Raw genomic sequence first — 57,494 nt, 5'->3', positions numbered from 1 at the left:
ATGCCTACAAGGAAGACCAGTTAATATGACTATTATTCAAATTTACACACCAACCACTAATGTCAAAGATGAAGAAATTGAAGATTTTTACCAACTTCTGCAGTCTGAAATTGATCAAACATGCAATCAAGATGCATTGATAATTACTGGTGATTGGAATATGAAAGTTGGAAACAAAGAAGAGGGAACAGTGGTTGGAATATATGGCCTAAGTGAAAGAAGCGATGCCACAGATCGCATGATAGAATTTTGCAAGACCAATGACTTCTTCATTGCAAATATCTTTTTTCAATAACATAAACAGCTACCATACACGTGGACCTCCCCAGATGGAATATGCAGGTATTAAATCAATTACGTCTATGGAAAGAGACAATGGAAAAGCTCGATATCATCAGTCAGAACAAGGCCAGGGGCTGACTGCAGAACAGGCCATCAATCGCTCATGTGCCCAGTTCAAGCTGAAGCTGAAGAAAATCAGAACAAGTCCACGAGAGCCAAAGTATGACCCTGAGTATATCTCATCTGAATTTAGAGACCATCTCAAGAATAGATTTGATGCACTGACCTAAGACCAGACGAGTTGTGGAATGACATCAAGGACATCATAACATGAAGAAATCAAGAGATCACTGAAAAGACAGTAAAGAAAGACAAGACCGAAGTGGATGTCAGAAGAGACTCCAAACCTTGCACTTGAACGCAGAATAGCTAAAGTGAAAGGAAAAAATGTAGAAGTAAAAGAGTTGTACACATGATTTCAAAGGGCGGCTAGAGAGACAAAGTAAAGTATTATAATGAAATGTGTAAAGATCTGGAGTTGGAAAACACACTGGGCGTTTTCCAAGCTGAAAGGACTGAAATAAAAAAAAAAAAAAAAAAAAAAAATTCAAGCCTCAACTTACAATATTGAAGGGTTCTACAGAGAAAATGTTAAAACATGCAGGAAGCATCAGAAGAAGATGGAAGGAATACATAGAGTCACTATACAAAAAAGAATTGGTCAACGTTCAACCATTTCAGGACGTAGCATGCGATCAAGAACCAATGGTACTGAAGGAAGAAGTCAAACTGCACTGAAAGCACTGGCGAAAAACAAGCCTCCAGGAATTGATGGAATACCAACTGAAACGTTTAAACAAACGGATGCAGCGCTGCAAGTGCTCACTCATCTATGCTAAGAAATTTGGAAGACAGCTACCCGGCCAACAGACTTGAAGAGATCTATAGTGCTCATTCCAAAGAAAGGTGATCCAACAGAATGCAGAAATTATCAAACAATATCATTAATATCACACACAAGTAAAATTTTGCTGAAGATCACACAAAAGCGGATGCCACAGTACATCAACAGGGAACTTCCAGAAATTTAAGCTGGGTTCAGAAGAGGATGTAGAATGAGGAATGCAATTGCTGAAGTCAGATGGATCTTGGCTGAAAGCATAGAATACCAGAAAGATGCTTACTTGTGCTTTATTGACTATGCAAAGGCATTCCACTATGTGGATCATAACAAATTATGGATAACACTGCGAAGAATGGGAATTCTAGAACACTTAATTGTGCTCATGAGGAATCTGTACATAGACCAAGAGGCAGTTGTTTGAACAGAACAAGGGGATACTGAGTGTGTTAAAATGAGGAAAAGTGTGCATCAGGGTTGTATCCTTTCATCAAACTTGTTCAATCTGTATGCTGAACAATTAATCCAAGAAGTTGGACTATATGAAGAAGAATGTGGCATCAGGATTACAGCAAGACTCATTAACAACCTTTGATATGCAGATGACACAACCTTGCTTGCTGAAAGTGAAGAGACTTAAAGCATTTACTGATGAATATCAAAGATCACAATCTTCAGTATGGATTACACTTCAACATGAAGAAAACAAAAATCCTCACAATTGGACCAATAAGCAACGGAGAAAATATTGAAATTGTTAAGGATTTCATTATACTTGTATTCACAATCAACAGCCATGGAAGCAGCAGTCATATAACAAAATGACACATCGCACTGGGCAAATCTGCTGCAAAAGACTTCTTTAAAGTGTTAGAAAGCAAAGATGTCACTTTCAGGACTAAGGTGTGCCTGACCCAAGCCATGGTCTTTTCAGTCACCTCATATGCATGCTAAAGCTGGACAATGAATAAGGAAGACTGAAGAAGAATTGATGCCTTTGAATTATGGTGTTGGCAAAGAACATTGAACATACCATGGACTGCCAAAAAAAAGAACAAATCTGTCTTGGAGAAGTACAGCTAGAATGGTCCTTAGAAGCAAGGATGGCAAGACTTCGTCTCACATACTTTTGACATGTTATCAGGAGTGACCAGTCCCTGAGAAGGACATTATGCTTGGTGAAAGACAGCAAAAAAGAAGACGACCCTCAATGGGATGGACTGACACAGTGGCTGCAACAATGGGCTCAAGGATAACAACAATTGTGAGGATGGCACAGGATTGGGCAGTGTTTTGTTCTGTTGTACACAGGGTCACTATAAGTTGGAACTGATTCGACGGCACCTAACAAGAACAACAACATATATACACACACGTACACTTATAATAAAACAAGAAAGAAATAATCTTAACAATTACAGTCCTCGTTACTGCAACTGTTCACATGGCTGTAACTGGTATTTAGAACTACCTTCTTCCACCACCCATTCCATATTCCCTTTACCCTCGGCAAGTACCTCAGCTTGTCATGGTTCTTTGCCTGGTGGGGTGACCCAAACCTTCAGTCCTGTAGGGTCTGGGCTATTAGTAGTCATGTTGGAATTGGGTTGCTGTAGTTTTCCATTAATTTTAATCACAGGACATGGTAGTACTAAGAGATGCCCTAAGGGATCTCCTATATTCCAGATATACTCTTCTTTACCTCCATTATGTAACATCAATCCAATTTCCCTTTGGTAATCAGGATCAGTCACGCCAGTCAATATTGTAAATCCTTTCTTTGTTGATCTAGAGGCATGAGGAGCCCAAAGTAGCCAGGTGGCAATCTTAACTTCTAGTTAAATCGTTATCAGTGTTGCATCTCCAGGTAAGAGCGTTCCTCCCTTTGGAACTGAGACCTCTAGACTCACAGAGGGTAAGATTGTGGGGACAGGAAGCAAAAATTTTGTGACTGGGTTATTAGGTGTAATAGCGAGTGGTGCTGCTCTCATTTCCACCCCTTGGTTCATGGACCCGTGAATTCTCGATATGGTAGAAACAGGACCATATTTTGGACACTGGTTCAGAGCATATACAACCTCCTGGAGAACACTGCAGCAACCCAGCAAAGTACTGCCACCTAGATAGTGCCATAATTATGTCTTTAGTAGGCCATTCTATCAATATATAAGCCAGCTGCTTCAATATGATGGGCAACATGGTAGAACCAGTAAATTTCATGAGCATGGGTCCATTGCAGTACTTCATTTGCTGTAAAGTGAGTACCTTGATGGGAGGCAATGCACTGTGGGATAGCATGATGGTGGGAAAGTAATTTTTTGAGGGCACAGATGGTAGTTTTGGCACAGGGATTAGGTACAGGGAAGGCAAATACGTATCCAGAATAAGCGTCTATCCCGGTAAGAATGAAACCTCGCCCTTTCCATGATAGAAGCCGCCCAATGTAATCAACCTGTCACCACATTGCTGGCTGATCACCACCAGGAATGGTGCCATATCGAAGACTCAGTGTTGGTCTCTGCTGCTGGCAGATTCGGCGTTCGGCAGTGGCTATAGCAAAGTCGGCCTTGGTGAGTGGAAGTTCATGTTGCTGAGCCCATGCATAACCTCCATCCCTTCTACCATGGCCACTTTGTTCCTAAATCCACTGGGCAATGATAGGCGTGGCTGGGAAAAGAGGATGATTGGTTTCCACAGAACATGACATGATACCCACTTAATTGTTAAAGTCTCCTCTGACAAGGTCACCCTCTGGTAAGCATTCACATGAGAAAAAAATATCTCCACTTCTTTGGCTCATTCAGAGAGGTCTATCTGTATACCACTTCCCCATCCCTTCTCGTCACCACTTTGGCAATCGTGTTCCTTCCAAGTCCCTGACCATCCAGCAAAGCCATTGGCCACAGCCCATGAATCAGTATACAACTGCACATCTGGTCATTTCTTCTTCCAAGCAAAGTGAACAACCAGGTACACTGCTAGAAGTGCTGTCCATTGGGAAGATTTCCTTTCACTATTGTCCTTCAGAAAGGTCCCAGAAAGGGGCTACAGTGCTGCTGCTCTTCACTTTCAAGTGGTGCCTGCATATCACGCAGAACCATCTTTAAGCCAGGCACAAGTTTTCTCTCCCTCAATCAGCTGATCATAAGAAACTCTCCATGAGGCCATAGGTGTAGACTGGGAAGGGGAAGGTAATGAACAGCAGTGGAGACCACGGCATTTGAGCGACTTCCTCATGTAACTTACTTGTGCCTTCAGGTCCTGCGTGAGCCCGATCTCATATATGCCACTTCCATTTAATGACTGAGTGCTGCTGTGCGCATGTGACTTTATGATTCTGTTGGTCAGACCACACTCAGTTCATGATAGGCAGCTCAGGCTGCATGGTGACTTGGTGGCCTGTGGTGAGGCGTTCAGTCTCTACTAAGGCCCAGTGTCTTAGTTATCTAGTGCTGCTATAACAGAAATACCACAGATGGATGGCTTTAACAAAGAGAAATGTATTTTCTTACAGTCTAGTAGGCTAGAAGTCTGAATTCAGGGTGTTAGCTCCAGGAGAAGGCTTTTTCTCTCTGTCGACTCTGGAGGGAGGTCCTTCTCATCAATCTTCACCTGGACTAGGCGCTTCGCCGCACAGGCACCCCAGGTCCAAAGGACGTGCTCTGCTCCTGACACTGCTTTCTTGGTGGTCTGGGGTCCATGTGTCTCTCTGCTTGCCTCTCTCTTTTATATCTCAAAAGAGACTGGCTCAAGACACAATCCAATCTTGTAGATTGAGTCCTGCCTCATTAACATAACTGCCGCCTATCCCACCTCATTAACATCATAGAGGCAGGATTTACAACACATAGGAAAATCACATCAGATGACAAATTGGTGGACTATCATACAATACTGGAAATCATGGCCTAGCTAAATTGATACGCATATTTTGGGGGGACACAATTCAATCCATGACACCCGGTAACAAGACAAAAGCTGTTTCTCAAAAGGAGAGTAGTTATTTTTAGAGGATGGCAGGGCTTTGCTCCAAAATCCTAAGGGCTTGCACTATGATTCACCAATAGGAGTTGGCTAAAGACCCCAGACAGCATCTCTATCTGCCAATGACACTTCAAGCACCACTGGATCAACTGGATCATATGACCCAACTGCCAGAGCAGCTTACCTTGCAGCTTGAACCTGTTGCAGAGCCTTCTCTTGTTCTGGGCCCCACTCAAAACTAGCAGTTTCTCAAGTCACTTGATAAATAGGGTGGAGTAGCACATCCAAATAAGGCATATGTTGACTCCAAAATCTTTCAGGCATTGTGCCTCCTTTTTAGTTGTAGGAGGGGCCAGATGCAACAACTTATCCTTCATTTTAGAAAGAATATCTCAACATGCCCCACACCACTAAATTCCTAGAAATTTCACTGAGGTAGAAGGTGCCTGAATTTTTGTCAGATTAATTCTCCATCCTCTAGTATGCAAATATCTTACCAATAAGTCAAGAGTCATTGATACTTCTTCCTTACTAGGTCCAATTAGTATAATATCATCAATGTAATGGACTAGTGTGACGTCTTGCAGAAGGGAAAGACAATCATTGTCCTTGTGGACTAAATTATAACATAGGGCTGGAGAGCTGATATACCCCTGAAGTAGGACAGTGAAGGTGTATTGTTGGGCTTGCCAACTAAAGGCAAACTGTTTCTGGTGATCTTTTGAAACTGGAATTGAGAAAAGGGCACTGGCCATATCAATAGCTGCATACCAGGTACCAGGAGATGTATTAATTTGCTCCAGCAATGAAACCACATCTGAAACAGCAGCTACAATTGAAATCACCACCTGGTTAAGTGTATGGTAACCCACTGTCATTCTCCAAGATTCATCTGTTTTTTGCACAGGTCAAATAGGCAAGTTGAATGGAGATGTGGTGGGTCATGACCTCCTGCAAGTTCATGGTGGTGGCGCTAATGTCTGCAATCCCTCCAGACATATGGTGTTGCTTTTGATTTACTATTTTCCTAGGTAGAGGCAGTTCTAATAGTTTCTACTTGGCTTTCTCTACCATAATAGCCTTTATTCCACATGTCAAGGATCCAATGTGGGGATTCTGCCAGTTGCTGAGTATGTCTATTCCAAGTATGCATTCTGGAACTCGAGAAATCACTATATGTTGCGTTTGGGGACACACGTGATCCACTGTGAGATGGACCTGAGCTAAGACTCCATTAATAACCTCATCTCCATACACCCCCACTGTGACTCATGGGCCACAATGATGCTTTGGGTCTCCTGGAATTAGTGTCAGTTCAGAGTCAATGTCCAGAAATCCTCAAATAGTCTGATTATTTCCTTTTCCCCAGTGAACAGTCATTCTTGTAAAAGGCTGTAGATCTCTTTGGGGAAAGCTGGGAGAAAGATTCACAGTATAAATTTTTGGCAGTGCAGTAGGGTCCTTCCTCAAGGGGACCTGGCCTCCTCTTCATTCACGGGGTTGTGGGTCTGTAAAGTGGCTCAACTCTGGGAATTGATTGAACAGCCGTGACTGTCTATTCTGGTGATTCAAGTTAGACTGTCACTCACTTAACCTAGAATTCCTCCACTGGTACAGATCAAGTAAATAGTAGGATTCCCATCTATTTCATTCCTAGGGACACCATGACTAAGTAACCAATGCCATAAGTCCATACAAGTCAGACTGTTCTCATTACTGCATTGACTCTGTTGTCTGTTACGATAACCATGCCCACCTTGTCGTTGTCGATCCAGTGCCGTCACTTGGACCCTGCCACCACGAGGTCCAATCAACCCCATTTTAGTTGAGTGTCTTAATTCAATTAAGGCAGTTCCCACTGTCAAATCTGACTTACATAAAATAGCAATCACAGCAGTCTTCAAGGATGCTAGGGCTCCCTTCACAAATTTGTTCCTCACCGTTGTGGTAAAAGGTGTGTCCTCTGGGCACCCCATGTATGGGTCTGTGGGTCTAACCTGATAAATCCACTCTAACATGCCAATTTCCCTAAGCCTTTAGATCCTTTCTTCTTCAGTATACCAAGGCAGGTCTGGCACTTCAACTGGATTTAGTGTAGGCCACCACATAATCCATGCTTCGGCAAACCAACTAAATAAACCATTAGATGCTTTTCTAACCTCTCAAGCTGAAAACATTGAATGAAGGATCTGTACTTGGGCCCATACTAATAAACTCAGACTGATCCAACTTTAGTCCCTTGCACCATTATCCCACACCCTTAATAGCCATTCCCACATATTCCCCAGGTTCCTGTTTGTACAGGTTACAAAAGTCAAGCAGTTCTTTTGGACTGTAGTGTACCTCCTCCTGGGTCACACATTGTACTTCACCTTTTGGGGGATAGCTGGGACTTAAGTCTAGTTACAAGTCTAGAAGAAAAACGAATGATGGTGATGGGTCCTGGGGACATTGAGCAATGTCTTGTAAGGCATTTGCCCCAAGCGATGCCCTAGGCAATGATTCAGACCCTCCAGGTGAAATCTGAGACAAAGACTCTTTAGACACAGCTGGATTAATCTCATCAAATAGGGGTGGAGAGGATAATGGTTTTGCTTGGGACGGTGGCTTAGCATACAAAAATGGAATAATATCTTCAAATGAGAGGGCTGGTTCTGTTGGCAGGAGAGACTCAACAGAATATATGGGCTCAATGTACCCAGCTTCCTGATTATCTGCCATGTCTCCCAATCCCAAGTTTCAGGATCCAATTTCTTCCCAATCAATGCCCTCACTTTAACTTCAGACACTATTCAAAGTTGGGAATTTAACTGGCATTGTATTTCAGTCACTCTTATAAGACTCTGGGTTTGGTTTTTGGCAATATCAGCTCTGTTACTACAAGATATAAGGCTTTCTTTAAGGGTACAAATGGCAACTTTGAGACCTTTTATGTGGCACTTGAGCTGTGACTCTGAAGCCATGAGCTCATCTCTTTCTTTCACCACTTTGTCTAGGGAAAGTAGGAACAACCACCCATCTTCCCTATACCTCTCATTCTGACAAAATTTTAAAGTATCAAACATGCAATCACCCAGAGCCTTGCTTCTTATCAATATGTAATCTGTTTGTGGTGATATTTTGCATATAAATATTGCCACCTCATTCCATGGGTTAGCAGTGCCCTCTTTACTACTGGAGGCAGAGTCATCAGTGCCTTTAAGACTAGTCAGACTTGAGAACCAATTTAGAAAACCCATCCTTATGATTTTGTTTCTCTAGAACCACTCTTGGTACTAAATGTCTTAGGCTGGGTTCTCTAGAGAAGCAAAACTAATTAACTATATAAACATAGAGGTAGACAGATATAAACATCTACAGATATATGTATCTATATATATAGATACATACAAACAAAACACCCTTTGCCATTAAGTCGATTTCGACTCATAGTGACCCTGTAGGAAAGAGAAGAACTGCCATACAGGGTTTCCAAGGATTGGCTGGTGGATTTGAACTGCTGACCTTTTGATTAGGAGCCATAGCTCTTAACCACTGCACTACCAGGGCTCCATACAGATATATAGATTTGTCGCGAGGAAATGGCTCTCGCTACTGTTGAGGCTGGCAAGTCTCAAAGTCTGTGAGTCAGGTGTCAGGCCGGAGGCTTCTCCTGACTCACACGGCTGCAGGAGCTGATGAACCCAGAATCAACAGGTCAGACAGCAGGCTGCTGGCTCACAGGGCTGTGCAGTTCGAGAATCCCAACATCAGCAGATCAGTCAGTAGGCTGCTGGCTCAAGCCCCCAAAACCAGAGGTCAGATGATGACAAGCCAGAAACAGGATCCAGTGCAAGCAAGCTTTGCCAGAATGTCCATATATATATTGGATGCAGGCCACAACTCTGGGGAAACTGCCCTTACAAATGATTGGCTGATCACATCATGGAGGTGATTACATTATATCACAAAATGGAGGATAATTACATCAGATCTCAAAATGGAGGATAATTACATAATACTGAGAATCATGGCCTGGTCAAGTTGACACATAACATTAACCGTCACACCTGAGTAAGTTGTAAACTTGCAGGGACTGGTCAATAGGCTATTCAAATGAAGTGTCTGTGGCCTACCAAGAGGGAATTGGTCAGTATGTGGGCCTGTTGGAGGGGTCATGCCTTGAAACTGACAAGGAGTTGTAGATAATAAGCAGCCAACCCCACAGAAGTTTCAGAGACAGAAAGAAGCAGGAAGAGAAAAAAAAGGAAAACAAGAGAGAAGAAACAGAGAGAGAGGAGGCATTTGGGCCACAAGCACCACATTTGCATACTCCCACCCAGTTATTTGGTGGGAGTTACAAAGATTTCGGCTAGAAGGGCCATATTAAGTAATTCACTGCACTGCAGGCCACACTCTGGCTCTTCTAGCCATTGGACCTTTCATACTTGAAGGATTAACTCCCCCCACCCCCAATATTTTTCCAGCCCAAAACAGTCATTGACGATTAGTCTTTCAGTAGGGCAGTCTTCAGGGTAAGGTCACTCAGGTCCCAGCCACTCATGTCTGTTGCAGATGTCCATCTGTTCTGGTCACGTTCTCCATTAAATGTCTCATTTCAGCCTTTCTGGCCTCTGATAAAATTTAACTGAGAAAAGTTTATTCCTTTGCTCTGAGTCTCTTGAGATCTCAGCAAAACCTTAAAGGGACTTTAGGTTTGGCCACTGTACTCCAGTCCAGCAGTGCCTTCCCCTTAGTCCACTCTTTGAAAGTTACAGCTTCTATAATTTTTTTACAATCACAGTTAATAGTGCTAACAATCAACATTCACAGTTGAATCATACAATCCTATCAGCATCTTCCCCCACTGTCATCAATTGAATCGTGACCCCCAAAAATGTGTGTCAACTTGGCTAGGCCATGATTCCACATACTGTGTGACTGTCCACCATTCTGTCATTTGATGTGATTGTTCTATGTGTTGTAAATCCTACCTCTGTGATGTTAATGAAGCCAGATTAGAGGCATTTATGATAATGAGGCAGGACTCAATCTACAAAACTAGATTGTATCTTGAGTCAATCTCTTTTGAGATATAAAAATAGAGAAGCATGCAGAGAGACATGGGGACCTTCTAACACCAAGAATGAGAACCAGGAGGTGGTACTTCTTTTGGATCCAGGGTCCTTGCACTGAGAAGCTCCTAGATCAGGGGAAGACTGATGACAAGGACCTTCCCTCAGACCTAACAGAGAGAGAAAGCCTTCTCCTGGAGCTGGCACCCTGAATTCGGACTTCAGGCCTACTAGACTGTGAGTGAATAAATCTGTTTGTTAAAGCCATCCACTTGTGGTATTTCTATTATAGCAACACTAGATAGCTAAGACAGAATTTAGTACCAACAGAGTGGGGTGCTTCTCTAACAGATAACTACAGTGTGGAAGCTGTTTTGAAACTATGAATGGCTAGAACCTAGAATTTAAAAATTGCCTTGAAGACACTGTTGGTGGAATTATGGACATCAAAGACAATTTTGGTGAGGACTCAGAAGGAAATGAGGAGAGCTGTTACACTGGAGATGGCGCAGACGGTGAAAAGCAGCAGCAGAACCAGGAGACCAGCTCGAGGCAGTGCTGGAGCCGACCTGTGGAGTGGAGTGAGCGAACTGAGTGCCTTTGCACAGGAGGCTTTCTGGTAGAGTGGGGTGCATCTGGGCACTTATTGGTGGAGCAATGCTTGCCAACCCATGAAGCAAGAGAGCTATGAGCCTTCCAGCCAGTCTACTGGTGAAGTGGGGTGCCTTCAGGCACTTATCGGTGGAGCTAGAGTTTTGGAATACTTGCCCCAGCAGGGCAGACACGGGCAGTGAGACCCAAGGGGCCGAGAGGCCAAGGAACCAGGAAGCAGAAGCTGAAGACAAGGGGCACAGGAATCAAAGTTGCCTCAGTCTCAAAAGGTAGGGCCACAATCTCCGGGGTCTCAAAAGGTGTAGCCATGGCCTCCAGGGTTTCAAAGAGTGAGGCCACAGCCTCCTAGGTTTCAAAGAGTCATATCCTCACCAACTCAATTCTGGAGTCTGGGGCTGCCTTTTACAAGTGCCAGCAAGATGGGAACAGACCCAGTGCTCAAAGCTGTGTGGGCGGGGGACCAGAAGAATGGGGCCTGCTGGGCCAAGTGGTAGTAGGGTCACCACTCAGATGGACTAGAAGAATGGTGTCACCCAAATGTGAGGGAGCAGATTTGCCATTCCAGTGGGCCTGGAAGGTGGAGCTGAAAGCCAGGGCTGAGGGCCCTCCACCCAGAATCCAGAGTGTGGCCAACACCAATAGTCTGGAGGGCAGGGCCATTGCCTAAATGGTTTCAGAGAACAGAGGATTCTTTTCAAGCCTTGAGAGCTAACATAATGTGTTCTGCTGACCTGCTTGGTGCCTGCCATCCCTTCTTTCCCTCCAATTTCTCCCATTTGTAATGAAAATGTCTAGCTTGTGCCTGTTCTGCCATTGTACTTTGGAAGCAGATAACTTGTATTCTAGATTTCACAGATAAAGAGGAATTTTTGGATTTTTGATTTGGGGTTAAGACTTGCTACGATATGATGGGGTGAATGTGTTTTACATGTGGCAATGACATGAATTTTAGGGGGCCAAAAGGTGGAATGTCATGGATTGAATTGTGTCCTCCAAAAATGTATGTCAACTTGGCTAGGCTATGATTCCCAGTATGGTGAGACAATACATTTTGTCATCTAATGTGATTTTCCTATGTGTTGTAAATCCTACCTCTAAGATGTTAATGAAGCCAAACTAGAGGCAGTTATGTTAATGAGACAGGACTCAATCTAGAAGATACTCAATCTTGAGTCAATCTCTTTAGAGACAGAAAAGAGAGAAGCGAGCAGAGAGACAGAAGGACCTCCTACCACCGAGAATGAAGAACCAGGAGGGAGCACATCCTTTGGACCTGGAGTCCCTTTGCTGAGTAGCTCCCAGACCAGGGGAAGATTGATGACAAGGACTTTCCCTAAGAGGTGACATAGAAAGAAAGTCTTCCTCTGGTGCTGGCACCCTGAATTTGAACTTCTAGCCTCCTAGACTGTGAGAATAAGCTTCTGTTTGTCAAAGCCACCCACTTGCGGTATTTCTGTTACAGGAGAACTAGATAATTAAGATACCCACCCTAATGTTTTTTAGACCTATCTGGAAAAGAGGAAGCTATTCAGTGGAGAGCCTCCATTATCCCCTTCATTTTGAGTGTAAGCACTCTCATGAAAGCATTTAAGGCAGATACTTCATGCCTTTATCTTTCTCCACTTTCAATAGCCAATGTTTAAATTGCCCATCCCTAACAAATCACTGCTCTGAGGAGATAAGTATGTTCCTTGGTCTGAAGAATCTTGTTTCTGGATGGAACTTCGGGCATCTGCATCCATAAGCAACATTCAGTACAGGCCTAGCCATCAAACTACAGGCATCTGCACTAACTCACGTTATTAAACATCTCTTTTACTCGCTGTACCCAAAGTCAGGTTATCTCATATCCATTCAGTAGGGGTCCTCTCAGGTTATGCCAGGCCACGATGAGCTATGTCAATGGGTACCACCCGTAGGCTCGGGAGTCCACACTGCACGTCATATCAGCCAGTCCCTTCTCTTTCTCATCCCTACCCACCCAGGGATAGTCAACAGGTGCCAAAGAACATGTCCAAACTTGTCCCATCTTTTTATTGATGAATTTCTCCCACTTCCACTCATCCAGTAGACTCAAATGGTCACAAGTGAGCATACCAAGCTATCTACTTGCCGGCTTCCATTAACTTCCAGTCCTGAAAGGAGTTCTTCTGATGGGCACTGACATGTCCTATTGAACATACCTTTCAGATTCCACAGGATGCCTCACATGAACATTCTTTTACTGTTCATTCAACAAGGAAGCTCTTTGGTACATTGAGACTTCTATCATCCTGGTACTCTCAAAGTCCAATATGATTGTCTCAAATGCAAATCTCCTCATCTCACAGGTTTTTAGCATAATCCCCATTTAGTATTCCCAACTTTTAGTATATACAGTCAAGTATTGCCTGAGGGGTGGAGTTACATGTTGTTTTTTTTACAATACTCAATATTCATTTCTATCACGTCTGTTTTACACCACCAGGTAGAGAAAAAATTCCTTCAGTTAGATATAGTACATTCAGATAAACACATAGTTTTTTAAAACACTGCAGTTTCATCTCCTGTTTTCCAGCATCTATCTTACCCATTTGTAAGCATATGGATTTGTCTCTGGCTGGGTCAAATCAGAAGACCATGGCTCCCTATCGGTCATCTTGTTTAACCTGCTGGGCTTTCACCCCAACCCATTTTAGGTGTAGCTTTCCTATCCACTGCTGCAATATACCATCTCTTACTTGTATTTTAGCCATTACATATAGGAAAAATCAAAATAACCACCCCAGAATCAAAATTTTCTCAGGCCGTGCCCATTCATCCTTTCTCTTCCAAAACCCCATGTTTCCATGAGTCAGGAGCCATTGCAACAAATCACACTTCTGACACCAACTTCAAAGTTCTAGTACTAGCAGCAACTGAAGTCTCCTAACTTCAGGAGGAGAGCAAATCACCAACACCACAAAGCTGACTCCAATGAGGTGGAGGTCAGACATACCTCCTCCCTCCAACTTTTACCAATTTAGGCACTAGCCCACCTCCCCACAGCACACTCTACTTCTCTGCTGGGTTAGATAAATCATTGCACAGAACTGACAGACTATACTTAAAGTTAAGTGGTTTATTAATGAATAGACTCAATGTAAGACCACTGTTTCATAGGTACATCTGCATAATATAAAGTTCTATTATGTATGGTAGACAATCTAGTTTTCAATTACACACTGATACAGAGAAACTGAATTTATATATATGTGCCCCATTATCTCAGCAATTCAGTACTGCCCCCTTCCCACCAACCAATTTCTATTTGGTTTTTCATTTACAGTATCCAGACACTGATTATCTTTTGTGTTTTAAAAATTCACAGTATTTATTTCCTGCATTGAGACTAATTCAGACTTTCATTTGTTTAACTGGCACTATAAAATAATTGATGAATATGTGTTTGTGTTAACATCAGATTATGTCTCAATATCAAAGCACATATTTATGGATGAGTGTATGAGGCCTTCCCAGTCTCTGCATTCATATGATATCCTTTAAGATACACTTTGTAGCCATACAATGAGGTAAAAATTTTTGCTCAATCCTCATCCCCAGTATATGTATCTGAGTTTACCCCATGGGTTTTATGTGACATAAAATAAGACATAATTGACCACTGAAGGCACCACCAAATTCACTGCATTCATAAGGTTTCTTTGCTGTACAAACTCTCTATTATTTGCTGAGGGTTCACATCTACCAACAGGTTGTCCCACAAGGACTGTGGCCTGTTAGTTAGGAGCCCACGGATGTTTACTGATGTCTCAGCTGCCACAGAAGGCATTTGCAGACTTACTGTATTAACAGGGCTTTTTACCTGCATAAGATCACTGATACATAATGAGCTGTGACTTGTTGTGGAAGAGTCTTCCAACTTGATTGAATTTACACCTTTCTGTCTTTTGTGTTTTCTTTTATGTGAGTAAAAGGAAGAAGTATAGGCAAATGTTTGTCCACACTCACTGCAGCAACACGGTGTCTCTCCTGTATGAGATCTCTGATGTACAATGAGCTCTAGCTTTGTTCTGAAGGCTTTTGAACATTCACTGCATTGAAAGGGTTTCTCTCCTGTGTGAATTTTCCGATGTCCAATGAGAGTTGCATTCTGGGAATAAGATTTTCCACATTCACTGCATGAAAAGGGCATCTTTCCTGTGTGAAATCTCTGATGTGCTATAAGGCATGACTTCTGGCTGAATCCCTTACCACATTCACCACATACATAGCGTTTCTCTCCAGTATGAGTTCGCTGATGAATAATTAGATGGCTATCCTGGATGAAGCCTTTTCCACATTCATTGCATATATAGGGTTTCTCTTCAGTATGTGTTCGCTGATGAACAGTGAGATGTGTCTTCTGGATGAAGCCTTTTCCACATTCATTGCATATATAGGGTTTCTCTGCCATGTGAGTTCTCTGATGATTACTGAGCTTTGATTTATGGAAATAGGCTTTGCCACCTTCCTTGCATTTGTAAGGTTTTTGTCCTTTACAAGTTCTGTGATGATGTTCACTGAGCTTGAACTGTTTAAAGAAAGTTTCCCAACATAAACTGCATCTATATGGTTTCTCTCCTGTATGAATGATCTCATGATCAGTGAGGAAAGACTTCCTGATAAAGGCTTTCCCACATTCACTACATACATGTGGTTTCTCTATTTTGTTAATTTTCTGATGCTTAGTGAATTGGGATGTCGTGCTGTTGGATTTTTGACTCTCAAGAAATTTCACTTCAGTACAAAATTGTTCCTGGTCAGCAAGGAGAAAGGTTTTCTCATTTCCATTAAGCTCATCAGAGTTCTTTATTTCATCGCTTTTGCTCTGGTTGACTGCAGGTAAAGTTAAATTTGATTTCATACCTTTTTCATGTAAGTCAAATACAGCATGATCTTCCCTTAAAGGAAAATGATTTTTGTGCCGGTGGATATTTTCCAGTGCATCATGTTCAGGGCATTGTTCCATTCTGTCCATCCTTATTTCTTCTTGTGAGTGCCCAAGCAGATGATCATCAATATTCATGATTTCTAGGGAAGTACAGAACAATAAATCCTGACTTGGAAAGAAGCCATTAAAAAAAATTCATTGATGTAAGGTGGATCTTCAGTGACAACCTTCTGATACACATGTAAAGAAAACACCATGTTTTTAATGTTCCTTGCACACTAACAGGACAGATTCATTCACTCTACAAATCCTTACTGAAAGTCAACCACTCACCAGGCATAGTATGTGAATAATGCAGAATGTTACATCTGGGAGAAAACAATTTTCATGCATACATATAAAGGTATTGGGAATTCACAAACACAATCCTTATATTTATGGAGCCTATATTCTAGTTGGGTAAACTACTGGAAAAAGGCAAGGAAAGCCCTAAAGAAAGCAGTTGCAGATTGTGAAAAGTAGTTTTTATGAGGGGGATAGCAAGGGGTGGAGGAAATGAGGATATATTTTGAACAATGAGAAGGCTCACTGATGAATTCATTATTGTCCGGGTAGGGTAGAGAACATGAGGAATAAAGGGTTGCTACTCAATATTTCTCTTGAGACACAGGGTACTAGTGTCTTTTAATGAGATAAGGAATATCATTGATGTATAGAATGTTCCAGAGAATATTCTGAAACATATCAGCTTCAAGATGGTTAGTACATATCCAAGTACAGATATGAAGAAATCTGAAACATGAATAAATCCTGAATGAGGTAACAACATGGAAAAGTTTAGTGCTTGTAAAAAATGGTAGCATAACATCATCTGACCTCTAACTTCATGAGGACAGTTATGAATTCAATGTTCTATCTTTGGAAAGATGCCTGGAAGGTGGAATTTCATAGTAAGGGAGGTGAAGACTATGAAGAAAGGAAAGATTTGAGCATGCTAGGAAGAAGAAAATTATGGAACCAAAATCATCAAAATGTAGATCAAATAAACAGGGGGCCTGTCTCAAAAGAGACAGAGAAATACATATTTCTCCAAACTCCTAGAAAGAAAATGAGCTCTCACATGGGGAAAGAGATACATGGAGGTACTTCTACATATCCTCAGACACCCTTCCCAGATGTGATACCTTCTCTTACTTGTAACAGAACTTCCATAGCCTTCCCCACTTACCACTTTTTGTCTGCCTACCTGAAAAGATTACACGATGGCTTTCGTCTAATATAGTCCATGGTTGTTTCCCTCGTTCCAACCTGGAGAGTGCATCTGGTTTGCTAACTTGACACCCTGTTCATGGGAAATCACAGAATAAAGACTCAGCAAACTCGCCTTGGGTTTGTGAAGACTGTAGAATATTGTATTTGTGAAAAACAACTTTCGAACGTACAAATTAACTGTTTTATGTCATGAGTAGGGAAAATATACCCACTTATCTAGAATCAGAGAGCTGACTGAGCATGTGCCACTTTAGAGCACCAGAGACCTTCCAAAGATTTCAGTAGCTGAAAAAGGAAAGACAAATGACAGGGCCAATGACAAGAGAGTCTTCCTCACCAATGGATACCAGGTTGCTATAGTCCTCCAACATCACGTCCCAGTACAGGTCTTTCTGAGTAGGGTCTAGGAGCTGCCACTCCTCCCAGGTGAACTTCACAGCCACATCGCTGAATGTCAGTGACTCCTGTATTAAGAGTACCCTGTTTAATGAAGTGATTTCCTTTCATGGTATGAATGAAATGTGAAGGAAGTTTTTCTGCTCATTTTCTCTATATAGGCTGCTGCCATCTACATACCTAGGTTTTATTTTTTTTTAACATCTTATAGAAAAAGCAAAATTGAAACAAACTATTCTGAATTTGTGCATTCCATAATCCACCCACTCATGAAATTAGAATTTTCTATAGTGTGTAGCAGTAAAATCTTCATAAGCTAGAAACACCTCACATTTATACACAGACCCACATACACTACGTAAACACATATTTAGATATATTAACAGAGAAGTTAACATCGTATCACCACACAAATCAAATACACTAAAGGGATAATTAGTCAACTTTAATGTATGACTGAAGAGATTACCCAAAATGTAGCAGAGAAAGAGAATATAAAGGAGAGGTTAGTAAACATGGATAGAGGGACAACTTCTACCTGTGGTTAAGTGAGTTCCTTTATGTGGCCTTTTGCCTTGTTTCTTTGGAATATAAGTTTCTGCCCTATGAAGAGCAATCTGCCCTTTGCAGTGATTGGTCAATATACTATGCAAATGAAGTCACTATAGCCCTCTATGCAAACAGCTTACCGAGAATGGATTGGTCAGTTCATGGACCTGCGGGGAGGGCCGTACCTTGAAATGACAAGGAGTTTGTGTATATATGCAGCCAGTGCCACAGGTTTTTCAGACAGGAAGCAGGAAAAAGCTGAAAGGAGAAAAGGCAAGAGAGGAGAGAAAAGGCAGAGAGAGAGAAGGCAAGGAACCTCCTAAAAGAGCTGTAACATGGAACAAGGGCTGTAACACTGAAGACAGCAAGAGGCTTGGAAGGTGCCCTGAGGAGGCTGATGGGAACCCATCCTAAGGGGGCTGACAGGAGGCTTGTCCTGAGGGAACTGAGAGGAGGCCTGAACCGCAGACAGGGTGTGTGCACACCAAGAACAGCCTGCTTCTTTGCATGGCAGAGAGGAGCTAAGAGAGCTATTCTACACTGAAGAAGGCAGACTTTACCTACCAAGTTTCTTAATCTTGATCCCGAGTTGTAGGCTTTTGATCCTGATCCTGAGTTGTAACCTGGTACTTCCTTAATAAACCGCTTAACTGTAAGCAAACTGCCGACCCCAAACTGGGGAGGGTAAAGTGCTGAGGGGAGGGTAAGTGGCTGGTGTTAGAGATGGAGTGGCACAGCAGCTTAGAGAATGTGGAAATCTGGGATATATTTGACCTCAAAGGAATTGGCTTTGTGCTGATTCTTACATATAAAGTTATTCGTACACTAACATATGCCTATCCATAACTTCTGAAAGAAAAAATAGTATTAAGGGAGAAGAAACAGCCAAAGGTCTTATTCTGCACTCAAAAATAATTTTTCACTGAATGAAAAACCTGTGGCAGGCAGATTCTAAGATCATAGTCACACTTGTGTACAGTCCCCTCTCCATGAGTATGGGCTGGCCTAATTCCTCCTAACAGAATGTACTAAGGTAATACAATGTTATTTCGTGAATAGATTTCATATTCGGTGTTATTTCCATCTTGGTAGTATTAATAAAGCAAGCTGCCATGTTGGGGAGGTCCACATGCAAGTAACTGAGGGCTTCCTGTGGCCAACACACTGAGGAACTGAGGCCCTCCTGAAATTGAATCATGCCCACGACCAAGTCAATGAGCTTCAAATCAGATTCTTCCTCATTTGACTCTCAGATGAGACCCTAGTCCATCTCCTGTGACCACTGAGTTTGTGTGGTTTATACCTATGAGGGTCTACGAGGGACTCTAGCAGAAAGATCCATAGGAAACCTGCTTTTGCATTGTGGTGAAATGAGCTCCTTTATTTGGCTTTTGCCTCGGGTCTTTGGAAAAACACCCTGAGACAATCTTACCCTAAATCCAGGAGTTACCTTTGCCCCAAGTTTTCTACCCCAGAAGGTTTGATACTTTTTGTTAGGCTGATTGATATTTCCTGGGTAAGCTGTAAACAACTTGGTTTGATACTTTCTGTCTGGCCCTGGGCTGCAGCCTGCCCTGTAACTGGTAAGCACAATGTAGGGATTGGTCAATAGACTACACAAATGAAGTGTCCGTGGCATACTATGCAAATGACGTATCCGTGGCCTCCTGAAAGGGGATTTTTGTCAGTCTGTGGGTGCGCTGGACGGGCATGCCATGAAATTGGCAAGGAGTTGTATACATAAACACCCAACCCCACAGAGGTTTGAGAGACAGAAAGAAGCAGGAATTTAGAAGCAGAAGGAAGAAAGACGAAACAGAGATAGAAAGGAGGCAAGGGATCTCCTAAGAGCTGAAACATGGATCAAGGGCTACATATAACACTGAAGACAGGCACAGGGGCACAGTGGCAGTGCTAGTGGCGATAGGCCTGGAAGGGGCCCTGCAGCAGAGTCAGCAGAGGAGCCTGTCCTGTGGGGGACGAGAGGAGCCTGTCCTCAGGGGATTGAGAAGAAGCCTGTCCTGAGGGGGCTGAGAGGAGGGCTGCATGGCTGAGAGGTGAGAAAGCTGGCCTGCACTGGAGAAGGGAGACTCTACTTACATGCTTCCTGCAGCAGATCCTGAATTGTAGCCTGTTGATCCTGATCCTGAGTTGTACCCTGTTCCTTAAAAAACCACTTACATGTAACTACGGTTTGTGAGTTTTGTGTGGCCAATGCAACAAATTATCAAACCCATAAGAGAAGTAGAAAGTGTCACTGGAGGGGCAGCTAGTGTCAGAATTGGTAAAAAAAAAAAAAAAAAAGTGGGAGAGTAGAGGTATGTTTGACCTCCACCCCATAGGGATTACCTTTGTGCTGATCCTGGTCGTTATTACCCTTGAAGTTAGTCAGGTTCTGAAGTTACTACTTGCAGTGCAGTGAATTACATAATATGGCCCTTCTAGCCACAGTCTTTGTGACTCCCACACAATGATTGGGTGTGACTATGCAAATAAGGTGCCTGTGGCCCACCAAAGGGACTGGACAGCCAGCTAATAATGTAATTAAGGTGCATGGAACTGCTGTGGGGGTGGAAGCATGCAAATAAGGTATATGGAACCGTAACAAGGGAATTGGTCAGTTTTGTATCCTGCTATGCTTAATATGAGCTCATGTCAGAAGTGAAAGAGGGGACCTCTCTACCAATAAGAGCTAGGAGCAGAGCATGTCTTTTTGACCTGGGTTTCCTGTGCTGAGAACTTCATAGACCCAGGAGACAGCAAACCGTAACACGAGAGAAGGTGCAAGAGGGAGAGAAGTGGTGGCAAGCACACCAGAGTCCAGCAGCAGAGAAATAGTGGCAGCAGAGCCAGGAGACTGGCGTATGCAGGAGCAGTGGGCGTACCAAATGGTGGCTAAAGAGGGCAGGAGCGTCTTCAGGCAGGATGCTTGCTGGTGGAGTGAGGTACCTCTGGGCACTTACTGTCAGAGTTACAGAGCTCTGCAATACCCGACCAAGCAGTTTAGAGGCCAGGTCAAGGGCTAAGAGCCAAGAGAGGGAGCTCATCTTGATGGGGCTCCTAGGAGCCTGTCCTCAGGGGACTGCAGTGCCATAGACAGCCTTTCTAGCCAAAATCTGTAACTTCCACCCAAGTGATTCGGCGGGACTGTGTGATAGACTAATTGTGGCCCACCAAGGGGACTGGTCAGTTTTTCGATCCCATCGGGCTTGAAACGAGCCACCCCAGAGATGGTAAAGAGAGTCCCCTACCACCAAGGAAGGAGAGACAGCAAGGAGAGACTCGCAGCAGATGGCACAGTGGGCTTCCAAGCCCACGGAGTGAGAAAGCTGAATGCCTCTGGGCAGAGACTGAGGGCCAGGGAGAGGCGTGCCTGCGAGCACAGCTGGAAAAGTCTATCCTCATGGAAGAACTGTATCCTTGAGTGTTCCTAGCCTGAACCGTAACCTGTTATTTCCCTAATAAACCCCATAATCGTGAGTATGGTCCTTTTACTTCCCTAATAAATCTCACTGTACGGTCTCTGAGTTCTGTGTGGCCAGTACAACCAGAAATTACCAAACTCAGTAAAGAAGTAGAGAGCACCATAAGAAGGACGGGCAGTGTCAGAACTGGTAAAAAGGTTGGAGGGCGCAGGTATGTTTAACCTTCACCTAATAGGAATCAGCTTTGGGCTGATGTTGACAATGATTCTCTGTCCGGCCCCTGAAGTTAGAGGAGGTTGGAATCCATTCACCATTTTTATACTACGATTATCACTAGTCCCATTTTACATGCATCTATGAGAATACTGCTGTACAGGACACTGACCACCACATCACCCCCAGGAAGAAAAATCAAAGAAACTTACTCAGACAAAAGTTCCATGGAATATTGAAATCTTTCAAGGAAATGATCTACTTTCTCCTCAAAAACTAGACATAGCATTTAAATTACAATGAATCTCTTTTGTTGGCCAGAGAAATATTAAATGCAAGTTGACAGCTAATGTCACCCAAGGAATCCCCAGTCACATATGATGTTCAACGTCAATACTTTAGTGTTAACCCCACAAACAATATATTCCTGATTTACACTGCCTAATTTTGAAGTCAGAGTCTATGTTGATTTTTCTCCAGCTTCTACTTTTCCAAATTAACACTTTTCAGATGAACTGCACTGATATTTTACAGGCCTCTACAAATCTATTAGAGAACAAAGAAAAGCATAAAACAAACCAAAAGTCACCTGGGCCTTGACCATTTTCTTTTGTTCTTGGGACACTGCCAGCAACCACAATGCTTTGTCCTTGTGTTTCCTGGATAAGCTCTAATTTCTGTTCAGAAATCTCAGTCTCCTGGGAAGGGTGTCCCCAAAAATGACAATACCCAACAAATCCTACAATCTCTTCCTTCTTCTTTCAAGTGATTCTCTCACTGGTGGAGGTCAGACCTATAGGCTGAAGAGAAAATTCAATGTGAGTGGTACATTATCTCTAGGCCCAGACGCGGTCACTGCTCCCGGCACTCTTCTTAACACAAGGCCCTCAATACTGTTGACTGTTCCTTTATTTGGCAACTCAGAATATTTTACACCCAGGGGCAATAAAACCTAAGATTCAGAATTTGCAGAGATATGTCTCTCAAAAAATGGTGCTTGGGCAATCAGATATACATGTGAAAGAAAAAAAATAAGCTTGATCTCTACATCACAACATGTAAAACTATCAGTTCATGGTTAAGTGTGACCCCCAGTGAGAATAACAAATCAATGAAGCTTTAAGATAAGTTTACATTACAGTCTGGAAACATATTTTAAATATGCTACATAAAGCACTAACTATAAAATGAAGACTACTCTGCTGGGGAAACTGTAAAGCTGTACAACCACTTTAGAAAGCACTTAGACATCATCTATTAGACTGAAGTTATACATACATTCGGATATAAAAATTTAACTCTGAGGTTTATATCCCCACATACTGTGTGCACATTTGAAACACAAGACATGTACCAATATATTTAAAACTACATTATTTGTAGTAACCCAATGCGATAAGATGGATCGCTTTTATATGGCCTTTCTAGCCATGGTGTTGTAACTCCTACCAAATGATTGAGTGGTACTATGTAAATAAGGTGCTTGTGCCCCACCTAGGGGATTAGGCAGCTTGCTAATAATGCAAATGAGGTGAATCGAATCCCAGTGTGGATAGGACCATATAAATAAAATGTATGAAACCCTAACTAGGTGATTGGTTAGTTTTGCCATCTGCTGGGCTTAAAAGAGAGCCAATCCCAGAGCAGGGGGGGACCTCACTACCACCAAGATAGAAGAGATGGCAGTGAAGCGCATCCTTTGGATCCAGGGTCCCTGCACTGAGAACCTCCTAGAACCAGGAAACAGAAAGAGAGAGAATTGCAACAGTGGAGTAGGCACAAGACAGTGAGAAGCAGTGGCAGAGAAACAGTGGCAGCAGAACCAGGAGACTGGTGCTAGCCAGCGCAGGAGCCAACTCATGGAGCGAGACCTCTCACAGTCTATAGCTAGGAGGCTTCCTGGAGAGGTGGAGTGCCTATGGGCCCTTATTGTTGGCTCTAAAGAGCTTTGTAACACTTGCCCGAGGAGGGCAGAGGCCGGTCTGGTCCAAGAGTCCCGAAAGGCTGAGGGGTCGGAGAGGTCAAGGGACAGATAGGTCCAGGGCCAGAGAGGCCTGGCTGAGAAGAGGCTGTCCTGATCAAAGAAGTGTATCCTGAGTTCCTGAATTGTAACCTGTTACTTCCCTAATAAACCCCATAATAGTAAGCATGGTCTGTGAGTTTTGTGTGGCCATTTCAAGGAGTTACCAAACTCAGTAGAGAAGTGGTACCATGGGAGGGATGGTTAGTGTCAGAATTGGTAAGGATAGCAGAGAAAGGAGGCATGCAGAGAAAGGAGGCATGTCTCAGCTCTGCCTCATAGGAATCAGCCTTGGGCTGATGCTGATTCTCTCTTCCCCTGATCAAGTAACAAGAGGTCAGATGCCGCCATCCTTCCATTTTTACATGTCTCTTAAAGGCAATCTAGGCTTTTACTATTAGACACCTTAAAACTCTTTCAGCCTCCACCCATTACCAAATTCAAAACCACTTCCACACTGTAGGTGTTTGTTAGAGCAGCACCCCCACTTCTTGGTACCAAATTATGTCTTAGTTTAGTTATCTAGTGTTGCTATAACAGAAATACCACAAGCGAATGGCTTTAATAAACAGGAATTTATTTTCTGAAGTTTAGGAAGGGTAAAAACCCATTGCCAATGAGTTGATTCCGACTCATAGTGACCCTATAAGACAGAGTAGAATTGCCCCATTGTATTTCCAAGGAGCGGCTGGTGGATTTGAACTGCCAACCTTTTGGTTAGCAGTCAAGCTCTTAACCACTGCGCCAAGTCCTAATTCAGTATGCTTGGCTCTAGAGGAAGGCTTTCTGTCTCTTGTCAGGTCTGGGGAAAGACCTTGTCTCTTCAACTTCTGTTTCTTGGTTCCTTGGAGATCTCCAAATGGTTTGTCATCTATCTTTCCCCACCTCTGCTTACTAGCTTTCCTGTTTAATTTCTTTATATCTCAAAGAACATTGGCTCAAAATACACCCTACACTAATCCCGTATCATTAACCTAACAAAAACAACCCATTCCCGAACAGAATTATAACCAAGGGCATAGAGGTTAGGATTTACAAAACACATTTTTGTGGGACACAATTCAATTCATATCAGCAAAGTGGAAAGTGTGCATGTATGTGAAGTTTATGGGCTATAAGGTATCCCACACAACGGCTCACCTCTACTTTTGGGCTTCTAAAGTTTCGTCCTCATAATCCTCTGTATCAACGACACAAACCGCTCTCACGCCTTTATTGAGCAAAACCTAGACCAGACACCTCCTACGATGTTCATCCTCCTGCTCCAAATTCACTGAGCCCCATATTAAATTCCCAACCCGAACTAGACACTGCTTTGATCATAAATACCACCTGCATCCCTTACAAGCAGACTGATCCACAAAGTCCCCTTACCCTAATAGTCCGCAAAGCCTTATTCGTTGTGCTAAAGCGTTCACCCCATGTCTGACCCCAAAAGCACAGGCTTCCCACCTGCTTACCTTCAAGCCCCTCCACCACGGGGCTCCCCTCAGGAACTCCATGGGTCCTCACGACACCACATCCACACACCTACACTGCCCTGGTTCAAGGACAGAAACACACATGTACCCATTTTTCTCCTGAATCACTAAAAGTTGCGAAAAGTTGCAATACTTCCGTAAACGGCTCCCACTTCTCCACCCCTCAGGCATAATCTTTGTGAACCTACGGAGGCCGGCGAGGGTCCGGATCTTTTGCAGGAGGGCGGGTAACGGTATTTCCGGCATAGCCTTATGAGTTAATATGTCTGTGCCCTTGTTGTCTTGTCTCTCCGGAGGCAGCCATATTTGAATACCTGCCATAGAGAGCAAAAGGGGACATTTTTTGTGCCAGTAGCTAGGTAAGGCCAGGAAAATGAAAAAGCCAACGAACCTGTCCGATTCCCCATCTTCATGACCCTTGCAAAAAATGGATAGATTCTCAGTGGTTCAAGCTTCATGAGAAAATCATGGAACCAATCAAATTACTTTACCGGCGAGGCAGGAAAATAATACAGCCACGTATTTAAAGAGTATGTTTAAAAAGAAAAAAGAAAAAAAAAGATGGGAAACAGACAAGGAGTTCAAGTGTCTATACATCAGAGACACGCTCTTGGAAAGGTAAAAGGCAAAAAGCTGGTAAGCTGAGCACTGTTGTAGGGGAAAAACATCACAAAGTTTAGTAAAGTAAAAAAGTTTTATTTGGCATATATTCAAAAGGACAAAAGTGGGAAGCGGACAAGCAAGCATGCTGCCAGAGCTAGAATGCCTGCCCGAATCCAAAGAATAGGCAAGAATGGGAAAAAGGACAAGCATGCTGCCACAGCCATGTCTGCCCGAGTCCAAGGAAGGTTACAGAATCATCAGTATACATCAACGTCACAAAAAATGGGTAGAATCACTGAAAGCGTCGCTTTTTCACTGATTGGCTAGAAATTGTAATCTTACATTTTGAATCATCTTTCATAACAATCATTGGTACAGGTTTCAGTAAAGAGAATCAGGAGGGTCTTCATTGGTCCAACAAATACCTATTCACTAAATGCTAATAGAAAAAGACAAGAGTGGAAAGTCTTTTGTGTTCTGTTTGATGGGATTTATGTGAAAGTTTCCCTAAAAGATATTTTCCAAGATTATCTTAGCTATTGTCTTTATACCTCAAGGCCCAGTTGATGTGTCCTTGAGAGTCCTTGTGAGCCCTTGTGAGCCCAGCTCCAGCTGGGTCACATTCTGTATGCTCAAGGAGAGGGAATAATAACCCCAATATTATTTCCTAAATCAGCACCATGGAAATATTCTCACCGAAAACGGCTTTCAGGAATTGGCTTTAAGGACAGAAAAAGGTTTGGAGAAACTGGTATTGTATGAGAGTGGCATTTGCAAACAGTGCAAAAAAGCAGGTGGGATGAGCCTAGGTTATATTTAGAGTGGGGCATAGGGGAAAGGCCACTAATGTTGAGGCCAGGAAAAGGCAAGTAGATCTCCAGGCCTTTCTTCCTAGTCCATCTTAGTAAGGTTGCTCTGGTGAAACCTGTTCGGCATCACAGAAACATGCAAGCCTCCACTGACACAGACGGTGGCTGCACTTGAGGAGCACTGGGCAGGAATCAAACCACATCTGCATGGTAGTCAAGAATTCTACCACTGAATCACCACTGCCCTCAACTTACTTCTTCATTCCATTTCTCAGCCACAGTCATTATAACACAAACAATTAGGAAGGGAAAATATAGATAATATCTTGAATATAGGGTATTGGAGGTGATGACAAAAGGTCAAAGGATCAACTCAAAACACAACCCATGTGTCTTCCTCATAAATGGCACCACATACTGTTGATGCTATCTGAAAAATAGCATTAGATCACTCCCTCTTCTCTGTTCTTAGTGCTTTACTTCATTGCTCTGAATTATTGCTTAATTTGCCACCTTAATGGCCCCAACAAGTGACTCTGCAACCAAAGGATTATTCAAAAGATTAAACAGCATGGTATATGGGATACTTTGGCTCCGTGCATGACAACACTTGTTTTCATCAAGCTGCCGATTTATAATAAAGGTCAGACATCCCTATATTCTCAATTCCTCCTCCTCTTCTCACTAGGACTAATAAAAAGAACAATAATACTTTTATTAATTGCTTGTTTGCCAAGTGTTCTTCTAACTACTTTCCACAACCACCCTATGAGGCAGATAATAATTTTAAAGATAAAATGGAGGCACAGGTAAGTAACTTGCTCAAGGTCATACAGCTGGTTCATGTCAGGGCAGGATTCAAACCCAGGCAGTGTGACTTCAGGACTCGTAACCACTATGTGATAATACTGCCTCTCAGCCCAGGAGGAACTGAGGCCATGGAGACAGGTGAAGGGTGAGCTTCACTGGGACCATGAGTATCCTGGGTGTGGGAGCAGAGGTTGTGTGTACCAGGTGTAGGCATGCACTAGCACGCCTTCACCTGGGATGCCAACTTTTAAGAAATGAGTTCAGCACTTGGTGTGCAGGCCTCAGGACAGGTGAGGTGGGATGGATCGCTTTTGTGTGGCTTTTCTCGCCATGGTGTTGTAACTCCCACCCAAGTGACTGGGTGTGGCTGTGCAAAAATAGGGTAATTGTGGTCCACCAAAGGGATTGGTCAGTTTTGCCGTCCCACTGGGCTTGAGGTGAGCCATCCCAGAGGCTGGAGAGAGAATTCTACCACAACCAAAGAAGAACACCCAGGAGCAGACAGCCTGTCTTTTGGACCTGGGAGACCTGCGCTGAGGAGCTCCTGAAACCAGGAGACTGAGAGCTGTAACCTTGAAGGCAGCAAGGAGCAGTGGCAGGAGACTGTGCAGTCGGCTTCCCAGCCCATGGACCGAGAAAGCTCAGTGCCTGGGGTGTGTCTGAGGACTTATTGGCAGGGGTTAAAATAGCTTTGTAACACTTGCTCGAGCAGGGCACAGGGTGAGGGGCAGAGGGTGAGGGCCAGCAAGGTGTGCCTGAGAGCATGGCTGGGGAGAGGCTTTCCTGATGGAAGAACTGTATCCCGAGCGTTTTGGAACATGAATTGTAACCTGTTATTGCCCTAATAAACTCCATAATCATGAGTATTGTCTGTGAGTCCCATGTGGTTACTGCGATAAATTATCGAACCCAGCAGAGAAGTAGAGAGTGCCATGGGAGGCACAGTTGGTGTCAGAATTGGTAAAGTTGGCAGAGATTGGAGCGTGTCTGACCTCTGCCTCATAGGAATCAGCCTTGGGCTGCAATCTTGATTCTCCTTCTCCCTTGTGAAATTGGGGGTCAGACACCACCCCCACAGCATTTTTACAACGGACTGTTCAACCTATCCTGAGACCCTGATGGATCAGTTCAGGGAATGGAAAGATCTGACTTGGTGTAATCTAGCGTATGGGCTCTCGTAACTTCCGAGGCATAAGAATCAGGATGAGCACAAAGCTGGTTCTTATGAGGTGGATGTCAGATATACCTCCACTCTCCAACTTCCTTACCATTTCTGACACCAGCCATTCCCTCCACAGTACTTTATACTTCTCTGCTGGCTTGGATAATTCATTGCAATGACCACACAGAACTCATAGACCATACTCACAGTTACGTGGTTTCTTCAGAAGTAACAGGAACAACTAGGGATCAGGATCAGGAAGCACATAGATGAGGCTGAACGGCTAGCCTGAGCTGGATAGAACACCCCTCCCTTCAACGTAGGACAGCTGGCAACCAGAACAGCTCTCTTAGCTGCTCTCAGCCGTGCAAGCAAGCAAGCAGACCCCCTTTTCTTTTTTTTTGATTTGGCAAGATCAATTTATTAAGTCTTTTGATTACATTATAACATGACCAACACATCTCAAAGAAAGTGACTAAAATGGTCAAGAATTACACTTGCAATTAAAATATGTCACAATAGGAAGCTTTTAAACATTTGCATTTCTTTCTCTCATCTCTCACTATATTTTTTACAAACTTCAGATTACTTTGCTAATTTTTAAGTAATAACAAGGTAGTTATTTCTCAAAGGCAGTGACTTCGCAAGCAGGCCCTTTCTGATGTGCATATGACCTCTGGCAGGCCTTTGTTCAGTCCCTTCTGGACAGGCCTCCTCTTGAGCCCCTCAGGAAAGGTCTCCTCTGAGTCCTGTCAGGACAGGCTGCGTCTCTACCACCTCAGGACAGTCTTCCTCTGGCCCTCTGGACAGTCCTCCTCTCATCCCCATCAGGACAAGTCTCCTCTTAGCCTCCAGGCCTGGCTCCCTCTCAGCGTCAGAGTTACGGCTCTCAGCAGAGCCGTGGCGTCTGATGCTGCCAAAGGTAGCCCAGCTTGTTACCACACTGCTGTTTTGCTTGGGCGTCCACCTGCACAGCCTTGGCCTGTGGCTGCATCCTGTTAAAAGGGAACCCAGTTCTGTTGAGTCTTCTGATAGAAGGTGCCCAACTATGCTCCATGGGCTGACTCACCCACTGTCTGCTGTCTGCCAGTCTCATGGTTCCCACCACTCACACTGCTGCTGCTGTTTCTCTGCTGCTCAGCTCTGGGGTCCTTTTGCCCTTTCTCTGCTGATGGACTCTCTGGTGGTGTAGTGGTTAAGAGCTATGGCTGCTAACCAAAAGGTCCACTGTTCGCATCCACCAGCCACTCCTTGGAAACCCTATGGGGCAGTTCTACTTTGTCCTATATGATCACTATGAGTTGAAATTGACTAGATGGCAACGGGTTTGGTTTTTTTTTTTTTGAGCCCCCTTCTGGGGTTCTGTCTTCAGTGTTACAGCCATAGGCTCAGGAGAGGCCCTAAAGCAGAGAGGCTCCAAAAGCAGAGAACTTTTTGAGGTCCTTGTTGAGAACTGTATCAGCAGGGAGTATTTTTGCTCCAAGGGTTCACCCGCGAGAAAACTGTCCAGACTGACCAATGGCATCCTATTTATATCCTTTTACTTTCAAGTTGATCCTGATCCCAAGCTGTAGCCTGTTGTGTCTTTAATAAACACATAACTGTGAGTATGGTCTATGAGTTTTGTGTGCCCATTGCAACTGATTATCAAACCCAGCAGAGAAGTATGGTGTGGCCATAAATGAAACAGCTGGTGTCAGAAATGGTGAAGATGGTGGAGAGCAGAGGTTTATCTGGCCTCCACCTCATAGGAATCAGCTGTGTGTTGATCTTCATTCTTATCCCTCATGTATTTAGACAAATCCTTATGCTACAGCACAACTATTTATCCCCACATTATTTTAAATTCCTTGATAGTTTTTGTATTTACACCAACTAGATTATAAATAATTTGATATTAAAAATTTGTGACTATTTAAATTTTGAAATAAAAAATTCAGTTCCTTACTTCACATGTTCAGTAGCCATGTTTGACTAGTGCCTACCAAACTGGACAGCACAGTGAGCAAGACATTCTTGCTCTTTACATGGCTGGAACGTGTATACTGAGAGAAAGCTCCATCATTTCCATCATCCCAGAAAATTATATTGGAGAAGACTGTTTTACATTATTTTATATTACCAGCACACAGAAAAATAACTAATTACATATTGATTTGGAAAATGGATGAATGATCCCATGAACTAATTTAAGACTTTTGTCATTGAAGTGAATGAGCCATTGGAAGGCAGTTTACAGTATGGAATTGTCCTTCAGAAACATTTTCCTGTGATATTTGAGAAACTCAATAACTGAAGAGAGAGACAGAAGAACAGAAAAGGAGATGGATCCTTAGAATAAGCAGAACAAAATGCAAAGCAAAAACCTTACTCTCTACGAATGGAAGTTGTTGTTGTTGTCAGTTGTCGTAGAGTTAATTCTGACTCATGGTGACTCCATGTATACAGAGTAGAAATGCTCTGTAGGGTTTTCAAGGCTGTGACCTTTCAGCAGCAGATCACCAGGCCTGCCTTTGAGGCACCTCTGGGTATGTTTGAACCACCAATCTTTCTGTTAGTATTCCAGTGATTAAATATTTCTGCCACCCAGAGACTCCAAGAATGGAACATTGTATAGGAGATGGGAGGGGGGTGAAATCCTTTTGGGTTTCCTTGGATGTGAACCCTTATGTCAACCTTGATATTAGCACTATTTCAAAGATCCCAGGTTCTCTGTGACCTGCTGAATTGAGACATGTGATTTCTCTGATCTTCATCATTCCTTCTCACTGCTGTGAATGGGACTCTTGGATAGTCTTCTCCAATCCAGAGTTCATTTCCTTAATCCCATATGTTGTTGTTAAGTGCCGTCTACTCGGTTCTGACTCATAGAGACCCTACGTACAACAAAACAAAATACTGTCCAGTCCTGCACCATCCTCACAATTGTTATGCTTGAGCCCATTGTTGCAACCACTGTGTCAATCCATCTCCTTGAAGGTCTTCCTCTTTTTCGCTTGACCCTCTACTTCACCAAGCATGATGTCCTTCACCAGCTACTGGTTCCTCTTGATAACATGTCCAAAATATGCTTCTAAGGAGCATTTTGACTGTACTTCTTCCAAGACATATTTGTTCGTTCTTCTGGCAGTCTATGCTATATTCAATATTCTTCACCAACACCATAATTCAAAGGAATGAATTCTTCTTCAGCCTTCAGTATGGATTGCACCTCAACATAAAGAAAACAAAAATCCTCACAACTGGACCAATAAGCAACATCCTGATAAACAGATAAAATACTGAAGTTGTCAAGGATTTCATTTTTCTTGACTCCATGGTAAATACCAATGGAAGCAGCAGTCAAAAAATCAAATGACATATTGCATTGGGCAAAAGACCTTTTTAATGTGTTCAGAAGCAAAGATGTCACTTTGAGGACTAACGTTTGCCTGACCTATGCATGCGAAAGCTGGACAATGAATGAGGAAGACCAAATCCCATATAGTAAGTGTAAAAATGGCATGATGGTGTCAGAGGACCTCTAACTTCACAAGGGGGTATAAGAATCATTATTGTTATCAGCATCAACAGCCCAAGGCTGATTCCTATGAGGAGAAGGTCAGACATACCTTGTCTCTCCAACTTTTTTACCAATTCCCATACCTGCCGTCCCTCCCTCAGCACTCTCTGCTTCTCTGCTGCGTTCAATAATTCATTGCAATGGCCACAGAGAACTCACAGACAATATTCATGATTATGGAGTTTATTAGGGTACTAACAGGTTACAATTCAGGATCAGGCACCACTCAGGATACGGTTCATTGATCAGGACAGCTCAGCTCAGCCCACAGGCAGGCCCCTCTTTGGCCCATGGCCTTTGGTCCCTTCCCAGCCTCTGCCCTGCTCCAGCAAGTGTTACAAAGCTCTTTAGCTTCAACAATAAGTGTTTGGGGGCACCCCAATCCACCAGTAAGGCTCGACCCAAAGGTGCTCAGCTCTATCACTCCATGGGTCAGCAAGCCTAGCAAAGCCAACAAGTGTCCAGAGGCAACCTTACTCTCAGCAAGCATTCTACCAGAAGGCACTCAGCACTCCTGCTGTGAAGGCTGGGAAGCCCAATGTCCATCTTCTGCTGGTCTCCTGGTTCTGTTGCTGCTGATCCTGTGGTGCACTTGCTGCCACTTCTCCCCATCTTGCGCCATCTCCCATGTTACAACTCTATGCCTCCTGGGTATAGGATGTTCTCCACGCAAGGACCCAGGACCCAAAGGACACACTCTACTCCTATCTCTTCTTCCTTGGTGGTAGTGAGGCCCTCTGTCTGCCTCTGGGATGGCTCATTTTAAGCCTAGCTGGATGGCAAAACTGACCAATCCACTCATTATACAATATTTGCATGGTTCCACCTCCATAAAGGTGCCATGCACCTTATTTGCATTATTAACAAACTGTCCAATCCCTTGGTGGGTCACAAGCAATTCATTTGCATAGTCCTACCCAGTCATTTGGTGGTAGTTACAAGACTATGGCGAGAAAGGCCATATAATAGCAATCCATCACACTGCAGTCCACCCCTGGCTTTTCTAGCCACTGGCCCTTTCATACTTGGAGGATAGCTTCCCCCTCCCAATCATTTTACCAGCCGAAAACAGTCATTAGCAATTAGTCCTTCTGTAGGGCAGAGAGTCCCAAGGGTGAAGTTACTCAGGAGCAGCCATTCTGGTCTGTTGCGGGTATCCATCTGATCTGTTCAGATTCTTCCAAAGTTGTCTCAGCTTCACCCTTTCTGGTGTCTGATAAAATTTAACTGAGAGAAGATTATTCCCTTCTCTGGGCCTCATGAGGTATCAGCATAGCAAAACCTTTAGGGGACTTTAGGTTCGACTACTGTACTCTAGTTCAGCAGTGCACCCCCCTTAGTCCAATCTTCAGTTACTGCTTCTACAATTACCATTTTCACCATCACAAGTAAGCCTGTTAACAAGCAACGCTCACAACTGAATCATATAATCCTATCAGCATCTTTCCCTACCCTCTTCCCAAGACCTTTCAAGAAAAGAGGATCTATTCAGTGGGGATTCTCCCTTGTCCTCCTTATTTTGAGTGTAAGTTCACCCACTAAAGCATGCAAGACAACCACTTCATGTCTTTTTCTCCCTCATTTTACATAGCCAATGTCTAAATTGCCTTTCCTTTCAAAACCAGTACTCTGAGGAGACAAGCAAGTTCCTTGATCTAAAGTATCTTCTGTTCTGGATGGAACTTTGAGCATCTACATCCATAAGCAAAGTCCAGCCCAGGAAAGCCATCAAATTACAGCAATTTACACCAGTTCACGTTATCAGATCTCTCTCTCTTCACATGGTCATGATCTGGTCAGCTTATCCCTAACTCCCGTGGGATAGGACAATGGGTACCAGCCATGGGCTCGAGAGTCCACACACCTCCTGGCACTTCAGACCAGCCAGCCCCTTCTCTCTCTCTCTCATCCCTAGCCCTCATGTGCTAGGTCAAAGGGCACAACTTGTAGGCTCAGAAGAGGCCCTAGGGCTGAGTCTTGGACAGCAGAGAAGTATCTGAGGTCATCACTGAGAAGTGCATAAGCAGGAAGCATTTTGGCTGCTCTCCTAAAAGCAGCTCTCTACTGTTGCACCTCTCTGCCATCAGGCTACTTGCGATTGGCCACTCCACCACTAAATAAACCAGCACAGAGCCATTGTAGCAGGCCGTTCAGCTCTCTTAGGTCCTCTCTGGCATCAGGTCTCTCCATTGGCCTGTTTGTCATTGGACTCTCTGCTGCTAAGTGGCCCAGCTCACAGCCATTGTAGCAGCTTGCTGAGCTCTTAGCTGCTGTCTACATTGGGCCTCTCAGCCATCATGCCTTTCTCCCATCAGTCTTTCTGCCATCAGCCTCTCTGCTGCTAACTTGCCCAGCTCATAGCCAGTGTAGCAACATGATCAGCACTCCCAGATGCTCTCTGTTGTCAGGCTTCTCTGAAATCAGGCCTCTCTGACATCAGGCCTCTTCACTGTTGGCCTTTCTGCCACTGGCTGCTCTACTAAGTGGACAAGCTCACAGTCAGTGTAGCAACTTTGGGACCACACAGCTCTCACATGGCTCTTTTTCTCTGCCATCCCAGCTCTTAGCCAGTATATCTTCTGGCATCCAGAAGGCTTCCCCACAAACCTCTCCATTTTAGCTATATGTATATATCCTGATTCTCATCAGTTGCAAGGCAGGGCCTCCTTCACAATACCAGAGTTCAAACAATCCTCAATTACCCATGAGATGTCAATCAATGCAGGTCTTGTTATTACCAGGCAAGACTAAACAAAACTATCAGACTATCAACTTGTTTACAGCTTACCCAGAAAATGTCAACTGACCAGGGAAATATCCTGGGCATAAGTAAGAATCCTTTTGCGGTAGAAAACAACATGGGAATCCACTTCCCCCTCCCACTTTGCTTCTCAAAAAAACTAGGGCAAAGGTAAGACCTCCTCAGTGCTTAGGGGAAAAAAATCTCTCAAGCTGTTTTTCAAAAAATGTAAGGCCAACTGAACTGACTTCAACACAATAGGAAAACAAAAAAAACTATCAAGGAATCTATAACCTCCTTGAGGAGATAAGACATGGGCACTGAAAAAAAAATTTTTTTTAGAAGACCAGACTTACTGGCCTGAAAGAGACTGGAGAAACCCTCAAGAGTATGGCCCCCAGACACCCTTTTAGCTCAGTGGTGAAGTCACTTCCGAGGTTTACCATTCAGCCGGGGATTGGATAGCCCCATAAAACAAAATGGGACTAATGAGGCACAGCAGTCCAGGGACAAGCACTAGAAGACAAAAGGGGGCAGGAAAGTTGGTGATGGGGAACCTAAGGTTAAGGACAGTGTTGACATATAGTGGGGTTGTTAACCACTGTCATAGGGCAGTGAGAATAGCAGCACAACTGGAAGAATGTAATTGATGTTACTGAACTGTGCATTTAGAAATTTTTGAAATGGTGTATCTTTGGCTATGTATATTCCGCCCCCCCCAAAAAAAAGGTCGAGAAGGGAGAGGGTTGACATGTCGTGGGGTTGTTAACCAAGGTCATAAAACAATATGTGTACTGACTGTTTAATGAAAAACTATTTGTTCTGTAAACCTTCACCTGAAGTATAATAAAAAAATAAATAATTCTTTTTCCTACAATGGTTACGTACTATTAAAAGTAGTCCTTACCCCAAGAATCTGTGGGTAGTGCCAATGGTTAACACAATTGGCTGCTAACCGAAAAGACTGCAGGTTCCAGTCTATCCAAGAGTATCTTGAAAGAAGGTGATCTACTTCCGAAAATCTTAGGGAGCAGAGTTCTACTCTCACAAACAGGGGGTCGCCATGAGTGGGAATCAACTCAATGGCAACCAGATTTGACAGGAAATTGTCGTAAGAAATTTTTAGGATTTTCTAACTCCTAAAAATTCTAACTAAATCCCTTGTACCAATTACTCCATGTCTCTTTTACCTAGTGTAGATACTGCATCATCCTTCAACTAGATTAGCTGGAGTGTCAAGATTCCACTTAAATATAATCCAAATAACTCAGTGCTCTCTTTTTTATTCCCCACTGTATCCTTAGTTCTGGAAACATGGCCAGGCACAAAGGCAGTATGTGACAAATATTTGTTACATTAATGAATAAACTCAATGTAACGTTACTGTTTTTTAGGTCCTTCTGCATGATAGAAAGTTGTAAAATTGAGGGTAGACATTCTGGTTTTCGATCGTTCCTTAACACTGATGTGGGGAAACTGAACTCATCTACATGTGCTCCAAATTCCACCAATCCAATATTACCCTTTTGCAACCAACCACCTCTCATGGCTTTTGTCATTTATAGCAACATTCAAGACACTGATTATCTTTTCGGTTTTTGAAATTTACACTTTTATTTCTTCCACTGAGATTAACTCACACTTTCATTCATTTTATTGGCACAACAACTGAAGTGTATGTGTTTGTATTAACATCATATTATGTCATGATATCCAAATACATATTTATGTAGGATGACTGTATCAGGCATTCCCAGTCTCTGCATTCATATGATTTCCCTCAGGATACACTTTGTAGCTGTACAATGAGATATAAATTTTTGCTCAACCCTCTTCTCCAGTGTTTCTCACTTTATTGTACTTGTTTTATGTGACATAAAGGATGAGGTAAGTGATCACTGAAGGCTCTTCCACATTTGCTGTATTCGTAAGGTTTCTCTCCTGTACAAACTCTCTGTCATCTCCTGTGGGTTCACATCTGGCAAAAGGCTGTCCCTCAAGGACTATGTTCTTATTTGTTAGACACTCAGAGGTGTTTACCGATGTCTGACCTGCCACAGAAGGCATCTCTGTAGTCACTGTATTAACAGGGCTTTTCTCCTGCTGGAGATCAGTGGTATGTGACTTGATGTGACTCGCTGTGGAAGGGTCTTCCACATTCATTGAATCTACACATTTCTCTCTAGTGTGTATTCTTTTATGTGATAAAAGGCAAGACACGGAGGCAAAAGTTTTCAAACACTCATTGCAGCCATATGGAGTCTCTCCTGTATGAAATCTTTTATGATCAATGAGCTTTTCCTTCTTGTCAAAGCTCTTCTCACATTCACTGCATTTAAAGGGTTTCTCGCCTTTGTGAATTTTCTGATGTTTAATAAGATTTGACTTCTGAGAATATGATTTTCCATATTCATTGTATATAAAGGAACTCATTCCTGGGTGACATTTCTGAGGTTCTGTGAGGCACAGCTTTTGACTGAAGGCTTTACCACATTCACTGCATACATACAGTTTCTTACCAGCATGAATTCTCTGATGATGAGTGAGATGTCTTCTATAGATGAAGCCTTTTCCACATGTACTGCAAATATAGGGTTTCTTTCCAGTATGACTTACCTGATGAACAGTGAGATCTCTTTTACAGATGAAGCCTTTTCCACATTCACTGCATGTATAAGGTTTCTCTCCAGTATGAATTCTCTGATGAACAGTGAGATCTCCCTTCTGGATGAAACCTTTTCCACAAGAACTGCATACGAAGGGTTTCTCTCTAGTGTGAATTCACTGATGAATTATGAAATTTCCCTTCTGGTTAAAGCCTTTTCCACATTCACTGCACATAAAGGGTTTCTCTCCAGTATGAATTCGCTGATGAATAGTGAAATGTGTCTTCTGCACAAAGCCTTTTCCACACTCATGGCATGTATATGGTTTCTCTGCCATATGAGTTTTCTGATGTTTATTGAGGTGTGATTTATGGAGATAGGCTTTGTCACATTCCATGCATTTGTATGGTTTTTGTCCTTTATGAGTTGTGTGATAATGTTCACTGAGCTTGAATTTTTTAAAGAAGGCTTCCTCACATAGATTGCATCTATAAGGTTCCTCTCCTGTATGAATGACCTGCTGCTCAGTGAGCAATGACTTCCTCATGAAGGCTTTCCCACATTCACTGCATACATGAGCTTTCTGTATTTTGTAAGTTTTCCAACACTTAATGATTTGGAAGTCAGTGCTGCTGGATTTTTGACTCTCAAGAAATTGCATTTCAGTACAAAATTGCTTCTGGTCAGCATGGAGAAAGGTTTTCTCATCTCCTTTAGGCTCATCACTTCTGCTCTGATTGACTGCTGGTGAAGTTATATTTGACTTCATAGCCTTCTCATGCAAGTCAAACATAGCATGATTTTCCCTTAAAGGAAAATGATTTTTGTGCCGATGAACAATATTTTCCAATGCATTATGTTCACTGCGTTGTTCCATGCTGTCCAACCTGCTTTCATTTTGTTGGTGCCCAAGCAGATGATCATCAACTTTCTTGACTTCGAGGAAAGAAGAGAACAATGAATCCTGCCATCGTCTTGATTCAGAATGAAGCCATTTTAAAAAAATGCATTGCTGTAAGGTTGATCTTTATTGATAACTCTCTTGTATGAGTTTAAATAATATACCATGCTTAATGTTCCTTGCACACTGATAGAAATACAATAATATAAAGAACCCAAACAGAAAAACAATTAGTATAGAAACAAGCTTAGATAATACATAATAAATGAATACACATGTGGCTGCTTCTTAAATAAGTCCTTGTAAAATACGTAGATAATATAAAATATAAGCAAGTCACTGTGACCCACAGACCACAGAGGTTGTAAGGCAGCCTCCTGATCCCAACTGGTGAAGGACAGGTTCATTCACTCAACAAATCCTTACTCAAAGACAACTATTCACCAGGCATAGTTGAATATGTAGAAAATGCAGAATGTTACATATGCGGGAAAATACTTTTCACAGCTACATAGTAAAGATTTGGGGATTCACAAACGTATTCCTTATGTTTATGGAGCCTACATCTAGTTTTATAAAGAACTGAAAAAAGGCAGAGAAAGCCATAAAGAACATAGTTGCAGACTATGAAAAGTTTTTATGAGAGGCTAGCAAGGGGTGGCAGAAATGAGGATACGTTTTGAAGGAAGAGAAGGTTCACTAATGAATTCATTGTTGCCGGGGGTAGTAAAGAGAGTGAGGAATAAAGGGTAGCTACTAAGTATTTCATCTGAGCCACGGAGTAGCAGTGTCTTTTCATGAGATGAGGAATACCATTAATGTATGGAATACTCAAGAGAATATTCTCAAGCACATTAACTTCAAAATGATTATTACATCTCGAAGTACAGAAATGAAGAAATCTGAAAGACGAACAAACCTTGACTAGAAGTAACAATTTGGAAAACTTTTGTATTTAACTACGATTTAAGGACAGAGGACAGAATAAGATTATGTTCAGAGAACATGTACAGTAAAAGAAGATGAACATCCAGGTTTCAATCATTCTAACATTTAGAGCTTTGGAACCGGAAAACTGTCCTGAGGACTGAAGTGAGTACAGATGTAATATTTACAATGAACTAAGAGAAGGATTAGAATCAGTGTAGAATCAGGAACTAAATTTGGCTTTTGTCTTTGGTCCGTTAAAAGATTAAAAATAAATAAATAAACCTATTGCCTTTGAGTCCATTACAACTCAGAGTAACCGTATAGGACAGAGTACAACCGCCCCATAGGATTTTCAAGGCTGTAATTCTTATCGAAGCACACTGCCACATCTTTATCTTGCAGAGCTGCTGGTGGGTTAAAACCACCAACCTTTCAGTTAGCAGCAGGGCGCTTAACCACGATATTACCAGGGCTCCTCCCCTGAAAGACAGCGCTTGGAATTTTCCAGCAATCAAGGTGCCCTTGTTTTTTATAACAGGCAAAATCTTCAAATGTGTTGAAATGATTCAACTACAAAGGTATACCTGTTAACTAGCCTGAAGAGTCAAGGGCATCTGACGCAATCAATCATGCATATTCACTTTTTCAATCGATGATGCATATGCAATGAGGCCCAAATCATGGGTATGAAATTAAGCCAGCAACAGGACACGAAAAAGGAAGTTCAAGGCTTCCTGGACTGCAGAGAACATTCATGCATGAGATAAGGTGGACATCCCTGGATACAATGGAAGTGTCAAGCTGTGACCTCTCCCAGACCACGCCTGAGGTGTCTCTTCGTTTGTATCCACTCTGGTTGTAATAAATGGCTAATTGTAAGCATGAGGAGCCCTATAGTGCAGCAGTTAAGCTCTCAGCTGCTAACAGAAAGGTCGGTTGTTCGAACCCACTAGCCACTATGCAGAAAAGTGATGTAGCAGTCTGCTTCTCTAAAGATTTACAGCCTTGGAAACCCTATGGGGAAATTCTACTCTGTCCTATAGGATTGCTGTGGGTCAGAATCAACTCAATGGCAAAGGGATTGGTTTGGTTTGGAACTGTAAGTACAGGTAATGTCTGTGAATTCTATGAGGCTTTCTATAGAATTAACTAATACAAATGGACAATAAGCCTGCAAGGCTGGTTGTTTGCCTTTTAGGCAGTCAGAGGACAGAGTCATTCTAACTTGTACACTCTAACAGAGCTCAGGGTGGTTAACTCTGAGAAGGGCTATACAGGCTGTTGATCAGAAGGACTGCATCCTAATTTGTGTATTTTGAATTGTCTCAGAATTGCCAGGCACAGAAGACCTATTCCCACGCAGCCAGGAAAAGAGAGGACTTGGCCTCGGGAATCCATGGATGAGATGACCTGGCCCTGGGCAGTCAGTGGCGAGAGGATTTGATTCTGGGTCGCTAGAGAGGAGAATGTGCCATGTGGGTGGCTTACAACAACGATAATGCAGATGTGGTAAGGTGGGAATTAGCTTCATGCTGATCCGTACCACAGTTACCAATAAAGGCAGGATTTTTCTTACTTGACCCCTGTTTAGTGCAGTTAGGACAATTAGTAAATATACAAAGGAATTCAATTAAAGTAGTGTGGTGTAATAGGCTCCTTTAGGTAGTTCGCTCTTACACATGGCCTTTCTGGCCCTGGGTTTATAATTCTGCCAGAAATGATTGGCTGGAACCACAATCTTACAGGGGATTGGTTAGTCTATTATGCAAATAAGGTATGTAAAACCACCCAACAGGAATGAATGACTTATTTATAAAAGCAGCGAGTTGACAGCTGGTTTCAGAGAGAGGCAGGTAGAGAGAGACAGACAGAGGAAGGGTACCTCCTAAAAGAGCTGTAACATAGGTCAAGAAGCTGTACCACTGAAGACAGCGAGATAGCATGAGACATCTGCAGTGGATTTGCAATAGAGTTGAGCATCTAAGGGCAGGATGCTTGCTGGCAGAGTCGGGGGACTCCAGGCACTTGTTGGCAGAGCCAAAAGAGCTGTAACACTTGCCGAGCAGGGCAGACTCCCAGAGAGGCCCGACAGTAGGAATGGCTAAGAGAAGGGCTACCTGCCTGCAGGCACTGTGAAAGAAGGAGTTGAGAGCTATCTTGGTTGGAAGCTGTCCTGGTTGAAGAACTCTATGGTGTCTCCTGAGTTGTGTATTGTTACTTCCAAGTTGATTCTAACCCCATGTTTGTAGATTGTTAATTCACCAATAAACCACATAATTGTGAGAGCCGTGCAGTGAATTACTTAATATGGCCCTACAATCCGTAGTCTTTGTGACACTTGGAACCGCAACGGCAATGGAGGCGGCGTCTACAATGAGACGAGAAGGTACAGAGATAAGCAATCATGGATGGTGGCAGCTGAGTGTAAAGGCCAAACCCTGGCCAGGACAAGTAACACTCTGAAGGACAGGGCACTATCTGCAAGCGGCTGCCTGAAGCGGAGGGTGTGCCACTCAGGGAGTACTGCAACAAGAGGTGTCCTGAAGCCAGCCTAGACTTGTGGCCAGCCTAGAGTAGCTAGACTCACCCAAGAACAGGGACCATCTGAGAGCTATCCTGGAGCAGGCCAGGAGGACCTGGAAGCCAGCTGAGAAGACAGTTGATAGGGGGCCCCACTGAGTGACATCACAGAATAGTTCCTGGTTGAAAGTTTTCTTGGTTGATGAGAGTGAACATCTGTTTCAGGGAGAGTAAGCGAATACCCTTGAGATGTTGAGGTACTCTGCAGGAAACACTTGCAAACCTCGTCCCATGCATTTCTTTGTTTATATACATATTTGTTATATTAAAAACTGTTATTGCAGATATGGTGTTTCCGTGATTTCTCTGTGACCACTGCAATGCATTAGCAAACCCATTAGAAAAAGAGAGTGCTGAAGAAGAATGGCTTGTGTCAGAAATAATGTACAAGTGGGGAATTTGGGATATATTTGATCTCAGCCTCATAGGAACCAGCTTTGGCTGATTTTTAGTCAGAGTTATCATTTCAGTAGACATGAGTTATGATTTGGTTTATGATACAACTCAAAATGTAGGATGTTAATGTTTTTTTCTAGTTAAAAAATCATCAGGAAGAGCAGAGACCTTTAAAGAAGACAGCCTGCAGGCAGGAAATATTAAAGGTTATTACAGGATGACCAGGATTTCAGATTTACAGTACTAAAGGATAAACTAAACTGATAGGAGTTTTCTTGCTAGGAAGAGGATCCTCATTCCTTGCAGATATTGGGAACTCATAGGGAAGTTTTGTGAAGATGAGTAAAATATACACAAAAAAGTCTGTTAGACACTTTCAAAAAAAGAGAAAAAAAATAAACCCGTTGCTGTCGAGTCAATTCCTACTCAGAGTGACCCTATAGGACAGGGTAGAACTGTCCCATAGAGTTTCCAAGGAGCACCTAGTGGATTCAAACTGCTGACCTTTTGGTTAGCAGACGAACTCTTATCCACTACGCCACCAGGGTTTCCAAACACTTTCAAGGGAGATGTAAATTTGACAGACTCCTCTAAGAAACAGAAGATTAACTCATTAGAATGAAGGAAACATGAAAGGGTTAGGAGAACAAATGAGAAAATGGAAATCAGAACTTTTGGAGAACTCAGTATGGGAGAAGACAGAGCAAAGGAAGCAGATAGAAGCATAATGAGAGATCAGTTTAGTGTGGGGAAAAACATCCAAGGTAGTGTTGGATGCAAGTATGGGAAATTCATATTACTCAATGGCAGAGGAGGATGCCGTACTCTGAGGCATCTATTCAAAGTTCTCTCTTAGGAGAGAAGACTGGAAGGTGGAATTTCACAATAAGGGAGGTAGAAGGATATGAAGAAGGGAAAGATTTGAGAATCCTAGGAAAAATAAAACTATGCAGCCAAAATTAACAAAATGTTGATCAAATAAACAGGGATCTGATCTCAGAAGAGGTAGAGGAGTATATTTCTCTAAATGCCTAGGAAAAAACAAAAGAGGTATCAACATGGGGAGAGATACATGTGGAAGCACTTTTATGTAGCCCCAGACACCCATCACAGATGTGATGCCTTCTCTCACTTGAACGTGACTTCCAAAGCCTTCTCCCCTTACCGCTTTTCACTTGCCTACCTGAAAAGATTCCATGATGGCTTTCCTCTGATACATTCCATGGTTGTTTTCCTTGTTCCAACCTGGAGAGCGCATGTGGTTTGCTAACTTGATACCCTGTTCATGGGAAATCACAGAATCTTAGATTCACCAAATTGGCCTTGGGTTTGTGAAGACTGCAGCATCTTGTATTAAAAAAAAAATTTTGAAACGTACAAATTAATGGTTTTTCTGTAAGGAGTAGGGAGAATATACTTATTTAACTAGAGATAGAGAGTGGACTGAGCATCCGCCACTTTAGAGCACCACAGACAGTCCAAAGAGTTCAACAGCTGAAAAAGGAAAGGCCAATGACAGGAGATTTGTCCTCACCAATGGACACCAGGTTGCGATAGTTCTCCAACAACATGTCCCAGTATAGTTTCTTCTGAGCAGGGTCCAAGAGCCGCCACTCCTCCAAGGTGAACTCCATAGCCACATCGTTGAATGTCAGTGATTCCTGTATTAAGAGGATCCTCTTTAATGAAGTAATTTCCATTTGATGGTTTGAATGAAATGTGAGGGAAATTGTTCTGCTCATGTCCTCTATATAAGCTGCTGCATCTACATACCTAGGGTTTTTTTGTTTTAATATCTTATAGAAAAAAGCAAAATCCTCACAAAATATCCTGAATATGTACATTCAATAATGTATTGACTCATAAAATTAGAATTTTTTATAATTTGTAGCAGTGAAATAGTCTTCCGAAACTAGAAAAATCTCATATTTATACATATATATGTATACATATATATACAGGTGTCCCCACTTTTAGAAAGTTCACTTTACTCCACTTCATTTTATGAAAGACCTAAATTAGTACCTGTTTTCGCTTCCCAAAAGAAATCCAAAGAGGATTTTCCCCTTTATGAAAAAAGACAAAAAGTAGAAATAGCATTCAGCATTTGTTTTCAAATGATTTGTTAAAGAAGGCAGAATGCACTTGGAGCAGTGAGAGTGGCATTGTCAAGCTCCTTCCCCAGGAACCACACTCAACAACTCAGCATGAAGTCGCCATAGCTTTGAGCTGTGTCTAGGAGCATCTGTGCTTTATCTCCATTTATTTTGTGCATCCCTTAGCAAGATGTGTCCTGAGATATTTTTTGGGTTTGACAATGCTCAAAAAATTTTCCCATATAAATTAATGGTAATTGCCTCTTCGCTTTATGCCATTCTGGCTTACGAAAACTTTCATAGGAATGCTCTACTTTCAGATAGTGGTGGAAATCTGTATTATACACACACACACACACACACACACACACATATATACACACACATACATACACACATACACACACACAAGCATACCTTGGCGATATTGGGGGTTCAATTCCAGACCACCAGAATAAAGCAAATACAGCAATAAACCAAGTTGCAAGAATTTTTCGGTTTCCCAGTGCATATAAAAGTTATGCTTACATTATACTGTAGCTATTAACTGTGTAATAGCGTTACGTATAAAAAATCAATTTACATACCTTAATTAAAAATACTTTATTGCTAGAAAGTTCTAATCATCATCTGGGCCTTCAGCAAGTCGTAATCATTTTGCTGGTGGAGTGTCCTGCCTCGATGCTGATGGCTGCTGACTGATCAGGGTGGTGGTTGCTGAAGTTTGGGCTGACTGTGGCAATTTCTTAAAACAAGACAACAGTGAAGTTTGCAGCATCGAGGGGCCAGAGAAAGGTGTGCTTGTGGGACAGCTGTGAAGAGGCTGTCTTGATGGAAGAACTGTATCCTGAGTGGGCCTGAACATGAATTGCTGTTCCCTGTTATTTCCATAATAAACCCCATAATCATGAGTACTGTTTGTAAGCTCTGTGTGGCCATGACAATGAATTATCGAACTCAGCAGAGGAGTGCCATGGGAAGCATGGTTGGTGTCAGAACTGGCAAAGATGGCAGAGAGAGAAGGTGTGTCTGACCTCTGCCTCATAGGAATCAGCCTTGGGCTGTTGATCTTGGTCCACCTTCACCCTTCTGAAGTTAGAGGAGAACAGATGCCACCCCCATACCATTTTTACAGTTGGTGCCAGAAGCGGGATTTGTTGCAATGGCTCCAAACTCATGGAAGCATGGGACTTCGTAAAAGAAAGAACCAAGGGAGTTGGGAAGTGAAATTTTTTCTTCTTAGATGGTTAGTTTGGTTGTTGTTACCTGTAATGGCTGAAAGGAAAGCTATGTTGCAGCTGAGGGGACAAAAACCACTTCTGTTATGGCCTGGGAGCCCTGGTGGCACAGTGGTTATGTGTTCAGCTGCTAATCAAAAGGCTGGCAGTTCAAATTCGCCAGCAGCTCCTTGGAAACCCTATGGGGCAGTTCTACTCTGTCCTATAGGGTCCCTATGAGTTGGAATTGACAAGATGGCAATGGGTTGGGTATGGCTTGGGGTAAAAGTCAGACCAGATAAACAAGATGATTGACAGGGGTCCAGGGTCTGCTGGTTCCACCCAGCCAGAAGCCCAAGGCTGTATGCATACAAATGGGAAGACTGTCAAGGGGTGGAGAAGAGAAGCAGCAACTGGAATGTTTCAAAATGGGTTATGTGTTTCTTTGAATGTACTCTGGATACTGACTGTTTCTCCTACCTAGTATTGTAAAGCAGATGTAAATGTATGATAGAAATGAATATTCAGTATCACAGATTACAGACAGCATGTAACTCTACCTTCAGGCAATACTTGATTGGATATGCTAAAAGGGAAACTATGATTTGCCTGAGGAAAAAGAGGCTTTTTGTTTCAAGCCCTGTGTATAGAGTAGGGGCTTAGGGTAAAAACCCAGAATTTACATTTGAAAAGACATGCAGAACCACTCAGAACTGCTGAGATTAACAGAAGATTCCCATTTGAAGGAAGGACCTGCAGGGGGAAAAAAAAAAAAAAAGACTGTTTAGCTTTTTTAATTTCCAGTAGGCAACTTGTTAGCCTTGGGTCACTGAGGCAGGAAGAGTCAGTGCTCATCAGAAGCAACCCCCTTCCAGGACTGGAAGTTAAAGGGAGCTGGGGAGCAGACAGCTTGCTATGCTTGCTCACAGTAACCAGCTGTGTCTACTCAATTAGTGGAAGTGGGGGAGGGGGAAGTGCAGCAATGAAGAGACAGGCTGAGTATGGACATGTTCCATTGGCACCCGTTGACGCAGCCCACAGGGGCTAGTCATGAAAGAGAGAGAGAGGGAGAGTTCACTGCTCAGAAGTAAAAGGTGTTGTGGACTCCTGAGTTCACAGATGGAACCTGTTGACCTAGTCCAAGTGGGACTGGGATTGGAAAGAGAGAGAAGGGGCTTGCTGGTCTGAAGTGCCAGGAGGTGTGTGTGAACTCTCAAGCCTAAGGCTGCTACCCAGTGCGACTTAGCTTGGATGGCTAGGGATGAGCTGACCAGAACTCCACCAAGTGAAGAGAAAGATCGTTTGACACTGTGAGCTGGTGTACATTGCTGCAATTTGATGGCTTGCTCTGGACTGGACTTTGCTTATGGATACAGATGCTCAAAGTTTCAACCGGAACAGAAAATTTTTCAAGACCAAGGAACATGCTTGTCTCCTTAGAGTACTGGTTTGATATGGAAGGACAAATTAAGAATTGGCTGTCTTCTAGGTCAATGGGCATAACAAAGTTTATTAAGAAAATGATCTGCATCCTACTTTGGTGAGTGGCGTCTGGAGTCTTAAAAGCTGGCGAGCGGCCATCTAAGATGCATCAATTGGTTCCAACCCACCTGGAGTAAAGGACAATGAAGAACACCAAAGATACAAGGAAAGTATTAGCCCAAGAGACAGAAAGGGCCACATAAACCAGAGACTGCATCAGCCTGAGGTCAGAAGAACTAGATGATACCCAGCTACCACCAATCATGACCCTGACAGGGAACACAATAGAGCGTCCCTAATGGAGTAGGAGAAAAGTGGGGTGCAGAACTCAAATTCTAGTAAAAAGACCAGACTTAATGGTCTGACTGAGACTGGAGGAACCCCAGAAAGCATGGCCCCCAGACTCTCTGCCAAGCCAGAACTAAAACCATTCCCAAGGCCAACTCTTCAGACAAAGATTAGACTGGACTATAAGACATAAAATGATACTTGCGAAGAGTGTGCTTCTTAGCTCAAATAGATACATGAGACTAAATGGGTAGCTCCTGTCTGGAGGTGAGATGAGAAGGCAGAGAGGGTCAGGAGCTGGTTGAATGGATACAGGGGTGGAAAGGAGGAGTGTGCTGTCACAGTATAGGCAGAGCAACTAGGGTCATATAACAATATATGTATAAAATTTTTGTATGAGAGACTAACTTGAATTGTAAACTTTCACTTAAAGTACAAAAAAAAAGTTTGGTACAATTCACCTTTTGAGGGGGGAATTGGCTGTCTAAAATGGGTGGAGATAAAGGGATGAAGTGGGTGGCTTACATGCTTTCGTGGCCATGCGTACACTCGAAATGCTGGGGCCAAGGGAGGATCCCCACTGAATAGATTCCTCTTTTCCTGATGGGACGGGGGAAGAGAGAATGGGAGAATATGCTGATAGGACTATATGATTCATTTGTGAGTGTTCATTGTTAACAGGGTTAACTGCGATTGTACAAACTGTAATTGTTGAAGCTTAAATGTGAAAGTGTGGACTAAGGGGGAGGCCACTGCTGGACTGTTATGCTGATACCTTGTGAGGCTCAGACCAAGGGAATAATCTTCTATCAGTTAAACTTTATTGGACACCAGAAAGGGTGAAGCTGAGATGGCTTCTGAAGAACATGAGCAGATTAGATGAATACCTGTAGCAGACTTAAATAGCTGGTACCTGAGTAATCTCATCCTGAGGACTCTTTTGCTCTATTGAAGGACTAATTGTTAATGACTGTTTTGGACTGCTAAATGATCAAGAGGGGAAAGTTAATCCTTCAAGTATGAAAGGGTCTGTGACTAGAAAAGCCACTGCAAGATCATGTTTATGGAGCCTTTCTCACCATGGTCTTGTAACTCCCACCCAAGTGATTAGGTGGGACTGTGCAAATAGGGTAATTGAGGCCCACCAAGGGGACTGTTCAGTTTTGCCATCCTGCTAGGCTTAAAAGACAGCCAATTCCTGAGCAGGAGGAGGATTTCACCACCACCAAGGAAGAATAGCCAGGACTTTTGGACCCGGGATCCCTGCACTGACAAGCTCCTGGAACCAGGGGACCAAGAGAAACAGAGAGAGCTGCAACACTGAAGATGGTGAGAATCAGTGGCAGAGAAATGGTGGCAGGAGACCAGCAGGAGAGACTGACAGGAGATGGCGCAGGAGGCTTACCAGCCCACAGTGTGAGAATGCTGAGTGCCTTTGGGCCGAGGCTGACTGGTGTAGTGGGGAGCCTCTGGGCACTTATTGGCAGAGCTAAAAGAGCTGTGTAACACTTGACTGAGCAGGGCAGAGGCCAAGGGGCCAGAGAGAGGTGTGCCTGCAACAGGTCTGGGAATAAGCTGTCCTGACGGAAGAACTGTATCCTGAGCATTCCTGAACCTGAATCGTAACTGTTACTTCCCTAATAAACTCCACAATCGTGAGTATTGTCTGTGAGTTGTGTGTGTTCATTGCAATGAATCATCAAACTCAGGAGAGAAGTAGAGATTTCCGTGGGAGGGACAGGTGGTGTCACAATTGGTAAAGATGGCAGAAGGATAAGGCTTGTCTGAAATCTGCATCACAGCAATCAGTCCTGGGCTGTTGATCTTGATTCTCCTTCCAAATTGTGAAGTTGGAGGAGGTGAGAGGCTGCTGCCATGCCATTTTTACATGCAATAAAGCAAAGTACAATCAAATGAGGTATGCCTGTACATACATACACATACACATACACACTTACAAACATACAGACATACATACATATTACACACACATATATGTATATATGTTAACAGACAACTTAACAGCGTATGAAATACACTAGAGTGGTATTAGTAAACTGTAATCTAGAATTGAAATGATCAAAATCTAGCAGAGAGTGGGACAATATAAAGGAGAGATTAGGAAACATGGATAGAGTGAGAATGTCTAACATATGCTGCGATGCAATGAATTACTTAATGTGGCCCTTTAGCCATGGTCTTTGTGACTGATACACAATGATTGGGTGGGACTATGCAAATAAGGTATATGGGACCTGTGACAGTAAGGGTTATGTGTTAAGTTGGTTAGGCCGTGATTCCCAGTATTGTGTGGTTGTCTTCCATTTTATGTGTGGTGTGTCTTGGGTCACAGGCTTGCAGGAGGGCATGACTCAAGTCCCACACTTAATGAAGTTATTCCTCTCCCTGGGGTGTGGCCTGCATCTAAGGTCCATGTGCCCTGGTGGGGTTCTCTCTTTCTGCATCTGGACCTCTCACCTGGTTCATGATCGTCTAACTTCCGGTTCTTGGGACTTGAGCCAGAGTCCTGCTGTCTGATCTGCAGGTTCTGGGATTCGCTGGCCTCTGTTTCCTCAAGGCTCGGTAGCCTATCGTCTGACCTAATTTGCCATCTTCCACAGCCTTGTAAGCCAGCAGCCTGTGGTCTCAGCTGCCAGTTTCAGTTCGTCAGCCCCTGCAACCACATGGATCGAGAGAAGCCTATGCCTGACCCACGGATTTGGGAATTGCCAACCTCCACAATCGTGAGCCATTTCCTTGACAGTTTGTGAGTTCTGTTAGACTTTGAAGCAAACTATGGAACCCAAAGATGGGAGGGACACTACTGAGATGAGAAGGAGCAGTTGATGTTAAAGATGATGGAGTGGTTAAGCCATTTGGAAAAGTTGCATGTTTAACCTCTGCCTCACAGGAACCAGCTTTGTACTGATCCTACTAAAAGAAATTATTTATTTAGTTGGTGTCAGAATGGTAGGTTTCACTGCAATGGCCTAGACTCACTAGAATATATGGTTTTGCAGAAAAGGGGATAAATAGAAGAATGAGAAACTTGGTTTCTGGATGAGATAAACAACATCCATGATTGAATCAGCTGTTACACTGCAATCAGTTACCCAAGGAAAAAGCTATTCATGGGGTTTAGGAGAGGTGGATCTAACTCCTGAGGAATTGGCTAATGGATGCATATGGAAATACAGAGTGATAAAGAAAGGGCCAGACATACAATTCTTGGTTTCTGTTATCAATAATAGCTGTAATGGCAGGGAAGAAGAACTTAGGGGCCCATTTTTGCATTGAACCAAGCCCAGATCCGTCTAGTCAGAGCTAAGACCACAAGTCTCAGGGCCAACCCCGAAAGGAAAAATCGTGTTGGAACAACAGGAAATTTCCTGTGACGGTTGGTCACCAAGAAGGTGGTCTGGGAGGGAACCAGGCAAAACCAAGAAACTACTGAAACCAAGAGGTATAGTGTAAAGGAGTTGCATCAATTTGTAGATTGGTATCGTCAGGAACCATTACTAAAATGGATTGTGAGAGCTACTAATTGAGGAGCGGTGTCTTTAGTTTTGAATGCTACAGGATGGAAGAGTATGTTTGGGTTGATGCAAGACCCACAACTCACTATGGAACAGTCATGAATGATGATACAAGATCCAGTTACACAGCAGGTTAACCCGGAGGGGACGGCCAGCCAGATGGACTGGATAAAATTTGCAGTGAGATTTACTTACCCTGATAAGGGAAACTGCCCCACTCCCCCTTTAAATATCCAATAGGACACTCCAGAGGAAGCAGCTGATGTGCTGCTTATGCAAGCTACGCTGGAACGATTTTATGGTGATCAGGGTATTCATCCAATGACTATGCCCCTAACACAGATCATGGCAGATACAGTAATCAAGGAAGCCCCTTCTACATGGGCACCCCATGTAAACTTGTTAGTGTGAAACAAAACAATTCGAGAAGTCTTGTCAGATCTATTGGCACAGTTTCCTCGTATGGGTCTTATAGATCCAAGAAACAAAAGGGTGATTCGTAAGAGAATGGAAAGAGGCAATGGGGAAAGAATCTATCCCAGCAGGACAGAGATTTTTAGATAGTTACTAAGAAACGGGATAAATATAGCGGACACTGATGGAGTTGAGATAAAGGCTCTAATGTAGCACTACAGGAGGTTGGGTGGAACAACGGAAATTCCTGCTGGTCCCTCAACGTTAAAGAGGGCAGCCTGAACAAGGCTGAAACAAGCAACAGTAGGCTATGTCTGAATTACAGAAAGCAGTCTTACTCTCCCTGTGAGATCTTATGATCCACATTCAGATATGATTTTGGAGGTGTCTGCCACACATGCCTATGCAGACTGGAGCTTATGGCAAAAACCTGAGACTGCCTCCCTACAGCAACCACTGGGATTCTGGACTAGAAAGTTTCCAGATGCTGCAGCACGACACACGCCATTTGCAAGGCAATTACTAGCCTGCTATTGGGCGTTGACTGAGACTGCCTCAGTGACAGAGGGGCATAAAACCATTATGAGACGCCTTGGGTGATGTCAGAGCAACACTCTAATAAGGAAGGTGGTGCCCAAAATAGTTTCATAATAAAATGGAAATGGTTTTTACAAGAACAAGCTACTGGGGGAATGCACTGTATCCACGAGCAGGTAGCCCCTTTTCCCATAGGTCCTACCCTGGAACCACCTGAGAAGCTGCCAGAGCCTATTGCTACACAGACAGTGCCCTACGAACAGCTTTCTGCTGACCAGCAGAAGGCTGCTTAGTTCATGGATGGCAGTTCCAGGGTACATGGACAACATGTGATGTGGAAAGCTGCTTCATTAAGACCAGCAAATGGAAAGACTCTGATTGAAGAAGGTAAGAAAAAGTCAGCTCAATGGGCTGAACTGCATGCTGTCTTCCTAGCTGTAATGGGAGAACTGTGCAATGGTGAGAATCCATATGTTTGGATTTTTACTGATTCATGGGCAGTGGCCAATGGCCTGGCTATATGGTCAGGCAAATGGGCGATGGAAAATTGAACTACTAAGGGGACACCAGTGTGGGGCATGGACCTACGGAAAGCACTCTGGGAATTTAGAGGGTGCATTAGAGTTGGAAAATCGATGCCCATCAGAAGAACCCCCTTCCTGGATCAGAAGGCGATTGGAATCAGCAAGTAGACCTGTCGGCAGGCTCACTTGAGATGTCCAATTGAGTCCATGATATGAGTGGACATGAGGGTGCTGCAGCAATGCAGAGACGGGCTGAATCTAGATGTATCCCTCTTGTACCGAGGCACAGCATGCCAATAAACACTGCTCTGAATGTGCACTGCAATGAATTACTTAACATGGCCCTTTTAGCCATGGTCTTTGTGACACACACAATGAATCAGTAGGACTATGCAAATAAGATGTATGGAACCTGTGATGGTTGGGGTTACGTGTCAACTTGGCTAGGCAATGATTCCCAGTATTGTATAGTTGTCCTCCATTTTATGTGCTGTGGATCCTGACTTCTACATGTCGATGAGGTAGGTTGGTGTGGGGTGTGTCTTGGGTCACAGCCTTGCAGGAGGGCATGACTCAAGTCCCACCCTTACACAAGTTACACCCTCCCCTGGGGTGTAGCCTGTATCTAAGGTATATGTGTGTGTACTGATGGGGCTTCTCTCTCTGCATCTGGATCCTGCATCTGGTTCATGATTGACTGGCCTTAGTTTCTTGGGACTTGAGCTAGAGGCCTGTCGTCTGACCTGCCAATTCTGAGATTCACCAGCCTCCACAGCCCCATGGGCCAGCAACCTATAGTCTGACCTGATTTGCCAGCTTCCGCAGCCTTCTGAGCCAGCAGCCTGTGGTGTGAAGTGCCAGTTTGGCTTCATCAGCCCTTGCAGCCGCGTGGGTTGGGAGACGCCTACGCCTGACCCACGGATTTTGGATTTGTCAGCCTCCACAGCCACGTGAGTCATTTTTTTTTTTAATATGGTTTGTGAGTTCTGTGAGATGTTGCAGTGAATTAGGGAACCAAAAGATGGGAGGGAGAGTACTGAGGTGAGGCGGAGTAGTGATGTTAGAGATGATGGAGTGGTACAGCAGTTTGGAAAAGTTGGACATTTGAGACATCTTTAACCTCTGCCTCATAGGAACCAGCTTTGTGATGATCTGTATAAAAGAAATTATTCATTTATATGCCTATCCATAACTTCTGAAAAAGAAAACAGAGTAAGGGAGAAGAAATATCCAAATATCTCACTCAGTACTCAACAATAATTTTTTACAGAACAAAAGATCTATGGCAGGCATATTCTAAGATAGACCCATAGTCATATTTATACCTTTGTACAGTCCCCTCTCCCTGAGTATGGGATGGCCTAGTTCCTCCTATCTAGCAGAATGTGGCAAAGGTAATACAATGTCATTCTGTGACTAGATTACATACATATTAGATGTTATTTCCCTATTGCTGGTTGTTATGCTGCAGCCGTGGATAGGAAAGCTGCATCTGGAGTGACAGCCCAGGAGGTTAGGCAAGATGACTGATAGGGGCCAGGGTCTTCTGGTTTGACCCAGACAGAGACCTAAGACCTTATGCTTGCAAATGTATAAGATAGTCAGAGGATGGAAAACAGAAAATGAAACTGAAATTTTTAAAAACGTTACGTGTTTTTATCTGAATGTACTCTATTTATCTGACTAAAGGACTGTTTTCCCTACCTGGTATTATGAAACAGACTTAAACGTATGAAGAAAATAAATACAGAGGGAACAAGGATTATATGGAACTTGTAAGAGTAGTAGAGAGTGCTGTGGGAGGGATGTCTGGTGTCAGAACTGATGAAAAGTTTAAAGGGCAGAGGTATGTTTGACCTCCACCTCATAGGAATCAGCCTTGGGCTGATACTGATGGTAATTCTCCCTCCTTGTGAAGCTAAATGAAGCGGTCAGATGCCCCCACGCCATTTTTTACAATCTTCATCCCAAGTTGTACCCTGTTACTTTTTTAATAAACCACTTAACTGTAAGTATGGTCTGAGAGTTCTGGGTGGCCAATGCAACAAAGTATCGAATCTAAAAGAGCAGTAGCGAGTGCTGTGGGAAGGACAGCTGGTATCAGAATTGTTAAAAAGGTTAAAGAGTGGAGGTATGTCTAACCCCCACCTCACAGGGATCAGTCTTGGGCATTAACCTCCCTGAAGTTAGACAGGTTCTGACACCGTTACTCCTACTACCATTTTACATTGGTATTCATGAAGCAAGTTGCCATGGCGGGGAGGTCCACGTGGCAAGTAACAGAGGGCTCCCTCTAGCCAACAGAAAGTGAGTAACCTAGGCTCTCATAGAACTGAACCCTACCCACAACCAAGCAAGTGAGCTTGAAATCAGATCCTTTACCATTTGCCCCTCAGTTGAGGAAAAATGGAAGAACAGCCATAGGAAACCTGCTTTTGCATCTGTGAGAAGGCAGCTATTAGGATACTGTCCACCATACCACCTCCAGGAAGAAATACTAAAGAAACTTCCTCAGACAAAAGTTCCATGAAATACTGAAATCCCAGGAGGAACTCATCTTTTTCTCCTCAAAAAATGAGCATAGCATGTAAATTATGACTCTCTTCTGTTGGCCAGGACAATGTTAAATGCAAGTTGACACCTAATATAACCCAAAGAATTCTCTAGTCACATATTATGTTCAACGTCAATAATTTAGTGTTAATCCCACGAACAAGATATTCATAATCCTACTTTGTCTGATGTTGAAGTCACAGTCTAAGTTTATTTCTCTCCAGCTTCTGCTTTTCCAAATTTATACTTTTTAGATGAACTGCACTGATATTTTACAGGCCCCTACAAATCCTTTAGGGAACAAAGGAAAGCATAAAACAAACCAAAAGTCACCTGTACCTTGACCATTTTCTTTTGTTCTTGGGACACTGGGATTCTGTGTCTTTATGCTTTCTGGATCAGCTCTAAATTCTGTTCAGAAATCTCAGTCTCCCAGGAAAGGTTTCCTCAGAAATGACAATACCCAAATACTGCAACCTCTTCCTTCTTCTTTCAATTGGTTTTCTTGCTTCTGAGGAGTCAGGACCTGTAGGCTGAAGGGAAAATTCAATGTGAGTGGTACATTACCTCTACACCCAGATGCTGTAACTGATCCTGGCACTCACCTTAACACAAGGCCCCTAAAACTGCTGACTGTCCCTTTAGTTGGTGCCCCCAGAACATTTTACACCCATAGACAATAAAACCTAAGATTCAGAATTTGCAGAGAAACCCAATAAAAAAAAAAGCACTGGCCCAGATGGCTCCATCGGAGAATTCTACCAAACACCCAAACTATTTCAGAACATAGAAAAGGAAGGAATACTTCCAAATTCATTCTGTGAAGCCAGCATAATCCTGATACCAAAACCAGGCAAAGACACCACAAAAAAAGAAAATCACAGACCAGTATCTCTCATGAACATAGATGCAAAAATTCTCAACAAAATTCTAGCCAATAGAATTCAGCATCATATCAAAAAAAAAAAACATCATGATCAAGTAGGAGTCATACCAGGTATGCAAGGATGGTTCAACATTAGAAAATCAATCAACATAATCCATCACATAAATAAAACAAAAGAATCACTTGATCATTTCAATTGACACAGAAAAGGCATTCCACAAAGTGCAACACCCATTCTTGATAAAAACCCTCAATAAAATAGGTACAGAAGGGAAATTCCTCAACATAATAAAGGGCATCTACACAAAACCAACAGCCAACATCATTCTTAACAGAGAGAGGCTGAAAACATTCCCCTTGAGAAGAGGAACAAGACAAGGATGCCTTTTATCACTACTCCTATTTAACATTATGCTGGAAGTCCTAGCTATAGCAATAAGGCAAGAAAAAGAAATGAAGGGCATCTAAATTGGTAAGGAAGAAGTGAAACTATCCCTATTAGCAAATGATATGACACTATACATAGAGAACCCAAAAGACTCCACAAGAAAACCACAGGAACTAATGAAAAGATTCAGCAGAGTAGCAGGATACAAGATAAACATGCAAAAATCAGTTGGATTCCTATACATCAATGAAGAGAACTACAAAAAGGAAATCAGGAAAACAATACTATTCGTAAAAGCTCCCCAAAAAAAATACTTAGGAATAAATCTAACCAGGGATGTAAAAGACCTATACAAAAAAAACTACAAAACACTACTGCAAGAAACCAAACAATACCTACATAAATGAAAAAACATACCATGCTCATGGATAGACTCAATATTGGGAAACATTTCACAACATGAATGAATGAATCTGGAGGGCATTATGCTGAGTGAAATAAGTCAATCACAAAAGGACAAATATTGTATGAGACCACTATTATAAAAACTCATGAAAAGGTTTACACACAAACAGAAACAATCTTTAACGGTTACCAGGGAGGGGAGAGATGGGAGGGAAAAATACTAAATGGACAATAGGTAATTGGTAACTTTGGTGAAGGGTAAGACAGTACACAATACTGGGGAAGCCAGCACAACTTAACCAAGGCTAGGTCATGGAAGCTTCATAGACACATCCAAACTCCCTGAGGGATCAAATCAGTAGGCTGAGCTGGGGACCATGGTCTAGCGAGACATCTAGCTCAACTGGCATAACAGTTTATAAAGAAAATGTTCTACATCCTACTTTGGTAAGTAGTATCTAGGGCCTTAAGAGCTTATGAGCGGCATCTAAGATACTCCACTGGTCTCACCCTATCTGGAGCAAGGGAGAATGAAGAAAACCAAGACACAAGAGAAAGACCAGGTCAAAGAACTAATGGACCACAACTACCACAGCCTCCATCAGACTGAGTCCAGCACAACTAGATGGTGCCCAGCTATCACCACCCACTGCTCTGACAGGGATCACAATATAGGGTCCCAAACAGAGATGGAGAAAAATGTAGAACAAAATTCTAACTCACAAAAAAAAGACCATACTTACTGGTCTGACAGAGACTGGAGAAACCCCGAGTATGGCCCCAGGTATTAATTATCATTGTGTTCTCTCCAATCTCCGATCAAAAGAAAAGAATGATTTAGGAGATAATATTGCAGCCACTATTCCCTGTCCTTGAACATAAAGAATGTGACCCAGCTGGAGACGGACTCACAAGGACTCATAAAGACACATCAACTGGGCCCTGAGATATGAAGACAATAGCTAGGA

General features: G+C 43.0%; 2 protein-coding genes across 2 annotated transcripts; both read right to left on the bottom strand.

Moving 5' to 3' along the window:
- Positions 1–14,444: 14,444 nt before the first annotated feature.
- Positions 14,445–25,347, bottom strand: LOC101349214 (zinc finger protein 350-like). The gene is given in 7 exon segments (XM_023736217.1): positions 14,445–14,587; positions 14,590–15,014; positions 15,426–15,885; positions 16,992–17,087; positions 17,355–17,481; positions 22,190–22,224; positions 25,290–25,347. Coding segments are annotated over 7 exon segments (1,344 nt in total).
- An 11,286-nt stretch (positions 25,348–36,633) lies between these two features.
- Positions 36,634–49,770, bottom strand: LOC101348957 (zinc finger protein 613-like). The gene is made up of 5 exons (XM_012557061.2): positions 49,762–49,770; positions 43,735–43,861; positions 43,376–43,479; positions 37,911–38,324; positions 36,634–37,235 (listed from the first exon to the last, which is right to left on the bottom strand). The coding sequence occupies exons 1-5, from the start codon at positions 49,768–49,770 to the stop codon at positions 36,654–36,656; spliced, it is 1,236 nt and encodes a 411-aa protein (XP_012412515.1). The 3' UTR covers positions 36,634–36,653.
- Positions 49,771–57,494: the final 7,724 nt, after the last annotated feature.

Source organism: Trichechus manatus, unplaced genomic scaffold (assembly GCF_000243295.1).
Source record: "Trichechus manatus latirostris isolate Lorelei unplaced genomic scaffold, TriManLat1.0 scaffold00087, whole genome shotgun sequence".
In the NCBI taxonomy this organism is placed as follows: domain Eukaryota; kingdom Metazoa; phylum Chordata; class Mammalia; order Sirenia; family Trichechidae; genus Trichechus; species Trichechus manatus.
This window is presented reverse-complemented; position numbering and strand designations above follow the sequence as displayed.

Excerpts from the sequence above, each read along its gene's own strand:
- LOC101348957 (XM_012557061.2), bottom strand. Across the intron at positions 43,480-43,734 it reads TCGCAACCTGGTGTCCATTG|GGTATCAAGTTAGCAAACCA; the intron begins GTGAGGACAAAT and ends TCCCATGAACAG. Across the intron at positions 37,236-37,910 it reads CATTGCTCACTGAGCAGCAG|AAATGTCACCCAGGAATGAG; the intron begins GTCATTCATACA and ends ACAGAACCTCAG.